The 72,089-nt window shown below is 42.7% G+C and overlaps 1 protein-coding gene and 1 long non-coding RNA gene across 2 annotated transcripts; both read right to left on the bottom strand.

The window, feature by feature from the left end:
- Positions 1-30,412: 30,412 nt before the first annotated feature.
- LOC144329428 (uncharacterized) lies at positions 30,413-36,337 on the bottom strand. Its single transcript, XR_013413807.1, has 3 exons — positions 36,120-36,337; positions 34,384-34,605; positions 30,413-31,829 (listed from the first exon to the last, which is right to left on the bottom strand). It is a non-coding gene; the product is annotated as an uncharacterized LOC144329428 (long non-coding RNA).
- Positions 36,338-40,846: 4,509 nt separating this feature from the next.
- Positions 40,847-64,461, bottom strand: LOC106996678 (rho GTPase-activating protein 7-like). The gene is given in 12 exon segments (XM_077994104.1): positions 40,847-41,117; positions 44,895-45,074; positions 45,832-46,227; positions 46,229-46,319; positions 46,322-46,361; positions 46,363-46,417; positions 46,725-47,671; positions 50,212-50,275; positions 58,227-58,308; positions 61,328-61,453; positions 63,691-63,762; positions 64,398-64,461. Coding segments are annotated over 12 exon segments (2,388 nt in total).
- Between the last annotated feature and the right edge of the window lie 7,628 nt (positions 64,462-72,089).

Raw genomic sequence — 72,089 nt, 5'->3', positions numbered from 1 at the left:
TGATTTATTCTGCACTTTGAATACATTTTATCTATGTATGATTTTGTAACATTTGGAAGATATTTGTTCACTGAGTTATATAGATCTTCCAATTTCAACAAATTTTATTATACAACATCAAAAATCATTTTTTAACAATATTACCACCAATCTCATCAGAATAGTCTCTATAAGGAAACTGTCAAGCTCACTGTGATAGACATAAGTTTTCTATAGTTCTTATTTTCTCTTGAGTTCAGATTTTATCTTTGACAACAAATACTCTTTGTTATTTTACTTGAGGTGACAATCTCACTTTATTTATTTTTGAGAAAGAATTTCTGAAATATCTAAGTCTAAAATAACCATAGTTTGTCTTACATAATTTAAAGTAAAAACAGTGTTCCAAGAAGAAAGAAATGGTTAGGTTAACTCACAATTCAATTACCAAGTGTTTTTTTCTCAAGAAAACTAACATACTTCACTGCTCAGCAGAACTGCTTTTGTGCCCTTCCCATGTGGTCACACAGAATATTAAATGGATACGAACATAAAGGTCAAGGCTTAATGAAATTAATTTGTACCAATGTACCAAGGACATTCTTAAGTGAAACTGACATTCATTTTACTATAAGTATGTGGTAATAATTTGGTGCCATGCTAAAATGACAGCAGTTTTACTCCCTTTTGCTTTGTAAAATATATATTTTTTTATTTTTTTTGATGCTGTACATGCTCAGAAAAGTATACTAATGAACTACAGAAATTACCCCAAAAGTACAGTCTTTGCTTCTGCACCATCCGTGGAGATGTAAAGAGAGTGAAAAAGGCAAATAGTATCCTAACATTATTATGAAAGTAGTTTTGACCTTACAAACTCCCTGGAATGGTCTCAGAGATACCACCTCGCAGTCATCCGAGGCACAGTTTGAAAACCACTGCTCTCAGCTCCCTTTTATACCTTTGCATGCCTCTTTACTCAGTGTCCAGCTCCTGGTGACCTTTGGCTACTCTACGTTTCCCTAGTGAAACATTCAGTAGTGTTGTATTGCTTTAAGTTCTCTGATTTAAAATGTACTATATCCTGGCAGGGTGTGGTGGCTCACACCTGTAATCCCAGCACTTTGGAAGGCGGAGGTGGGAGGATCGCATGAGCTCAAGAGTTCGAGACCAGCCTGGAAAACATAGCAAGACCCTGTTTCTACAAAACAGAAACAAAAATGAGAATTATCCGGGCATGGTGGTGTGAGACTGTAGTCCCAGCTACTCAGGTGGGTGAGATGGGAGAATCACCTGAGCCGGGGAGATGGAGGCTGAAGTGAGCCATGATTGCGCCACTGCACTCCAGTCTAGGTGACAGAGTGAGATCTTGTGTTAAAAATAAATAAATGAATAAAAAATAAAACAGAATGTACTACATCCTCTATTCACAACAATAAAAACTTTATTGAGTACCTAATATGTGCCAAACACTGTTCAAAGCATTTGAAAATATAGATGTCAACGAGATAAGCAAGGTCACTGGTCTTGTGGACTTTCTATTCTAGAGGGAGAAAATAGACAGTAAACTTGTAAGTGAATTAAGATACAAGGTAATTGATAACTTCCAACAATGTTGAGTGCTGTGATAGCCATAAAAATAAACCGATGCGACTCAGCATGATTGGGTGAGCCAGTAGCCAGGTAGCCCCAACCCAGCAGATGTCATGTTTCTGCATCCGGCGTGCATAACAGTACATCAAAAGTGGGGTGACCGAAGATTCCAGAGAGAATCTGTCTACCATAGAATTGCAATAGCCCTGGAAAGCTGGGGAAGAAGAAGAGGACAGAAAGCAGGGTTGCTCGTATTTGAAAGTGGTGCTCCTGGCCAGGCACAGTGGCTCATGCCTGTAATCCCAGCACTTTGGGAGGGTGAGGCGGGCGGATCACTTGAGGTCAGGAGTTTGAGGCCAGCCTGGCCAACATGGTGAAACGCTGTCTCTACTAAAAATACAAAAATTAGCCAGGCATGGTGGCAGGTTCCTGTAATCCCAGCTACTCAGGAGGCTGAGGCAGGAGAATTGCTCGAACCCAGGAGGCAGAGGTTGCAGTGAGCCGAGATGGTGTCACTGCACTCCAGCCTGGGCGACAGTGAGAAATTCCATCAAAAGAAAGAAAGAAAGAAAGAAGAAAAGAAGGAAGAAAGGAAGGAAGGAAGGAAGGAAGGAAGGAAGGAAGGAAGGAAGGAAGGAAGGAAGGAAAAAGAAAAGAAAGAAAAGAAGGAAGGAAGGAAGGAAGGAAGGAAGGAAGGAAGGAAGGAAGGAAGGAAAAAGAAAAGAAAGGAAGGAAGGAAGGAAGGAAAAAGGAAGGAAGGAAGGAAGGAAGGAAGGGGCGGGCGGGCTATAGGTAGAATGTAGCCTGGCCAGTCTCCAGAGGGAATAGCAAGTTACTGAGAGAAAGTCACTTAAGAAAAACTGAGGCCAGGACAAGAAGCCACTCTGTCCTGCTGGGGGCCAACGTGGGATGCTGATGTTCCTAGCTGCCACTTGTTCTGTCTGAGGATGGTAGCAGAAGGGGGCAAGGATGGAACTGGGGCTGTTTGTAATGTGAAGTTTCCATTACCCTGATGGAAATACCTAACTTACACTGATACTCAGAAACTGGCTACTATTTAGGCTTTGGGGCATTCCAGAGCTGCTTCTAGAACATACTAATACTTTTCATCTGTACCAGTATTCACCTAACCCAGGTATCTAGGGCAAAACCAGACAAATGACAATAAAAAATAGTCTGGGCATGGTGGCTCACACCTGTAATCCCAGCGCTTTAGGAGACCAAGGCAGGAAGATCGCTTAACGCCAGGAGTTCGAGACCAGCCTGGGAAACATAGTGAGACCTCGACTCTGTTAAAAACATTTTAAAAATTAAAAATTAGCCAGGTAAGGCCAGGCGCAGTGGCTCATGCCTGTAATCCCAGCATTTTGAGAGGCCAAGGTGGGCAGATTACTTGAGGTCAGGAGTTCAAGACCAGCTTGGCCAATATGGTGAATGAAACTATGTCTCTAAAAAAAAAAAAAAAAAAAAAAAATTAGCTCAACCTGGTGGCACATACCTGTAATCTCAGCTACTCAGGAGGCTGACACAGGAGAATTGCTTGAATCTAGGAAGTGGAGGTTGCAGCGAGGCGAGAGTGGGCCACTGCACTCCAGCCTGGATGACAGAGTGAGACTCTGTCTCAAAAAAATAAAATAAAATAAATAAAAATTAGCCAGGTGTGTGGTGGCTAATTTGAAAAGCACTTTGCCATGGAAGAAACAAATACGATGCTACTCACTCGAGAAAGTTGCGGTGGAATTAATTCCTTTACTTTGGTTTTCCTCTCTTCTTTACCCCAGCAAGATGCTGCTGCTGTTCATACTGAAGGAATGTGTCTTCTGCAGTAAGGCAGCATCTCCCAGGCAAGCTTCTGGTGTTTTTCTGTGATGCAGCTGCTCTTCCCAGTCCTGGGACATGGGCTATCAGCCTTTCACTCCGCCCTTCCCTGTGATCTGTTCCCTGGGAGTTAATGCTCTTCTCCATGCTTCACTGAGGAACCACGATCTGGTTTCATGGGTTTCACGCTTTTCTCATAAGTATGAATTATTGTAACCCCAACAGAGGCACATTTGATCCCTTTCACAAGTCATTTCTCTCTTAGCCACTTCATGTTTTCCAGAAGACACGTCCTGGAGTGGCTGTAGGTCTCTGCAGAACTGCACCGTAGACCGATCACGTGCACCCTACTTCAAATGTGGAAAAATCTCCCTGCTACAGAAATGCGTACCCAAAGCCATCCAGTCAATCTCCTCCATCAATTAGATAATAGACTCCCCCTTCTCATTAAATCAGAAAATTCTTGAAGGCAAGCCTGTTGTTTTTCCTTGCATCCCTACAGTCCCAGCCTTTGGAGAAGATTGATGCTTACGTTATAAGAACATCAGAAAATTTGATTAGAAAGACTACTGCGCAGTATTTTTTTTGTGTGTGTTTTGTTTTTTGTTTATTTTTATTTTTAGAGACAGGCTCGCTCTGTTAGCCAGGTTGGAGTGCAGTGGCATGACCACAGCTCACTGTGGCCTCAACCTCCTGGGCTCAAGTGATCCTCTTGCCTCAGCCTCCCAAGTAGCTGGGACTACAGGCATGCGCCACCACCCCTGGATAATTTGCCTCTGTTGTCCAGGATGGGATTCAAGCGATCCTCCTGCCTTAGCCTCCCAAAGTGCTGGGATTGTAGGCATAAGCCACCACAGTCAGCCTCAGTGGTCTTCATGTTGTCCCCAGAGAGAGTTGTGAGTGGGTGATAAGAGTGGTGGGAGAATGGATTTTTCTCTACTCTCTATTTCAAGAGCAATAGTACTTCTGTTCTAACCACCTCTGCCCCAGTCACGTAACTTATTATATGGCCCCATTTTAGCCTGGCTCCTAAAGTGTTTAAAGCCAAATTTATAATACCTGTATAGCAGCTCTATGGGATCTTATCACAAGTATCTGGGAATAAAAGCCTGAAGGGCTTCATCGTATTTTTCCTGGCTTCAATATCCTTTTGTCCTGTCTTCCACATCTTCATCACTGTTGTTTTGTCTTCTCTCTTCAACTTTTACATGTGTCTTGGATACATTTTGTCTCCTAAAACAGACCCTCACATAAACTTTAACAGTTGGTCCTACATCTCTATCACAGGGACATTTTTCACCTTAAAAAAAAAAAAAAAAATTACAGGAATCATCCCAAGCCTTCACTTTGGACTCTGGGGAATATCATAAGGGAACAACACAGTTGAATCAGAAAAAGGCAAATCAGAATCGCAAGGGAACCTCTAGGTTTTCACAGCTGCCTAACCTAGTTCTAACACCACCAGCATGCACTCTAAATAATGCATGAGGAATGAGCCTTGCCAGTCTACTGATTGGATTAGTACGGGGGCAGGTAGTAGCTAAGGGTGGGGGCACTAGCAGGAAATTACAGAGAAGATAAGGAAAGCAGAATAGTTTTCCTTTGTTCATTCTTCAAAAAGCCCTACAGTAAATGCACGTAGTGCAAAGTAAAGCTAGGAAATGAGGGTGCATTCTAGCTGGTCACTTTATCCGATTCATCCTAAATTCTAGCTTTGTGTCCCAGCTTTTCAATTCCTACTTCCAGTTCTCTTTGCTTTCTGCAAATGTGATTCACCTCTTAGCTACTTGAAACAGAGCTCGCTTTTTGTCTCACTGAGTCTTCTCAATCCTGTGGTTTGAGTACCTCCTTTCATCCTTTGAGAACCCTGTTAAGCCACTGGCTCCATCACCCATGGCTGAACCAGGAGCTAGTGGTCATCACCAAAGAGGGAAAGAAGACTGCAATCAGAAAGATGTAATCAAAAAGCTGTTGTGGTTTAAAAGCAACATTAAGTGGATTCAATGACAGTTGTGTGTGTGTCCCAGACCTTCATTGTTCAAATATTTTCCTTCAATGTTTCCTTTTTATTTTGTTTGATTTGGTATAATGGAGCTCATGGGGAAGGGAAAAGGAGCTGAAATCCTAACCAGTATATAATTTCCATTATGTAATATCAGCTCATTTTTTAAGACAAAAAATTTATCCTGTTTTGTAGCCATCCACACAGGATCTCCATGGAAGAGACTAAGCACCAATAATATTAGACAGAAAAAATGCTGAGATTGCACATTTCAGCTATTTTTCTTTGGCCCTACACAGGCAAGGAACGCATCCAGAGGGCTTTACTGAGAACATTCACTGCACAGACATTGTTTACTAAAGGAAGCTGACTGTAGCAGTTGCTGGTGAGGAAGAGGATACTTTCCTCAGCTTAATTTCCAGAATACAGAGTGTGAGTGTGTGGGAGAAATCCCAGTGAACTTAACAAACACATGACATTCATACTGTGAGGACAACAGATGGGATGTGTCAGCAATAAACTGCCTATGTTTCGTGAGGCTATTTCCTAAGAGGAACAGTGTGGCATAGTGGGAAGAATAGTAAATTCAAAGGGTTTAATTTTGGTTTTGGCTTATGGTGCTTTAAAATTGTCACTCCAAAAGCTGAATGTGTCAAGAAAACCACTTAATCCCAAGCAATGTTATGAATTACATGGCTATGAACCAAACAGTTGCTCTGGTTTAGAGTCTGGTAAGTGGACGCTGAACCAGTCAAAAAGCCTGCAAGCCAGGTCTGAACCACTTGTACATCCCACGCAGCCCTTTCTATGGTGATTAGTCAAGACCCTCCAGATAAACAGAGTCAATGAAAGAGATTTATTTTGAAGAATCTGCTCATGCGATTGTGGGGGTTGGCAAGTCCAAAATCTGCAAGGCAGGCCAGCAGAATGGAAATTTCAGAAGAAGCTGCTGTGGCAGTCTTGAGTCTGAATGCAGCCTGGAGGCAGAATCCCTTTCTCTTTAGGGGAGCTCAGTTATTTTTCTTAAAGCCCTCAACTGATTGAACAAGGCCCACAAACATTACAAACGGTAGTCTGCTTTATTCAAAGCCTACTGGTTTATATATTAACCATATCTTTTTATTATTATCATTATTTTTGAGATGGAGTCTCGCTCTGTCGCCCAGACTGGAGTGCAATGGCACGATCTCGGCTTTGGCTCACTGCAAGCTCTGCCTCCCGGGTTCACGCCATTCTCCTGCCCCATCCTCCCGTGTAGCTGGGACTACAGGCGCCCACCACCATGCCTGGCTACTTTTTTGTTATTTTAGTAGAGACGGGGTTTCACTGTCTTAGCCAGGATGGTCTCGATCTCCTGACCTTGTGATCCACCTACCTTGGCCTCCCAAAGTGCTGGGATTACAGGCGTGAGCCACCGCGCCCGGCCAACCATATCTTTTTGAAAATATCTTTACAGCAACATCTAGACTGATGTTTGACCAAACAACTGCATACTATAACCTGGCCACGTTGACACATAAAATTAACCATCACACATAGTAAGTGCTCAAGAAATTGACATGATTTGATATCCCAAGACAGATATATTTCTGAATCACTATGTCTTCAGCTGAACAAAGTAGAGATTAGACTTTATTATTCTAATTCTGATAGTCCAAGGGCAAAATTTGTCTTGAGAATATGAGAGAAGCTGCAACTTCTGGTCTCCTCAGGCGAGTTGAAGAGGTTCCTTTTATAAACAGATTTTCTTAAAATAGTGGTAAAATATGCATAACATATAATGTAACATTTTAACCGTACAGTTCAGTGACATTAAGTACATTTACATTGTTGTGCAACCATCACCACGATCTATCTCCAGAACTTTTTCAACGTCCCAAGCCAAACCGACTCTGAAATCATTAAACAGTAACTCTCCATCCTCCCTTTTCCTTAGCCTTGGCAACGACCATTCTACTTTCTGACTCCATGAATTTGACTACTAGGTAGCTCATATAAGCAGAATCATACAGTATCTGTCATTTCGCATCCTGCATATTTCATTTAACATAATGCCTTCAAAATTCATCTATGTTGTTGCATGTGTCTGAACTTCATTCATTTCTAAACCTGAATAATATACCATTGTATGTACATACCACTTTTTTTGTTCATTCATCTGTCAGTGGACATTTGGGTTGTTTCAAATTTAGAGTAATTCAGTTCAATTCAATTGGGTTGTTTGGTTATTGATAATAAAGAGGTTATAAATTGAGTATACAAATATCTGTTGGAGTCTCTGCTTTCAGTTCTTTGGAGTATATGCCCAGAAGTGCAATGGCCGGATCATATGGTAATTCTATGTTTAATGTTTTGAGAAACCACCATACTGTTTTCCACAATAACTGCAACACTTTACATTACCATCAGCAGTACACAAGTGTTCTGATTTTGCCACATCTTCACAAACACTTGTTGTTTTGTTTTTTTTTAAACTTTTTATAACGGCCATCCTAATGAGTATGAAGTGGTATCTCGTTGTGGTTTTGATTTGCATTACCTAATAATTAGTGATGTTAAGCATCTTTTCTTGTGTTTATCACCTATTTGAATATCTTCTTTGGAGGAATGTCTCTGTGTCCTTTGCTTACTTTTAATGGAATCATTGAATATTATATTTATCTTCGGGAATGTCTCTGTAAAATATTTTCGCCAGTCCACGTATAGTGAATGCCAACAATTTCTACAATAAAAAATGCATTTCTACCAAATCTAACATACAATGGGAAACCACCTCACACCCATTAGGATGGCTACTATCAAAACTCAGAAAATAACAGGTGTTGGTGATGATGAGGAGAAACAGGGACACTTGTGCACTACTGATAGCAATGTAAAACAATGCAGCTTTTCTAGAAAACAGGTTGATGATTAATCAAAAAATTAAAGATAGGCCGGGCATGGTGGCTTACACCTGTAATCTCAGCACTTTGGGAGGCTGAGGCGGGTGGATCATGAGGTCAAGAGATTGAGACCATCCTGGCCAACATGGTGAAACCCCGTCTTTACTAAAAATAGAAAAATTAACTGGGCGTGGTGATGCGCACCTATAGTCCCAGCTACTCGGGAGGCTGAGGCAGGAGAATCACTTGAACCTGGGAAGGCAGAGGTTGCAGTGAGCCGAGATTGCGCCATTGCACTCCAGCCTGGTGACAGAGTAAGACTCTGTCTTAAAAAACAAAATTAAAAATAGAATTACCATACCATCCAGCAATTCCACCTTTGGGTATGTATCCAAAGGAATTGAAACAACAGTCGCAAAGAGATATTTGTACACCCCTGTTCATAGAAATATTATTCACAATAGCTAGAAGGAAGAAACAACCTAAATATTCATTAATGGATGAAAGGATAAACACAACGTGGTATGCCCATACAATGGAATACAATTCAGTCTTAAAAAGGAAGGAGCGGCCGGGCGCGGTGGCTCACGCCTGTAATCCCAGCACTTTGGGAGGCCGAGGCGGGCGGATCACAAGGTCAGGAGATCGAGACCACAGTGAAACCCCGTCTCTACTAAAAATACAAAAAATTAGCCGGGCGCGGTTGTGGGCGCCTGTAGTCCCAGCTACTCGGGAGGCTGAGGCAGGAGAATGGCGTGAACCCGGGAGGCGGAGCTTGCAGTGAGCCGAGATCGCGCCACTGCACTCCAGCCTGGGCGACAGAGCGAGACTCCGTCTCAAAAAAAAAAAAAAAAAAAAAAAAAAAAAAAAAAGGAAGGAGCTTCAGACACATGATACAACATAAATGAACCTTGAGGACATTATGCTAAGTAAAATGTGCTAGTCACAAAAAGGCAAATATGCCATAATCCTCTTTATATGAGATACCCAGTGTAGAGTAACTTGTAGAGACAAAAGCAGAATAGTGGTCCCCAGAGAATTGGGGAGGGAGAAATAGGGAGTTTTTAAAAGGTACAGACTGTTAGTTTTGCAAGACGAAAAGAGTTCTAGAGACTTGTTGCTCAAAAGTCTGAATGTACCTGACTCTACTGAACTTTGCACTTAAAAATGATCTAGATGGCAAATTTGATATTATGTGTATTTTACCACAATTAAAAATAAAAATTAAGAATATTTTATATTTTCATTTTTAATATCAAATGAACATGTTTTCACACCAATGAACATATTTCTACATTATTATTTTAGTGGATACATAATGTTCTATTTCATGATTGCATAACTTATTCAATGAGATTGCCATTTTTGTAAATTTATATTTTCTACAAAGCTAATATCACAAACAGGCCGCGATGAACATTGCTGCGAGCTACAGCTTTGCCAATTGTGCAACTATTTCCTTAGAATAAATTCCTAGAATGGAAATGCTAGGTCAAATACTTCCAGAATCTGACCACTCTTTATAATCTACCTTGCTATGCCCCCTGCCCCAGACAGCTACACTGCTCTCCCCCTTGCTACCTTCAGGCTAATACCTGTGGTCATCATGGGTGGCCTTCCCTGACCACCCGCTGCAACTGAAATGCCCTCTCCCACCCAACACACACTTGCTGTCCCCATCTCTGCTTGTTCTCCACAGCACTGATCATTCTATAATAAGCTACCCCCCCATTCTTGTTTATCATGTTTATTGTCTGTCTTCCTCCTCTCCAGGATGTCAGCTCCATAAGGGTCATGCTTCTTCTTTCAACTCCATTCCCATCCCCCAGCACTCAAGTGTTCTTCAAGTATCCCTTAAACATTCCAACAGTAAGACCCAGTTCCTGTTTTGAAGGAATTCATGGTCCGCTGGGGGAAACCGACCTCAGACAACAGAGTGAATGATGCTATATTCCCAGATATTCACAACACGCTGGAGAAAGCATCGAGGAAGCAATGACAGAGGAGGTGACATCTGAGCCGAGCCCTGATGGGTGAATCTGGGAACAGGAGAGAGGCAGTAACCCTTCTGGGGCACATTCTGATGTGTGTGGACCATAGGCTGGGGTGGAGGGTGGGGAATGGTTGGGGTCAGATTGTAAACAGTGTTGAGTGTTGAGAGGCACATGACAGAGCTTTAGCTTTTTTTTTTTTTTTTTTTTTTTTTTTGGGAGACAGGGTCTGTCTCTGTCATCCAGGCTGGAATGCAATGGTGTGATCATAGCTCACTGCAGCCTCAAATTCCTGGAAGAGTCTTAATTTTAACCTGTAACAATCAGGTTAAATTTCAACCTGTCACAATCAAACTGTCCCCTAGGGTTTCACCACTGCCAGGCCACCTGATGGTGGCAAAGTGTAGAAGAAGATTAAACTGTACTCTAATCTCCACTCCAGCACACCCCTGTTTGAGACGGGGCAGCCCAGCACGAGCTGGCTTACACACTGTGCTTCTGGTGGGTCCTTCCTTGGAAGGCCGTGCTCCATGACTGGAATTTTGAAAACCATCTCTGCTGGCAATGAAAGCTGCTGTCTTATAGAATGACCAAGGCCAGCACTTTGGGAGGCTGAGGTGGGAGGATCATTTGAAGCCAGGAGTTTGAGACCAGCCTGGGCAACATAGCGAGACCTTGTCTCTATAAAATAAACAGAATTAGCCTGATATAGCGGTTAGTGCCTACAATCCAAGCTAGAGAGGCTGAAGTGGGACGGTCACTTGATGCCAGGAGATCAAGGCTGCAGTGAACCATAATTGCACCCTACACTCCAGCCTGGATAACAGCGTGAGAACCTGTCTCAAAAAAAAAAAAAAAAAAAAAAAATGAGCAAGTGGAATCTCCTTTCTTCTCACAGGAGGGCAGGACCCTTTTACAACCTGTAAAAGTGTGTAGCTTTTCTGGAAAAGATTGAATTGCAACGGGTATAGAAACCAACCTTGGGCTTTGGGGAGGGCTCAAACCTTGTCAAGGCTCAGCAAGAGAGAACAGTGCTGCCTTCCACATGATAGCAAGCCACCCTTCCCGGCAGCACACTTGAGATCAGCTCCTGCTGCAATCCCTGTGTCCCAAGAGGTAAAGGAATTCACTAAAAACACACACTCAGTTAGCAGAACAGGTGACGTCAGCTTTCCAACTCTGACGTTTTTGATGGGTTGTTTAAAGTCCTAAAAAATCCACTAAGATGAACATAGTGGAAGTGAGACTGAGGTGGGAGGATCATTTGAACCCAGGAGTTCGAGATTGCAGTGAGCCATGATCATGCCACTGCACTCCAACCTGGGCAACAGAATGAGACGCTGTCTCAAAACAAACAAAAAATGTGGAACTGCAGAAGCAAGGGTAGAGAACCTGGAACCTGGGTAGAGGGGTAAGAGGAGAGGGCAGGGAGGGCCATGGGGCAGGGAAGGTCGTGGAGGACTCCTAGACCATTGGATTTTGGCCAAATTTATTTTCTTATCTGCAAAACAAGAGAGAAAAACTCATGCTCTCTGGGTGCCCTGTTAGCTCTCACTGTGACATTTCTTTGTCTTTGAAAAGTGTAACGCATACAAGTGTGCCAGATTCCCATTTTCTATCAATTTCCAGAAAGTTGCGACTGAGGTTATGAGAAACCTGGGTCATACCTGGGTAATAAAATGCTGACCTTAGGAGTCATACAGTCCTTAGGTGGAGCAGAATGACCTGGCCTGGCTTGTGGAGACTTGTGGCTTCGTAACTGCCCGCTCGCGATGCCCCTTGCTGCCCTGGGATGTGCCCCTGCTGGGCTGGATTGGCCCAGCCACCAGGCAGCGCGAGTCCCCCGCCTCCAGCGCCCCTCAAACTCGTAAGAGGCTCAGGTTCCCCATCATAGACAAAGGACTTGGATGAGCCCTCTGAGGTCCCCTCCAGCTCTCAGGTCTGAGGCTATGGCTTTATGAATGCTGCATTTCTACTCTGGAAAAAAAAAAAAATTAATGATACCATGTCTGAAAATTGCCATGAATTACTTGGGATAGAAGTGATGAGTTAATTTTGTTGCCCACAGTTTCTGTAATCCAATAAAATGGCAATACTCAGGCTGGGCTTGGTGGCTCATGCCTGTAGTCCCAGTATTTTGGGAGACCGGAGGCAGGCAGACTTCTTGAGCTCAGGAGTTCGAGGCTGCAGTGAGCTATGACTGTACCACTGTACTCTAGCCTGGGCAACATAGCCCCATCTCTGCAAAAATTTAAAAACTTAGCTGAGCACAGTGGTACACGTCTGTAGTCCCAGCTATTCAGGAGGCTGAGGCAGGTAGTCCCAGTTATTCAGGAGGCTGACACAGGAGGCTTGCTTGAGCCTGGGACGTCGAGGCTGCAGTAAGCCCTGATATTGCACCACTAAATTGCAGCCTGGCCCACAGGACAAGACTCTGTCTAAAAATAAATAAATAAATAAATAAATAAATTTTAAAAACTTCCTACATAGTTTACAGATCACTTTAAGTGATCGGATGGACAGGGATCTGAGTCATTGTTTCAATTTCACGGATGAGGAAATTAGCATTGTTTCTTAGATGATGGATCCTCCTTATTACTGAAAGTAATCCATTTTGAATCAAAGCACAAATTGCTAGGAAAAAAATGGCTGAGAGAATCTCTTCTTGGGCAACTTTCAAGGAATGCTCCAGATCTAACCTTAAACAAAAGGAAAGGGCAAAGCAATGTTATCTTTTAGGTCAGAAAAATAAACAGACTTTTCTGTTTTCTTCCCTCTTTTGTAAGCAGTGACACTTGAGAAGTTTCTCACCAGCAGGTTTCTGCCCAAGCCTGAAAATTATCTGACTGACATGAGCCTAAACAAGGGTGGGGACAATCTGAGGACACCTCCCTGGTGCTCTGAACATGTTGTGAGTAGATGGAAATGAAGGCTACAGTTTTTAGGGAAAAATCTTCCTGCTCATTTTTTTGATGACATTGCATGGTATCCCTGACCCCTGAAAATGTTGAGAAGGGTAGAAAAGGATGAGATTTGTCAGTATCTGCTTGCTTTCCACGAGAGTTGGATGATTTCCAAGGAACCTCAGGGGTCAAATTTCTTAACTGGAAAGGGGTGGGACTGGCGAAGGCGCAATCAGGAGTCCCATCTGCAAAGCCTACTCTTGCTGTGTGGTTTAACCTGCATTATTCTAGGGAGATTCACAGGTTTCTTTCTCTGTCTTCTGTAGGAGGCTCAGTAAAGTTGCCTCAAGTCAAACATTTAAGAAGTGATACCTGGCCCTGCAAGGTGCCTCACACCTGTAATCCCAGCACTTTGCAACGCTGAGGTGGGAGGATCACTTGTGGCCGGTTCAAGACTAGCCTAGGCAACATAGGGAGATCCTATCTCTACCAAAAAAAAAAAAAAAAGTTTAAACAGATTAGCCAGGTGTGATCAGTTTGTTTAAACTTAAATTAGCTGTGTATGTAGTCCCAGCTACTCAGAAAGCTGAGGTGGGAGGATGGATCCTTTGACCCCAGGAGTCTGAGGCTGTAGTGAGCTATGATCATGCCACTGCACTCCAGCTGGGTGACAGAATGAGACCCCTGGCTTTCAAAATCAGCTATCTGGAGTCCAACTTCAGTACTCTTTCCTTCTGTTACACAGACCCAAACATCATGAATGTTCTTAGGCCCCATCAGAGTGATGACACTGAAGTGGCAGAGACTTCCAGAGTGTATTAGTCCGTTTTCACACTGCTATAAAGAAATACTCAAGACTGGGTAATTTAGAAGAGAAAGAGGTTTAATTAACTCACAGTTCCACATGACTAGATAGGCCTCAGGAAACTTACAATCATGGTAGAAGGCGAAGCAGGCACATCTTACATGGTGGCAGGCAAGAGAAAGGGAAGAGCCCCTTATAAAACCATCAGATCTCATGAGAATTCACTGTCATGAGAACAGCATGGGGAAAATGGCACTCATGATCCAATCACCTCCCTCAACACCTGGGGATTACACTTTGTGATGAGATTTAGGTGAGGATGCAGAGCCAAACCATATCACAGGGGAATAAGATCATGGGTCTCCCAAATTGACCATGATCTGGCTCCAAAGCAGTGAGATTCATTGAAAACAAGGTTTTACAACAGGAGCTGACAAACATAAGCCCATGGGTCAAATCCAGCCCACTGCCAGTTTGTGTATGGCCAGTGGGTTTAAACTACTTTTATATATTTAAATGGTTGGGGGAAAGCTCAAAAGAAGCACAGTCTTTTGTTACATATACAAGTTACATGAATTTCAAGTTTGAGTGTCCGTAAATAACATTTTATTGGAACATAGGCCCATTGTTTAACTATTGTCTGTGGCTGCTTTCACACGGCATCTGGGGAATTGAATACAATCTATTCTTGTTATTCGCAGCATTTATGTTCCATAAAGTCACCATTAATACTGAATTAATGAATACTGAACTGTTTCTCCTAGGGGAAATATAGGGTTAGTTTCCTGTAGGCCTCCAGTTACATTTTTGTCTACTGATCAATACGTAATTATATTTTATATGTGATTCTGTTTAAAGGGACTTTGTTTAATATATATTGCTGACTTGTTAACATGAAACTCATGGAAACAGCACTAGAACTCATGCCTGAATGAAGCTCATCCAACACACGGGTTTTCTCCTTGAGGCACCTCACAGCTTCTTGTGCTTAGGAACTCTAGGCAGGACCTCAGCACTATACTTGGGAGTCACTGAAATGCAAAATCACTCACAGAAAGCACAAAAATGCAAAACACATGGGACTAAGTAGATCCTGAGCAGGCGACCTATTTACAGTGCAAGAGTTGAAACAAAAAGACACAACATTGCCCTGTTCAGCATCAGCTGGAAACGTGGGTGTCAGGTGACATGTTTTTCCAGGAATGAGTGCAAAGGAACCATGTGTATTCATTTTGAGGTTGCAAATAAATTTTAGTGACTAGGTGAATTCGGAAATACAGAATCCACGAATAATGAGGATTGGCTGTGAATCCACGAATAATGAAGATTGGCTGTAGTTGCAGCAGAGACTATACAGATCACAAAGTGTAAAGTATTTGCTTGTGCCCCTTCCCCTTTAAAAAAAAAAAAAAGTTTGCCAGCCCCTGCTCTCCAGATTGTTCAACCTTTCCTCCAAGGGGAATGAAACAGGCACTGGAAGTCCCAAACCTCCAAGGAGAATGAAACAGGCACTGGAAGTAACGAACAATGCCCAAACCAGAGGGAGCTCATAAGGAAAAGCAAAACAACTTCAATTATGGGGTAGAAACTCAAGTAATTAATGTGGAAAGAATTTTCAAGCTCTAGAGCAAAACGGAGTTTCTGCTCTTCGCAGATTTTCTGTTGTTCATTCACAAACATTTATCCAATACCCTCTAATTGGCATGACTCTGTGCTGAGTGTTGTAAGTCTTTTAGAGTTACTACTTTAAACCGTAACATTGTTACTTGATCAGTGTTATTGAGAACTGAAGCTGTTTAGAGGAAGGATAGTTGGAAGGAAAGAAGACAAAAACAGATTGGCCAATTTATTACTTGGATCATCAGTCTCTTGAACTGATTATTTTAATTTTAAAAAGTTTTTATTAGTGCAAATTTATGGAGTGCATGAGAGATTTTGTAACATGTATATAATATGAAATTGATTATTTTAAGCAGGTGTTTTGCTAAACGTATTTTAAATGATATGATTTGGCTGTGTCCCCACCCAAATCTCATCTTGAATTGTGTTATAGTTTCCATAATCCCCATGTGTCATGGGAGGGACCTCCATGCTGTTGTCCTGGTAGTGTGTAAGTTCTCAGGAGAGCTAATGGTTTTATAAGGGGCTTTCCCTCCGCCCCCTTTCACTCTGCATTTTTCCTTGCTGCTGTCCTGTGAAGGACATGTTTGCTTCCCCATCCACCATGATTGTAAGTTTCCTGAGGCCTCCCCAGCCATGCTGAACTGTGAGTCAATTAAACCTCTTTCTTTTATAAATTACCCAATCTTGGGTATGTCTTTATTAGCAGCATGAGAACAGACCACTATAAAAATGTTTGCTTGTGATGACTTAATTTTCAAAAAGGAGTTGAGACAACTTAAACCAAAGCACATGCAAAACTCAGGAGGGAGGCAAGCAGGATAGACAATAAGGTCTGAAAAGTAGTGTGGCACAAGCAGGCAGGACACACAAGGGGCCATGGAATTATTTTATTGCATTTCCATTTGGATTCTGAGACTCCCATCTCAAAAAAATCCCAAGGTGGGGGCAGGGTGGTAGGGTAGGGAAGATAAAATCAGTAATGAGAGTAAACTCAGGGGGGAGAAAGCTTTCTAAAGCTGTTACAAATAAAAGCCTTTTTGGATGAGAAGTTTTTTCTTTTCTTTTCTTTCTTTTCTTTCTTTTTTTTGAGACAGGGTCTCACTCTGTCACCCAAGTTGGAGTGCAGTGGTGTGATCTTGGCTCACTGCAACCTCCACCTCCTGGGGTCAAGTCATTCTCCTACCTCAGCCTCCTGAGTAGCTGGGACCACAGGTGTGCACCACCAAGCCTGGCTAATTTTTTTTTTTTTTGTATTTTATGCTGAGACATGGTCTCATTATGTTGCTCAGGCTGGTCTCAAATTCCTGGGCTCCAGCGATCCACCCACTTTGACCTCCCAAAGGCCAAAGCATGAGCCACGGCATCTGGCCTTGGATGTGAGGTTTCTTAGAATAGACGCAGGAGGTGCAGGTGCCCCAGCTCCACAACTTAAGCAGGTCCAAACCAAATGCTTCATGCTTTCTACCCTGGCTCTTGGAGCTTCCCTCATGAAAATGTAACTCTGTCGTTTTGTTTGGAACCTAAGTATTAAGTACCTAGGTGTTTGGTTTACTGATGTCCAACTGTATCCAAAGAAAAATCCTAAAGTACTAAGAAGAGAGAATGAACTAAATAATTTTTAAGTAGTCCTTCCGAGGGAACTTTCTGTCACGCAGCTTTTGGATAAGAGTTGGTGGGCATCAGTTCAAGGGCTTAGAGAGACGTTGTTTTGTGTCCTTATTTGAAGAATGATCTGTAGACTCGAAACCTTAATATGTTGCGTTGGAAGGCGGGGAGGACCTGAAGGCAAAGTCAGGAATTTCTCAGGAAACAGTTTGGGGTCCACCCTACACCCGGAACAAGTCAGAGCTTTATTCTCCAGAGAGGACTAGAGGTGATTTCATCCTGGAAGATTTTCAAAACTCGCGTCCACCACCCCATGAAAAAATTCCATCAATGCCCGCATTTGTATGGACAAAAAGGCATGTGTCTCCTAAGCCCCTTGTGGAGACTGGTGTGCCTGAAGCCCTTTTATGCTGACCTGACTCTTGGTCTAGGTGACATTTCTCCTTCCTTTTTCCTGACATGGAGACAGAGGTTCAGATAGTTTAAAGCACTAGAATCCAAGAATTCTGATTCCACTTCATGTTTCTATTAATCATATCCTGGTACTCTCAATTCCCCATGCTTAGTGATATCAAAAGTATGGCCATATGTGGAATATTAACTGGGTAACAGCAGTATCACGCTGTTCCCCGTCCACCTTACAGAAAGCACAGGATGCAGAACTGTGAGCTCGGCCTCCACAGAAATGGAAACTCTCAAGCTCTGCCATGTGGTCGTGACAATCAGTGCAGGGGGTCAGAGCCTGGGGTGACCCCAGAGAGCTAAGGTTCCTACTTAGTCTTTGGTCTCACGATGTGGATTTCACCTGAGAAGTGTCATAAAACAAATTACTGAATTGGGTATATCTACCAAGAAACGCAGTCCTCCCCTCTCTCGCTCCCATCCTGACACTCCACAGGGAGCCTCTGCTGATTTCTCAGCAGCATGGTACGCCTGTGATCAACTACATGCTAAAAGATAAGGCTGAAAATGACCAGACAGTAGACTGTGAGCACATCCACGCCCAGGATTCATTTGAAGGGGTTTGTCAAGTCTGGAGGTCTCATACTGGCTTGGTGGAACTCCAGATTCCCCTGTGGAGTAGACTGGAGAATCCAAGTGTGAAACCACATTTTTGAACTCAGATGCAGCCGCCTCCCTTGACCCTGAAGGTTGATATTTGGAAGCACTTACAAAAGCACAAGGAGGTGTGAATAGCAACTGGATTCTGAAAGCAAAACCTCCTGCCTTCAACCTCATTTGCATGCTTTTCTCCCCCAGATTATTGCAACCAAATTAATTCTCTTCACTGCTCCTGGCTCCTTCTCTCAGAGGTGAGGCATTAGGTGAAGATAAGGGAGTGTGAGGAGACGCCCTTTATCGGGGAAGAGAAATGGAGGATGGAAAACAGGGTGGTGATTCAATTACATAGAGCACATTTCCTGTTCTTACAGACTGATGGCTGACAGTTAAAACAGATTAAAGGTTACCTTTTGAAATCACCCCCTCAAAGTCTGGATTTCTATTTGTGAGCTGTCAGCGCTGGGTGAAATAAATATCTTAAGACTCTGTTACTTGTTATTTTTTAAAGGAGGAGAGCTTGGTCAAGTAAGTAGATAAATGATTTGAGAAGTCAGTTCTTGCACCTACTAAGACATACCTAAAGCAGAGTCCCCCAGGAAGACTGCTGGAGTAATTTGAAGAGGAGACCAGGAATGCGATTACATACAGTTCTAGTGCATGGGTGACTGAAACCTTAATTACAATGAAGGAGAAATATACTTTGTGAGCATTTGGAGTTGAATCTTCCTCTTGCCCTTTGCCAAGAGGAAAAAGAAAAAAAGTAAAAGTAAGGAGAAGAGACAGCAAACACTTTTGTCCACACCTGTCCTAATTTAAATTCCCTCCAGGACCCACTAGACTTAGCTCTGAGAAAAATGCGTATTTAGATCAATTGTCTCACAGGGTCTAAGTAGAAAAGGAGAAGAAAGATACTCAGAGTCCAGTTCCTTCTCCACTTCCTGCATCTTTCATTAAGGAAGAACTTGTTGGCCTCTCAAGATTCACTCTCATGGTATGGCTGTAATAAAAAAATCAAAAAATAATAGATGTTGACATGGATGCGGTGAAAAGGGAACACTTTTACACTGCTGGTGGGAATGTAAACTTGTGCAACCACTACGGAAAACAGTGTGGAGGTTCCTTAAAGAACTAAAAGTAGAACTACCATTTCATCCAGCAATCCCACTACTGGCTATCTACACAGAGGAAAAGAAATCATTATATGAAAAAGATAGTGGCACACGCATGTTTATAGTAGCACAATTTGCAATTGCAAAACTAATGGAACCAACTCAAATGGCCGTCAAAGAATGAATGGATAAAGAAAATGTGGCCGGGCGCAGTGGCTCACTCTATAATCCCAGCACTTTGGGAGGTCGAGGCGGGCGGATCACAAGGTCAGGAGATCAAGACCATCCTGACTAACACGGTGAAACCCCATCTCTACTAAAAATACAAAAATTAGCCTGGCGTGGTGGCAGGCGCCTGTAATCCCAGCTACTTGGGAGGCTGAGGCAGGAGAATGGCGTGAACTCGGGATGTGGAGTTTGCAGTGAGCCGAGATTGTGCCACTGCACACCAGTCTGGGCGAAAGAGCGAGACTCTGTCTCAAAAAAAAAAAAAAAGAAAAAGAAAAAGAAAGAAAATGTGATGTATATATATCATGGAATACTACTCAGCCATTAAAAAAATAAAAACATGAAATAATAGCATTTGCAGCAACCTGGATATAACTGGAGACTATTATTCTTTTTTTTTTTTTTTTTTTTGAGACGGAGTCTCGCTGTGTCGCCCAGGCTGGAGTGCAGTGGCTGGATCTCAGCTCACTGCAAGCTCCGCCTCCCGGGTTTTTACGCCATTCTCCTGCCTCAGCCTCCCGAGTAGCCGGGACTACAGGCGCCCGCCACCTCGCCCGGCTAGTTTTTCGTATTTTTTAGTAGAGACGGGGTTTCACCGTGTTAGCCAGGATGGTCTCGAACTCCTGACCTCGTGATCCGCCCGTCTCGGCCTCCCAAAGTGCTGGGATTACAGGCTTGAGCCACCGCACCCGGCCTATTATTCTAAGTGAAGTAACTCAGGAATGGAAAACCAAACATTATTTGTTCCCACTCATAAGTGGGAGCTAAGCTATGAGGATGCAAAGTCATAAGAATGATATAATGTACTTTGGGGATCAGGTGAAAGGGTGGGAAGAGGGTGAGGGATAAAAGACTACAGATTGGGTTCACTGTACGCTGGTTGGGTGATGGGTGCATCAGAATCTCAGAAATTACCACTACAGAACATAACCGAACATCACCTGCTCCCCCAAAACCTATTGAAATAAAAAAATATTTATTCTATGGGTTGCTGGATTTTGTTTTCTAACTAGATGGAGGTTTCAAGTCAGCAAAGGCCATGTGTCACCCTAGAGCCTTGAAGGCAGTAGGTGTCTGTGTTTGCTGGGTGCTGCAGGATGGTCCTTCAAGGCAGGAAAGAGGTTTCCTTATTCAAGTTGCCTCAGACCATGAGGTGGCCCTCCTTCCCCACTGCTTTCTCTTCATCCTCTGTCTTCAGAGGCACGTCTGATTGTAAAGCAGATTGTCTTCTGGTCCATATGATTTTGGAGCCCTGGAAACATGCCAAGTACTATGCTAGGTGTTGGGGACAGAGAGAGGAAGAAGGCGATGTTTGCCTTCAAAGAGGCTATTGTCTAGGAGCAGACCCAGACCCAAACCAAAACAAAGTAACACAAAACAAAAGACAGACCCAGACAATAAAAAATAATGCAGAAAAAATAACAGAGCGAGCCCAGAGGAAGGACACTTAGTCCCTACCCTGGGGGGTTTCTTAGAGGACCCATCACTTGAAGAGTCCCTTGGAATTAGCTAGGGAGGTTTAAATTTTTCCACTCACCTCTTTGACAGAAGTGTTTGGAAGTTTCAGCTGGCAGGACTCTTCCTCACCACAGAGGATGCTGGTGGGGCTTCTGGTGATGCCGCACTCACTCACAAGGACAGTGAGTCAGGGCTGAGCTCTTGTTGTGGGGTCCCAAACTTGTCACCTCTCTGGATAACATTTAATTTTGTTTTATATTTTAATCTCTAGAAACTTCAGGTTTTGAAAATTGATGTCTGTCAATTAAAGTGCATTGACTAAACCAACCTAATTTGCTTTCTCAGAGTTTATAAAGAACACATATAACTGCCAATCAAAGCTTTTGACTATTATAGGATACCCAAAGGAGAATGCGGTGCCTTATGAAATCAACAAAATGTTCTAATTACTGCAGGCAGCCCTTTTGTGCTAGGACAAGATTTGCACAAGCCTGCTCTTGTCTTTCTTGTTTTTGTTTTTGATATTTTAAAGATACTAAAGAAAGCAACCAGCTCTTTCACGCTGGTCAACTCTAACTTCACTTATCAGGGACTGTGCCTGAATATTAGACAGCCTAGGATAATGTGTGACTTTTTATTCATGAGCGAGAACACTTACTCCATTTAATTAAGTTATTTGGTTGACACCAGTCATTCTCTGTTCTCTTGTTTTCTTTTTCTTTTCTTTTTTGAAGACAGAGTTTCCCTTTGTTGTCTAGGCTGGAGTTCAATAGCGTGATCACAGCTCACCACAGGCTCAAACTCCTGGACTCAAGTGACCCTCCCACCTCAGCCTTCCAAGTAGCTGGGGCTACAGGCATGCACCACCATACCCTGTTGATTTTTAAATTTTCTATAGAGATAAGGTCTTGCTCTGTTGCCCCGGCTGGTCATAAACTCCTGGACTCAAGCAATCCTCCGGCCTTGGCCTCCCAAAGTGCTGGGATTACAAGCATGAGCCATTCCACTTCTCCACGACGCCTCCAGCTTCTTCATGGAACAGATCCAAACGGCATTCATTGTCTCCAATAAGCTAGGGAATTCAGGAACCTAAAACATCAAGCTAAGAGAAAAACAAGCAAACTTAGGTTCCTGATAATTACCAAGAAACTCATGTCCCTGTCTTGTGACCCTGGAATCTTTTATGAGGTGACTTCCAGGCAGGTAGCTAGCACTCTGATCCCAGGCAGCCTGGTAGCGACCTCTCTCTTCTCACCCTAGACCAGAACATCTCCGCATCATCCAGGGCTTCAGCTACCCTTTACTCTTCCAAACCCTTGCCTTGGCCAGGCATCTGCTCCCAGGAACTCCTGTCCCCTGTTTCCATGGCCTGGGTCAGAACTCCACTTAGACCTCCTGCAGAAGCCTCAGTAGACTCCCACTTTAACTCACCACCCTTTTCCTTCATCTCAAACCTGTTTCTCCTCCTGCACTGCTTATCTCAGACAGCAGCATACCCTTTCACATGGGGGGTTCAGCTATGATCTGGAGTGCAATGCTTATCTCCCATCTCTCATTGTAAAAGGGCTGCTGCTACATGCCAGGGATTCTCCCTCCTCATTCTCTCTGTTCCTCGCCTCCTGCTGTTTCTTCCCCACAGCACTCTCTCAGTTTGGGCACTTACCATCTTTTGTGGGTATTAGGTAAGGCTGTCTTTGCCTAAATCCTTTCCAATGAATCCAGCCTCCACACTCCTTGCAGGCTTTTCTTTTATTTTTATTTTCTTTATTTTATTACAGGCAGGATCTTAATCTGCTGCCCAGGCTGGAGTGCAATGGCATGATCAAACTACTTCCTACCTCAGCCTCCTGAGTAGCTGGAGCAGCTGGGACTTATAGGTGTGTGCCATCATTCCTTGCTAATTTTCTTTATTTTTTTTTTGTAGAGATAGGGTCTCACTAGATTACCTATCCGGATCTTGAACTCCTGGCCTCAAAGAATCTGCATGCCTCAGCCATCCACAGCTCTGGGATTACAAGTGTAACTTGGCCAGAATTTTCTTTTAAAAACTCAGATCCACTTCTTTGTGGTTGGGCTTAAAACAATAACAATTTATTCTCACAGTCTAGAGGCTAGAGTCCAAAATTAAGATGTCACCTGGGGCTGGGCTGTGGCCTACCAAAGTGCTGGGATTACAGGAGTGAGCCATTGCACCCGGCCTCAGTGGTTCACACCTGTAATCCCAGCAGTTTGGGAGGCCAAGGCAGGCGGATCACTTGAGGTGAGGAGTTGGAGACCAACCTGGCCAACATGGCAAAATCCCATCTCTACTAAAAATACAAAAATTAGCCAGGCGTGGTGATGGTCACCTGTAATCCCAGCTATTTGGGAAGCTGAGGCAAGAGAATGGTTTGAACCCAGGAGGTGGAGGTTGCAGCGAACCAAGACTGCACCACTGCCCTGAGCCTGGACGACAGAGCCATAGCAAGACCTCATCTCAATAAAAGAGATGCCACCTGAGCATACTCCCTCCAAAGGCTCTGGGAGAATCCTTCCTTGCTCTTGTAGCTGCTGGTCGTTGCTGGCAATTGTGGGCGCTCCTTGGTTTGCAGACGCATCCTTCCAATCTCTGCTTCCTCATCACATAGACTTCTCCATGTGCCTATGACTCCATGCATCTGTGTCGCTTCTTAGATGGAGACCAGTGATTGGGTTTAGAGCCTACCCCATCCAGTGTGACCTCATTTTAACTTGAATTTTTTTGTTTGACTTTTTTTCATTGCAGTTTTTTTGTTGTTTGTTCATTTGTTTGTCTGTCTGTTTTTTGAGATGGAGTCTAGCTCTGTTGCCCAGGCTGGAGTGTAGTGGCGCCACCTTGGCTCATTGCAACCTCCGCCTCCCAAGTTCAAGCGACTTTCCTGCCTCAACCTCTTGAGTAGCTGGGATTCCAGGTGTGCACCACCACACCCAGCTAATTTTTGTATTTTAGTAGAGACGGGGTTTCACTATGTTGGCCAGGCTGGTCTTGAACTCCTGACCTCAGGTAATCCTCCTGCCCAGGCCTCCCACAATGCTGGGACTACAGGAGCGAGCCACTGCACCCGCCCTCTTTGCAGTTTAATTTTAAAATTTTTAATCATCATGGGTTCATAATACAGTTCTAACTCTATGCTTCCCTCCTTCAAAGCTTCTCAAAGCTTCCCGTTTGCCTGACCCATGACAATCAAATTCTTTAGAATGGTATGCAAGGCTCCTCTCAATCTTCCCATCTCCCCTGCCTACTTCTGCAGGCGCTTCTCCTGCTGAGCCTCCAGAACTGCCTCCTCCAGCCACGCAGGACCCTCCCTGCTTTGTTGCCAGCCTAGACTCCTTCAGGCTACCTATGCCCCCAGCTTGCGCCTACTTGAATTGCCTCCTGCCCCTTCCTCCATCATCCTTCAACACCTAGTTTAGGTGTCCTCTCTTTTGCTGGGCCACTGGGTAGAGTCTCCACTAAAACACATGGCATTGAAATTATTTCTCTCTCTGTCTCCTTGGAAAGACTATCAGCACCTCCAAGTCGGGAGGGTTGACTTACATTTCTGTGGCTTTCCTCTGTTGGTTCATAGCGGCTACTCGTTTGTTGAATGACTAACTCAGTAAAAAAAATCTAGAAATCCAGTGCTGCTAAATTCCAGAGACTCCATAAGGAGAGGAAGCTGTCGGGCCTTTCCCACCTCACCCACAGGGAGAGCCGCGCAAGCTTGACTGGTAATAATCTTGGTTCGTATGAATCTTATGGGTGTGTATAGTTTGTTTTAGGCATGTGCTTAAACTAAGAAAGAATAAGAAACACATTTAGAAATAAAAATACATAGCGATCATTATGTGTTAGAGTACTAATTTCCTTTTTTTTTTTTTTTGAGATGGAGTCTCACTCTGTTGCCAGGCTGGAGTGCAGTAGTGCAATCTTGGCTCACGGCAATCTCTGCCTCCCGGATTCAAATGATTCTCAGCCTCTGGAGTAGCTGGGACTACAGGCGCCCACCACCACACCCAGCTAATTGTTTGTATTTTAAGTACAGACAGGGTTTCACCATGTTGGCCAAGATGGTCTCAATCTCTTGACCTCGTGATCCACCCACCTTGGCCTCCCAAAGTGCTGGGATTAGAGGCATGAGCCACCGCGCCTGAGTGAGTACTAATTTATTTACTGTTATTACCTCTATTTCCTCGAGAGCACACAGCTAGTATAAATGGTGGTTTGACCCCAGAGAATCTGGCTTCAGAGTCCACGCTCCTACCTGCTACATGACATGGTCTCTAGTAAAACAATAAAGATAATATCTAACAGATACTGGGCCTTAGCGTGTGCCAGGGGCTGTTCCTAAGTCTTTATGTGATTAATTTCACAGGGAACCCTGGAGAACTTAGCCTAGCTGTACTTTGCTTTCTCCATCTGTAACACAGAGTAATATGACTTCCAATCTCATTGTTTCTTTTGTGGTGAGGGTTAAATAAGATAATACATGGAAAAATTAGAATTGTGCAGACCTACCTGCTTAAATGAACGTTATTCATGCATCCCAGTAGATAGTCATAGCTTTAGGGGAGTAAAAGTAGAGAGAGAGGACACATCGATGGCTGGTAGGAACTAGGGCCCTGCCCTAGGAGAATCTGGGTTTCCAATGAAAGTCAGACCAGGGCACCTTGGTGGAGGTAAACCCTGAAAGAAATGACTACAACAGAAGTGCTTATCTACTATGTTGCTGGGCAGTGGGGAACCAACCTAAAGTTCCTCCAGAATAACTGCTGTCATCCAAACCTGACTTCTAACCCATTTATTGCTGTCATTTAAAACCTTCAGGCAAGGTGTCTGGGTGCGGTGTTTCACACCTGTAATCCCAGCACTTTGGGAGGCTGAGGTGGGCGGATCACCTGAGGTCAGGAGTTCGAGACCAGCCTGGCTAACATGGTGAAACCCCGTCTCTACTAAAAATACAAAAATTAGCCGGGCAATGTGGCACCTGTCTGTAATCCCAGCTACTCAGGAGGCTGAGGCAGGAGAATTGCTTGAACCCGGTGGCCGGAGGTTGCAGTGAGCTGGGATTGCGCCACTGCATTCCAGCCTGGGCAAGAGAGCAAGACTTCATCTCAAAAAAACAAAACAAAACAAAAAATTCTTTGGGCAAGGCAGTATGGTGGCTCCTGCCTGTACTCTCAGCTACTCTGAAGGCTGTGGTGGGAGGATTGCTTCAGGCTAAGAGCTCTAGGCTGCAGTGTGTTGTGATTGTGCCTGTGAACAACCACTACATTCTAGCCTGGACAGCATAGCCAGATCTCATCTCTAAAAACAATAAAACAAAATAACAAAAATAAATAAAATCTCAGCCTCTCTGAGCCTGCTTCTACTTCTAGAAAATTAGATGCTTAGAGTTGGCCATCTTGAAAGTGCCATCCAAGTCAACATTCTCTGATTCCATGACTCCGAAGTCTCTTGCATAGGAAGAGCTTTTTTTACCCTGTCTTTCCCTGCTGTTCCAAAGGAAGGCACGTTCCTGACTTTGATACTCTGCGTAGTTCTTTCCTCATGGCACCTTTGCTATTTCCCTCTCCACTGGCAAATGTCCTTTGTCTCCAAAATTCTGCATATGAGCTCCTGAACTTAAGAAAATGTTGCTCAAGTGAGATCACTTGGACACAGGAAGGGGAACATCACACACTGGGGCCTATTGTGGGGAGGGGGTTGGGGGGAGGGATAGCATTAGGAGATCTACTTCATGTAAATGACGAGTTAATGGGTGCAGCACACCAACATGGCACATGTATACATATGTAACAAACCTGCACGTTGTACACATGTACCCTAGAACTTAAAGTATAATAATTATAATAATAATAATAAAGAAAATATTGCTCAAATCTACTTTCTGTAACCACCACCCTGTAGCTGTGTCTTCATCTGTCTAATTTATTGAGGCCCATTGGCTCTCTACATATCACTCAACTGCCTCCTGCCGTATTCCCTCTGTAACGACTTCATACAGCTCTCTCTTCCTAAAGGGGGCAAAGGATAACGAATTTCTCAGCCTATCTAGCAGAGATAGTCTGAATACTTTTGTTTTATTTTATTTTCATTTCTTTTTTTTTTTTTGAGACGGAGTCTTGCTCTGTAGCCCGGGCTGGAGTGCAGTGGCCAGATCTCAGCTCACTGCAAGCTCCGCCTCCCGGGTTTACGCCATTCTCCTGCCTCAGCCTCCGGAGTAGCTGGGACTACAGGCGCCCGCCACCTCGCCCGGCTAGTTTTTTGTATTTTTAGTAGAGACGGGGTTTCACGGTGTTAGCCAGGATGGTCTCGATCTCCTGACCCCGTGATCCGCCCGTCTCGGCCTCCCAAAGTGCTGGGATTACAGGCTTGAGCCACCGCGCCTGGCCTTATTTTCATTTCTTAAAAGATGGGATCTTGCTCTGTTGCCCAGGCTGAAATGCAGTGATGCAGTCATAGCTCAGTACAGCCTTAAACTCCTGGGTTCAAGTGATCCTCCTGCCTCAGCCTCCTGAGTCGCTGGGATTACAGCTGCATGCCACCACTCCTGTCTAACTTTTAAAAAATATTTTGTAGAGAAGGGATCTCACTGTGTTGCCCAGGGTGGTCTCCAGCTCCTCTTCTCAAGCAATCCTCCTGTCTCAGCCTCCAAAAGCACTAGGATTACAGACATGAAACATTGCACCCTGCCAGTTCTCCCTTTTCAAAGGGAACAAAAGATAAATAATTCCTTAGCCTATCTAGCAGAGATAGTCTGAGTACTTTTATTTATTTGTATATTTATTTACTTTGAGATGAGTCTCACTCTGTTGCCCAGGCTGGAGTGCAGTGGTATAATCTCGGCTCCCTGCAACCTCCACCTTCCAGGTTCAAGCGATTCTCGTGCCTCAGCCTCCCGAGTAGCTGGGACTACAGGTACTCACCACCAAGCCTGGCTAATTTTTATATTTTTAGTAGAGATGAGGTTTCACCATCTTTATCCAGGCTGGTCTTGAACTCCTGAGCTCAACTGATCCAACCACCCTGGCCTCCCACAGTGCTGGGATTATGAATACTTTTAAATTAATAGAAACATAAGGTAATTTTTCTTACTTGCAAATTAATGGGAGCCTAAGAAACTATAAGAAACTAAAAATATTTTTTTCTTTTTTTGAGACAGAGTCTTTGTTTTGGCTCCCAGGCTGGAGTGCAGTGGCACAATCTTGGCTCACTGCAACCTCTGCCTCCCAGGTTCAAGTGATTTTCGTGACTTGGCCTCCTGAGCAGCTGGGATTACAGGCATGTGCCACCACGCCTGGCTAATTTTTGTACCTTTAGTAGAGACGGAGTTTCACCATGTTGGCCAGGCTGGTGTTGAGCTCCTGACCTCAGGTGATTTGCCAGCCTTGGCCTCAGCCTCCTAGAGTGATGGGATTAAAAGCGTGAGCCACTGTGTTCCACTGAAATGAAAATTTTTTTTTTTTTTTTTTTTTGGTCTTGAGAGATCCAGGGATAGGAAGGGAAGGTATATGGAGGTGTGAAAGATGAAGAGAGAAAAACAGGGAAGGGACTGAGGGAAGACACAGGGAGCAGGGACCATTTGAGGCCCCAGGAGGGCCCTGGAGTCCTAAAGTTGGCTTGAAGGAAGCAAGAGAGAAAAAGTCACGGAGAGAAAGAAGGCATTTGTGTGAAGGAACATTGGCCAGATAATGAAAGTCTGAATACCAAGAAGATGAGAAAAGAAGGCCTAGAGTCAGTGTGAAAATTGAAATAAATCGTATTCTCTCAGGCAGCCTAAGAAAGGGAGTCTGCCTGGCTCTTTTGGTGTCTTCAAGCGCAGAGGTGTGATGTAGACTTAGGAATTTTTGCGAGTCTATTTTGATCATGAGAAACCTTGCCCCAGGCGGTGCACTGTGGCTCACGCCTGTAATCCCAACACTTTGAGAGGCCGAGGTGGGTGGATCTCTTTGAGCTCAAGAGTTCAAGATCAGCCTGGCCAACATGGCAAAACCCGTCAAAAAAAAAAAAAAAAAAAAAGAAAAAAGAAAAAGAAAGAGAAAGAATAAGAAACCTTATCCTGGTGCTTCTTTTGTTTGCTTCCTTCCGGGACTGAACTGGTTCTTCCTTTTTTTTTTGCTTAAATGAGAGTTTTGTTTTATTTGGAGGATGCTGTTTTTTATATTTCCTGATTTTATCTCTATTTGTTCTTTTCTTGGGATTAAATAGGTTTAGAATCAGAGGAAACTAGGAAGTGAATGAAAGCAAACAAAGGAGTTAGCCTTTGAAATGGTTTTCTTTTTTTTTTTTTTGAGACGGAGTCTCGCTCTGTAGCCCGGGCTGGAGTGCAGTGGCCGGATCTCAGCTCACTGCAAGCTCCGCCTCCCAGGTTTACGCCATTCTCCTGCCTCAGCCTCCGGAGTAGCTGGGACTACAGGCGCCCGCCACCTCGCCCGGCTAGTTTTTTGTATTTTTTAGTAGAGACGGGGTTTCACGGTGTTCGCCAGGATGGTCTCGATCTCCTGACCTCGTGATCCGCCCGTCTCGGCCTCCCAAAGTGCTGGGATTACAGGCTTGAGCCACCGCGCCCGGCCTGAAATGGTTTTCTTATTAGGTCTCCTATGTCATGAAATGGCTTTGTTCAAAAATCACCAAAAAATGCAGTTCTGAAATTTAAATGCCCACCGGTCCTCTGAAAGGCAGCTTGACCTTAGGCTGAATGAGCCACTGAAGTCATTCATGCAAAAGGGATGGAACTGTTGGGTCTCTCAGAGTAGAAGGCCACTGGGTTATGGGATATGCCCGTGGTGGCAAATATTAATCTGATCCAAGAATGTTTGTGGGATTAGGTTGGCTAAAACAAAACAAAAAGCAACCCAAAATCCCCACCAAATCAAGAGCTTTACCCTCATCCTGCCTTACCAGCCAAATCTGCTTTCTTCCAGAATTTTAGTATCTTCTTTCCTTTCCATCAGGTCGCTCAGAAACATATTCTATTTTCAGTATTCTGCAACTTGGGGTGAAATATTCTCTAGCTCTTTGAGATATTTCAGCATTTTCTTCTTTCTTTAATAATCATTACAGACTGTGTGACTTAGAATTTCCTGCTTTCTTGGAATGATATTAATGATCTATTTATATGCTAACGTTTTGAAACACTGCAACAAAATAGAGCTCTGCTTATCTTTGTTATTGAAAAAAAAATACATCCTATCTGCTGGCCCCGGAAGTAAGGAAAACTGTTTTCTCTGGGACAGATGTTAAATCCCCCATTTCCTTGGTTAATCACCTCCTGTGCTGAGTGCTTGAGAGAGCCAGGAACTGTCCCTGTGCTGCAGACTTGGGATTGTTGAAGTGAATGGCCTTGGACAGTCTTGAGATTTAAAAAAACAAAGTTTCTAATTTTTAATTTTTGTGAGTACATAGTAGGTGTATATAGTTACGGAATACAGGAGATGCTTTGAGGCAGGCATGCAATGTAAAATAATCACATCATAGCGAATGGGGTGTCCATCCCCTCAAGCATTTATCCTTTGTGTTGCAGACAATCCAATTACACTCTTTAGGTTATTTTAAAATGCAAAGTTATATTATTATTGATTATAGTCACCCTGTTGTGCTATCAAATAGTAGGTCTTATTCATTCCTTCTAACTATTTTGTTTTTGGACCCGTTAACCATATACACTTTTCCCCACTCCCCTTCCCAGCTTCGGTAACAATCCTACTACATCCATTAATTCAATTGTTTTGATTTTAAGATCCCACAGCCTTCAGTTTTAAAAGCCTTAGAAAACTGCTTTTCACGGAGAACACTTAAATTGTGTGCCAATAGAAGTTATTTCACATTTCTTTCTGAGAGGCTTCTAGCCTTGATTAACAGTTATAAATAATACGTGTACACACTGAAAATAAGAAAATGAATACATTACTTCCTCGAACAATTATACTGTGTAATATGAGAAATATTTGAAAACTGTGGAAAAGGTGGAGCAGGTTAAGGAATATAACAAAGATCCTTTGGAGGCGAAAGTCTAGAAACCACTACGGAAGATGTGTCTTTGTCTCAGAATTGTTACTGCTGACTGTCGGGTACAGACCTCTCTTACCGAACCTGGATCAGGAACTCCTTCCATCAAAGCTGACTCTGGGCTCTGAATGCTGCTGTTGAATGGCCAGTCTTACCAAGATGAAAAGAAGCCATGATACCAGAGACAGGGGAACAGACACACAAAATGACAGGAACAGACAGGAACAGACCACAAAATGACAGCTGTGGTTGCTGAAACAGCAATGTCTGTGAGAGTTGCAGTGAGCCAAGAATAGTCTGAATTATTAGGCATTCTTTTTGGATCAGCTGCATCTTTATCTCTAGTCTGGAGATGTGTAGATTCCCTAGCAGCAAACAAAAGAGGTTATCCAACTCTGGCTTGAGAAATGTGGGGGCTGGTCATAGGTGGTGGAGATGCCATTTTAGTCTTGTGGCAGGCAGAATGTTGAGTTGATGTCATCTGACCTGAAATATGGCCAGTTAGGTTTTTACAAATATTTACTGTATTTCTGTTCATTCCTTTTATTTTCTTTCTCTTTCTCTTTTTCCTTTCTTTCTCTCTTTCTCTTTCTTTCTTTCTCTCTCTCTCTCTTTCTTCTTTCTTCTGTCTTCCCTCCCTTCCTTCCTTCCTTCCTTCCTTCCTTCCTTCCTTCCTTCCCCTCATCTCCACTCTCTTTCTTTCTTCTTTTTCTTTTCTTTTTTTTGAGATGGGGTCTTACTTGTTGCCCAGGCTGAAGTGCACTTTTCAGAGAAAAGAAAGAAAAGCAGATGCATCATTTAAGTTAGAAAGCATGGAAATAAAATGAGAAACGTCTGTTTGCTAGTTCAAATGCATAAAATCTACCATTTCCTGTGGCTTTGAATTCACAGCCGAGCTACCATATTTGCTTTGCTTTAGAACTACGTTTTCTAAGGGATCCAAATTAGGAAGTGGTCGCTGGAAGACAAACAAACATGAAACACTACTTTATAAACACCACTCTTCATGAAGTCACCAGGAAACAATGATGCGTTCATTTAAGGCATTCTTTGCATTAGACAAAAAGTCTGAATTTCCTTCATGACCCTTACCATATTAAAAAAATCAGAATCAGAACATACCTTAAGTCAGCTCTGCACATTTAGGTGAGTTTGGATTTTCCTGGCCCACAGGGTTCAATCAAATACCTGAACAAGAGTACATTAACCCTCACAACCACCACAGGAGCCCGATTGTGATCCACAGAGGTTAGTAAAAGGGCACAGGCTACTCTGGGTAAATTAGTCCTCCAGGTTCCGTAGAGACAAAACCAGAAGCGGAATGCAATTTCATAGAAGCCAAGTTTAAAATCATGCTTCACTCTTCACTATTTGCAATGGGGTGAGGGGTCAGGTTCATTGGCCGTGCTGTATGACCCAGGTCTAGGTAAATGGCATCCTCTAAACTACTTGCTATGGTGTACATGTGTTCCCCAAAAATCATGTGCTGGAGACTGAATACCTAACACAACAGTGTTGGGAGGTGGGGCCTAATGGGAGCTGGATTAATGCCAATTATAAGAGCTTGAGGCTGGGTTCCGTGGCTCACGCCTTTAATCCCAGCACTTTGGGAAGCTGGGGAGGGAGGACTGATTGAGTTCAGGAGCTCAAGACCAGCCTGGGCAACATAGTGAGACCTCATCTCTACTAAAAATAAAAAATATTAGCCGGGCATGGTGGTGTGCCCCTGTAATCCCAGCTACTCAGGGGTCTGAGGTGGTAGGATTGCTTAAGCTGTAATCATGCCACTGTACTCAAACTTGGGCAACAAAGTGAGACCCTCTATCTCAAAATAAATAAATAAATATATAAATAAAAATGGCTTAAAGCTGCACATTTGCTCTTTTGCTCTCCCTTGCCCTCTCTTTGCCCTTCCACTATGGGATGACGCACTAAGAAGACCCTCACTAGGCTGGGCATGGTGGTTCATGCCTGTAATCCCGGCACTTAGGGAGGCTGAGTTAGGAGGATCGCTTGAGCCCAGGAGTTTGAGACCAGCCTGGACAATATGGTGAAACCATGTCTCTACCAGAAACAATCAAAAAGTTAGCCAGGTGTGGTGGCACATGCCTGTAGTCCCAACTACTTGGGAGGCTGAGGGGGGAGGATTGCTTGAGCCTGGGAAGTGAAGGCTTCAGTGAGCCATGAGCGTGCCACTGTACGCTAGCGTGGGTGACAGAATGAAACCATGTCCCCAAATCAAACAAACAAATAAACAACCAGATGCAACTCCTTGATCTTGGACTTCTCAGCCTTTAAAACCATGAGCCAAATAAATATCTGTTCATTATCAATTGCCCGGTCTGTGACATTCTGTTAGAGCAGCATTATATGCACAAAGACACGATACAAAGACTCCTGAATGAGGAACTCTGCACAGAGCCGCTGTTACAGAGGGTTTATGTGCTCAGACAGTCTCCTCTGAAAAAAGAGTCAATCTGAAGTGCAGCTTAAAACCATTTTTTCTATTTCACAAATGTCTTGGAACACAGACACCTAAAGGAGCACTGGCTGTTTGAAAAGGTCTGGACTTCCCACGTGACATTTCCTCAAAGATTTTTGGAATTCTTCTTTCAGTAATATCTCGAGAGAATTTATGAATTACACATAAATCAGCCTTAATCACATCTCTCTTGGGATTCAAATGTTATTTCCTGGCTTATTCATTCACTAGCTGTTTCTGACAAGAAAATCTATCCTAAAAGAGGCAAAAATCTGCTACCAATGAGCATATTCATTGGAAGGCACCTCTCTTTCTGAGCTCAGTTACCAAGGAGTTCAAACCATTCTCAGTGAGGAACACATTGCTAGAATAAATGTAGATCTGTTTTCCATATTTGAAGGTGTTCACTACTTTTCTGGAGGCATATGTTTTGTTTTGTTTATTTAGAAACAAGGTCTTGCTCTGTTGCCCAGGCTGTGGTACAGTGGCATATTCACAGCTCACTGCAGCCTCAAATTCCTGGATTAAGGGATCCTCCTGCCTCAGCCTCCCGAGTAGCTAGGACTACAGGCATGCACCACGACATCTAGCTAATTTTTTTAAATTTTTTGTGGAGATAGGGTCTTGCTATATTGCCCAGGCTGGTCTTGAACTTCTGGTCTCAAGGGATCCTCCTGTCTTGGCCTCCCAAACTGCTGAGATTACAGGTGTGAGCCATCATATGCCTGGCTTCTACTTTAAATAATTATACCATCTTGTAAGATCAGTGACATATAGGCTTGGTTCATATATGGAGTCATCCTTGTCACAAAAAAACAATTTGGAAGTGCTCACCTTAAAACAACGTAGTCTCGAGCAGGATGAGGTGCCATACTGTTTTGGACATACTGGTAAATTTCAGTTTGGCAGTATGTCCAGAATTTCAATCACTTTTGAATCCAACAGGTCTATGTCCCAGAGGTGCTGTTCTTTAAGTAGGCGCTTTAAGATTTCCTCTGGCACAGTAGGGACTTCAATGGTTGACCTCCAAAGCCTCAGAGGGGGTCCTTCGCTCACCTGGAAAAAGGATATATTTTTCAGTGCCAAGGCAATCCATACACACCTAGTTTTGAAGTCAAATTGTTAAACTAACAATTTTAGTCACGTATAATCAATGTTAATTGATTATATAAATCATATAAACAATATAATCAATATATAAATATTGGGGGGTTAATAAATCTATGACTTAAATAGGCTGCTATTCCTAGGCTTTAAGAGCAAGCCAGAAAGTGAACAAAAGCTGTTGTCAACTCTGGTCAAAATTATGACATTTGGGCTGGGTGCTGTGGCTCATTTCTGTAATCCCAGCACTTTGGGAGGCTGAGGCAGGTGGATCATCTGAGGTCAGGAGTTCAAGACCAGCCTGGCCAACATGGTGTAACCCTGTCTCTACTATAAATACAAAAATTAGCCAGGCGTGGTGGCAGGCACCTGTAAGTCCAAGTACTCAGGAGGCTGAGGAAGGAGAATCACTTGAACCTAGGAGGTGGATTTTGCAGTGAGCCGAGATCACACCAATGCACTCCAGCCTGGGTGATAAGAATCACTCCATCTCAAAAAAAAAAAAAAGATGACATTTGTTTTGTTTTTCTGGGACCTGTATCAGGGTGCATGCAATAAAGAAATATCAGTCACTGGCCGGGCGTGGTGGCTCACGCCTATAATCCCAGCACTTTGGGAGGCCAAGGTGGGCAGATCACAAGGTCAGGAGTTCCAGACCAGCCTGGCCAATATGGTGAAACCCCATCTTTTCTACTAAAAATACAAAAATTAGCCAGGCATGGTGGCAGGCACCTGTAGTCCCAGCTACTTGGGAGGCTGAGGCAGAAGAATCGCTTGAACCCGGGAGGCAGAGGTTGCAGTGAGCCAATATGGTGCCACTGCACTCCAGCCTGGGCAACACAGCGAGACTCCATCTCAAAAAAAAAAAAAAAAAAAAAAAACATTTGCACTCATTTCCAAAGCCTGCAAGGCCACCCAACCTACTCCCATTGTGTATTTATTTTCAAGACGGTACAGGCGGCATCAACATATACCTCCGACGGACCTATCCTGCTGAGCCTTACAAGATGCCTCTGCCCTCAAGAGGTTTACTAGTCCTAACTGGAATTAATTTCCCCCTAAGGATCCCTGCTCATTAAAGGGCCAAGAGAACAGTAAGAACAGAGAAGAGTGCAAAGGGTTTCTGACCAAATTATGGAAAAATCAAAGCGTGTCATAGGATGTTCCACAGCTCAATGCCATTAGCAAAACTCTAGGGAAGTCTAGTGTGAATCTGTGGAGCCAAAGGACTTCATTAGAAATAGTTGAAATCCTCTCCCAAGTGTTACACAGGATGAAAATTACTCTTCCTTTGCCCGGTTTCCACTCTCACCAGGGGCATCTGACTCACCCGGGTGCCCAGCTCTACAGGGCAGGGTGTGGGCTACAGATCCCCAGAGAGATTAGTTGGCAAAAGCATGTTATCTCTGATGAACCCAAGCCTCGACACCTGGACTCAAATAGCTGACAACAGGGTGAAGCCTTACCTTCTTATAGGACAGCTCAGCCTGCTTCGAAGTGGAGTAGCTGACCCAGTCTTTAAACTTCTCTTTGACTTCTTCAACAGGCCATCCACCCAGTCCTGGAGGAAGTGTTGGTAGTCAGCTGAGTCATCATTTCCCAGGTGCCCGAGTGCCTCCACAGTGAGGGGCTTCAGCTCTTGTTCAGTATAGGAATTACGACATCGGCTCATTTCCTTGGGAACCTGTGCGGAACATGACAGACAGACAGGTGAGTCTGCCTGTACTCAGTCTCAATGCCCATCAGTGGAAAAGGCTGGGCAGGAACAGTGGCCTGGTCCTTAAAGCAGTGCAGGCATCTTTCCGCCAGAGGTGGGCTATAATGCTGACTTCACGTGGTACCATGAGGATATGAACAGATCACCTCCATAGATGTATCTGAAATCGTATTCCCATGTAAGGTCTTCTTTGGAAAGTTAGAGTAGGGGAAGTGAATTACATTGATCAAAGCAGGTTTCTCAAATTCAGAAGTGGATACAGAAGTTCAATTCCAGATAATTTGTTGCCTTTTTTTTTCCTTTTTCTTTTCTTTTTTTTTTTTTTTTTGAGGCAGAGTCTCATTCTGTTACCCAGCCTGGAGTGCAATGGCAGAATCTTGGCTCATTGCAACCTCCACCTCCCTGGGCTCAGGTGATCCTCCCATCTCAGCCTCCCAAGTAGCTGAGACTACAGGTGCACACCACCATGCCTGGCTCATTTTTAAATTTTTTTTTGTAGAGATGAGGTCTCATCATGTTGCCTAGGTTGGTCTTGAACTCCTGAGCTCATGTGATCCACCCGCCTCAGTCTCCCAAAGTGTTAGAATTACAGGCGTGAGCCACAGCGCCCGGCTGCTTTTCCTTTCTAAGTAAAGGGACAATTTCATTAAACATGATTAACTCTAGCTGATACATTATAATATATGTAAATAAGACATTCTTGGCTATTTATACCATCTCCAGCTGTGGAAAAGGTCTTCAGGTAAGACATGAACAAGTATCAAGCCTAAGACTTCGTACCTATTCACATTATCCTTAATAAAGGAGCCAACTTTCTCAATTCCTTCCTGGAAAAGCTTCTTGCACTCAGCGATCATATGGGCCAGCCCTTGAGTGGCAGCTAGGTTTTCATTCAAATCTTTCTGATCTGGTTTGCCCAAACTTTGTTTTCTTTGTATTACCCTAGATAGAAGAAATACAGGAGGGGAACAGTTCAAATATTTATATATTTTTCATCCAAGTATTATTCAAGGAAACCCAAAGAAAAGAGAAAAAAAAATTTTCACTGGAACCTGTTTATTGTTAGGTGGATTAAGAGCGTTTTTACTTTGCTTACCAGAGTATCTCAGAGTTTTGTCAACAACACACAAAAAACATTAAAGAGATATGCTTTTGATAAAATCAAGGTGATTAAAACTATTTTATTAAATAGGTTACTATTGGGACCAGGGCAGCTTGTAGGGGCTGTGTTTGCATGGTGGGGGAGCAGCTACTGAGAAGTGTGGGAAAGGAGTCCCTGGGAGTTGGGGTAAACGGTGTCACTGTCTTTACCTGCCTGAATACACAGGCCCCCTCCCACAGGTGAGGGCTAAGTCCATTGTTTCCTTGAGCTTTTGTCTTCATCTTATTTGATCGCTCTCCTCTACTCATCTCTAGTTCTGTATCCCATTGCAGCTGGATTGCCCCAGTCAACTTTAAGAACTATTTAAATGTGGCCGGGCACGGTGGCTTACGCCATAATCCCAGCACTTTGGGAGGCTGAGGCAGGTGGATCATGAGGTCAGGAGCTCAAGACCAGCCTGGCCAACATGGTGAAACTCCATCTCTACTAAAAATACAAAAATTAGCCAGGCATGGTGGCGCATGCCTGTAGTGCCGGCTACTCAGGAGGCTGAGGCAGGAGAATGGCTTGAACTTGGGAGGCAGAGGTTGCAGTGAGCTGAGATTGTGCCATGCACTCCAGCCTGGGTGACAGAGTGAGACTCTGTCTCAAAAAGAACTATTTAAACATACATTTAAACATTGTACAATTTTCAGAAGCAATCTAACCTTCACTAGCATAACTAGGTCCCAGGCCTCTAGCTAAGAAATACTTTTCAAGTTCCTTTAGAGCTGAGGAAAAGGATCAGCTGGATGGATTTAGTCTGTGGGGGTTAAGTCCAGTGAGACTATTTTCTCATGGACACCAATAGACCAGTCTCAGGTATGTCTTTATTAGCAGTGTGAGAATGGACTAATACAGCGGTCTTTCTTCCTTGTTTCAAGAAAGACTCCCACAAAACCACAAATACAGAGAGTCCTAGAAGAATGCAGGCTGCCCCCTCTGTGTACGCACCTGCCATGCAGCCCGTACCTGGGAGAGGAATTCTCTCTTCAGGGTGTTGAGATGGAAGAGGAAAGGCGCTAAGCACATGGCCAGGTTGGTTGGGGTCATCTGGTTTTCTCTTATGGCTGCTGTGACATCGCTCAAGAAATAAAGCAGGGTCTACAGAACCTCCCGGTGCTTGTCAGGCAGCAGCATGATGGCAGCCTTGATGGCCTGCAGGCGCTGGTCCTTGGGCACATCTGCACGACACCAGCACTTTCCCCATCAGCTTGGTGAATTTGCATGGATACTGCAAGGAAATGTCCCAAAGCAAATATCGGCATCAAATACCTCAGCCCAGTACTGAACAAGCACTTGTAGAAAGTGTACTAGAGGTTAATATGGTAAAAGTTATGAATTGCCACTGTCATCACTACCCTCAAGTATTTCCTGCCTCGTGAAGGAGTGAAAAAAATTTTAAACACCCACGATACCCAAACACTCTTAAATCCACCTCAGAGTTCGGCTCTAGAGGATGCCTGTTCTTTTAGTTTACAGAACAGTTTTTTCTTTCCGAAGCATGAGAAAAAAAAAAATCCCTAATTTACCAATCTCAGTTATTGAAAACACTATACACTTTTGTTTAGTGTCGATGAAAAATCTTATCTGAAATATGTACAACAATGTAAGAACGGAGATCTCTCAGCCTTGAGTACAAAATGTTCAGTATCTCTGGAGATTTTCATGAGTTTAACTGATTTCTTCATCCTTGAAATGGGAAAAGTAAGCTGCTAAAATATTCAGTTCTGAACTGAATTGAACTGAAAATGTTCAGTTTAATTAATAAATAGAATACATTGAATTAGTAATATTTTAAGTTTTAGAAAGCATGCTTGAGAGGCTGTTATAAAAATGCATATGAATATGCAAATACATAAAAATGCAAATAAACCCATAAACAATCTACATGTAGAAAATGCTGATCCCAATCTTCAGGTCTCCTTGAATAGACAACTCTTTAAAAGAGCATGTGGTGGAAAAAATCAAGTCACTCAAATGTAGCCCCATAGGACAAACTGATTAAACAGCTCCATGGTTACAACACATAACAAATACCTTGGCAAGGAAAATGTGACCTGTGTTTTTATAAAATATGAAAGGATGAAACAACTAATGAAATAATCTAGACCAGCTCCATTTCTTATAAAATAAAGTCCACTGTGCCAGTCCTAGAGACAATTTGAGCGCTAAGAGAGGCTGCTTTTAAATTACATTGCTGTAATACCACACCGAGCCAAGAAAAACACAAAGCTGTAAAAGCCATAATCCTGATCTTGATCATTAATTTAGACAACTGTTTTCTTTAAGCTTTACATAGTAAGAAGGGCATGGGTATTGTTTTCCCAAGTATTTCTGGCAGCAACTGAGATGAATAACATAAAAAGATTATTTATTCATTTTACAGCAAGATAAAACACACAGACACCTGTGAAATTTTAAATCCAACAGCCCGGCAAGAGGGATGTGAAGCAACTGAAATTTCTGTAGACAAGGTGGAGAGAGAAAGAGATCCTGGTACCTGATCTTTATCTGAGTGCTCAGATAACACTGTTCTAGAAACTAATGAAAGCCTAACTTGGATCTGCTGGTAAAAACGTACAATTGCGTCAGTCATTAGAGACTGGGAAATTTATTTTCGCATCATTCAGTAACTATACAGAAACCTGTTCCACAAACAAGGAGGCAAGGAAGAAAGTGATGACGTGGGTTTCCAAGAGGTCACCATGCAGACCCTCTTGTCAAAAGAACACTATCAAGGCCAGGTGCGGTGGCTCGCACCTGTAATCCTAGCACTTTGGGAGGCCGAGGTGGGAGGATCACTTGAGGTCAGGAGTTCGAGACCTTCCTGGCCCACATGGTGAAACCCTGTCTCTACTAAAAATACAAAAATTAGCCAGATGTGGTGGCACCCTCCTGTAGTCCCAGCTACTTGGGAGGCTGAGGTGGGAGAATTGCTTGAACCTGGGAGGCAGAGGTTGCAGTGAGCTGAGGTCACGCACTGTACTCCAGCCTGGGTGACAGAGCCAGACTCCATCTCAAAAAAAAAAAAAAAAAAAATGCTATCAAGGAAGCTACAAGCTTCAGTGGGTCCTATTTTTCCCCAATGCCAACAATCAAGATCAAAGGACACTCACATTGGTAGATCTGTAGAAAGGTTTCTGAGAGTTTGTTCGTCATTAGTGGCTTAGGAAGATCTCAAAAATACTGCTTCAGCATGTCTGCCACGTCATAAGCAGACTGTCCTTCATAGTTGACACAGTCTACGGCACCTTCATTCATCTGGCGCAGAGCCTGAATCCAGGACTTGACCCCCGATTTTCTGAAGAGCCCAACCTGTCGGAAGAGCAACACTAAGTGTGGGGTACATTCACATGGATGCAGTGTTCACACCACGCAACTAGAAGAAGCTGCATGTAATCCAAGCTCCCCTGAGTGCGTGGACCCACAGGCAGCACTCTCACCTGATCCAAATAATGGTTCTGGAGGTATCGCATGGCCTGCTGGATGCTCTGAGGCAACGGCTGTCCTGTGCGCTGCACACTGACCATCAGTGGGACCCTGAACACACTCCGGTCCTTGCAGTCTGGAACCTTGATCCTCTTCATGAACTTGGGCACGGCCCTGTTAAAGAACACAGAGATGGTGGTGTCGGGGGAGACATGTTAGCTTGTCTGTCTACACTTGTCCACTTCTGCAGGTAAACCCTGTGGGCTCCAGATCTGTGCTAATATGGTGGCTACTTAAATTTAAATTAAAATGACAAGTTCAGTGCCCCATTGGCTCTGGCCACACTTCAGGTGCTCCTTCGCCTTTTGTGCACAGTACCTACTGTATCAGCTTGTGCAGATAAAGAACGTTCCTATCATCCAGACAGTTCTCCCGGACAGTGCTGTTCTAGATCTTCTAAGAGCTGGAGTTGTGAGGTCTAGTCTCATTTCCTCAGTTGGGAGTGTCCTTCCACCTTGAACCTGGAGAACTAGGGTCTACAGTCTTAAGGAAGCTGATGGATTTCCTTATAGAATGGCAGTATAGGAAGGAACAAGCAGAAAACAACGTATAATACCCTAATTAGGTGCTTCCGATAGATTGTGAAAACAAGGTCTCTTTTGTCTTGACAAAAGGATAAGAATCACTTCTGAGTTCTTGATGAGATCCAAAGCATTTAGGGTCAAAAGATGCAGGTAATACATGATGGGAAAACAGCAATGAGAGCCTAACACAATGGGAGCCAACTCCAGAGCTCAACAGTGAATGACCTGAAGTCAAAATAAATTCTCCTGCTGATGACCCGCAGAACATTACATTTTTAGGTTTCTAAAGGAGGATGGAAAAGGAACAATGGGGGTTTTGTGAGCCGACCCCAGGCTCCCCGGTGTCCTGAAACCAGGTCCACCCCAGCAGTATACGCAACAGCAGGAAACCCATGTCATGCATTTCAGGCTGTCAAGCAGAAATTCCAGCTCTCCAAATGACCTCTCTGAACAGGACCCGAAACGGCAAGGCCAAACAGGAAAAGAACCTTGTGTAGGATTCCTCCCTGCTCCACAGATCCCATCATGTGAGGCTTTTACAGTTAGTTTTGAGTCACTGGAAACGCTGACCAGAACTCAAGAAGTATTATGGACTTTCAGATTCTTGAGGGTTTGGTGGCATGGGGGTAGGCAACTCAAAAATGAGAATCTAAAATATGCAGTTTTAAATAGCCAGCAGGGAAAATATTACTCTAAGCACAGAGAAACTCTAGAAAAGACAGACCGCTTTGCTTTTTGAATGCTCACCAGCAGCCATGGCATGTTACTGTTTATAGCTCCAGGAAAGGTAAAACGAAAGAGCAGAGTTAAGGTTGTATTTCCATACAGTTAAGTATATATTGGTATCACGGCTATAAGTGTGCATAATACTCGCTTTGTTGGGGGAGAAAAGCCCGATGGCGGAATATGAAAAGAACACGTTACGATCGGCTGGGCGCGGTGGCTCAAGCCTGTAATCCCAGCACTTTGGGAGGCCGAGACGGGTGGATCACGAGGTCAGGAGATGGAGACCATCCTGGCTAACACGGTGAAACCCTGTCTCCACTAAAAAATACAAAAAACTAGCCGGGCGAGGTGGCGGGCGCCTATAGTCCCAGCTACTCGGGAGGCTGAGGCAGGAGAATGGCGTGAACCTGGGAGGCGGAGCTGGCAGTGAGCTGAGATCTGGCCACGGCACTCCAGCCTGGGCGACAGAGCGAGACTCCGTCTCAAAAAAAAAAAAAAAAAAAAAAAAAGAACACGTTACGATCCCCACCGAGAATCTGAAGCATGTGAGGATAAACCGGTCAATACTTATTTCTGTCATTCAGAACAAACAACTTCTGTATTTAGCAGAGCTCACATAAAAACAACCTTTGAACAGGAGGTGCTTTGATGCTGAAGTTAAACCCACTATGAGTCCTAAGGAGAGGAGGAGCTGAAGACAGAACAGTTTCCTTACTTTGCCGACTTTCTCAAGTAACTTGCGTTTGCTACAGTGTGCTACTAATAAAATGGGTGGCTTCTCCATTTTTATCAAATACAGTAGTTGTGCAACTGGATAATAAACACTCAGATTACTGAAAAGACTTAAGGATTCCCAGCTGACACTGAAAAATGCACCGAAATAACAATCTAGAAACATTTCTCTGCTTTGCACTCATAGCAGAAAAATTAAGATGTATCCAAATTAGGTAATATCCATGACCCATCTAGCCTTACAGTCTACCCCTCACATTCCATATACTAAGGAGCTATATTTTTCAAAGTAATTATCAACAATTTGTACAATGCATTTCATCTCTACATTTGAGTCTATAATATGTTAGAGTAGTGAATTCCTTAAAATAAGTATTCACTGTTTGAGAGTCTTTGCTAGAAAAAAAGTAACCTGAATTATTTAGCACAGGTAGATTTTTTAATGATGCTACAAATATTTGCATTGCATCCAAAATGATTCTTTTTTCTTTTTCTTTTTTTTTTTTTTTTTTGAGACAGAGTCTTACTCTGTCGCCCAGGATGGAGTGCAGTAGCCTTATCTCAGGGCTCACTGCAACCTCCACCTCCTGGGTTCAAGGGATTCCCATGCCTCAACTTCCTGAGTAGATGGGATTACAGCTGCGTGCCACCACGCCCAGCTAATTTTTGTATTTTTAGTAGAGATGGGGTTTCTCCATGTTGGCCAGGTTGGTCTCAAACTCCTGGCCTCATGTGATCCACCTGCCTCAGAATCCCAAAATGCTGGTATTACAGGCATGAGCCACCACACCCAGCCCAAAATGATTTCTACAAAAAGGCATGAATAGGGTTATAAGACCAGGTACTGTAAATCAAGAATTTCAAAGATGGTCTCATTAAATCTTAATGTTTTCCTTTTCTTCCGTCCAAAAATATGATCTGATACTGTGCATATATTTACTTATAGTGGATTATTCCTAATATTGGGAAGGAGGTGCCTATACCACGTGATGCAAGAGTAATGCATTCTCTCCCCCATCAACTGGCAATCTGTCACTCAGAGAGCTGAAAACTCAATCAATCAACCCACGCTGATAATTTCCTAAGACTCCACTGGCTTCAACAATATCAAATGTGGCCTCAAGAATATAGAGAGTGGCTGGTGTGGTGGCTCACACCTGTAATTCCAGCAACTTGGGAGGCTGAGGCAGGTGGATCTCTTGAGCCCAGGAATTCGAGACCAGCCTAGTTAACATGGTGAAACCGCATCTCTACAAAACAGAAGAAAACAAAACAAAACAAAAACAAAAAACAAAAAAAACTAGCCAGGTGTGGTGGAGAGCGACAGTAGTACCACCTACTCAGGAGTCCAGCCACTCTGGAGCCTGAGATGGAAGAATCGCTTGAGCCCAGGAGGTCAAGGCGGCAGTGAGCCAAGCCTGTACCACTGCACTGCACTCCAGCCTAGGTGACAGAGCAAGACCCTGTCTCAAGAAACAAAACAAAACAAAACAAAATGCAGAGAAAGTGATTAGTGTCATAGTTTTACTGTGGGGACAACCTCAAGGAGCTGACTAAAAATATCTTTCTTTTTTTTTTTTTGAGACAGAGTCTTGCTCTGTTGCCCAGGCTGGAGTGCAGTGGCGCCATCTTGGCTCACTGCAAGCTCTGCCTCCCAGGTTCACGCCATTCTCCTGCCTCAGCCTCCCGAGTAGCTAAGACTACAGGCACCCACCACCACGCCCGGCTGAGTTTTTGCATTTTTAGTAGAGACGGGGTTTCACCGTATTAGCCAGGATAGTCTCGGTATCCTGACCTCGTGATCTGCCCGCCTCAGGCTCCCAAAGTGCTGGGATTACAGGCGTGAGCCACCGCACCTGGCCCCAAAAATATCTTTCAAGGACAGTTGACTGATTGTTTAAACTCTTACCAGTTAAAACCATGCTTGTTAGAAGGTGTATATTTCTTCAGCAGGGCTGTTAGCTTCAGGAGTGAGTATTTCTGCAGCAGGTTCATCTGGGCCACAGACTGGTAGTTAATCTGTAGTGATACAGAGTTGAGGCTCGGCCGATGTGAGCTCTGGAAACTGTGCCATCTCAGTCGGTGCCTGCTAGAGAAATGGAGAGAAAAGTGAGTGTGAAGGCTTTTTATTTGATTTTATTTATTTGATTTTTTTCTTGCTCTGTTGCCCAGGCAGTGGTGCCATCAGAGCTCACTGCAGCCTTGAATTCCTGGGCTCAAGTGATCCTCCTGCCTCAGCCTCCTGAGTAGCCAGGACTGCAGGCCTGTGCCACCATGTCTGGCTCATTTTTAAATTTTTTGTAGAGATGGAGTCTACCTATGTTGTCCAGCCTGGTCTCAAACTCTTGGCCTCAAGTGATCCTCCCACCTCGGCCTCCCAAAGTATTAGAGTACAGTGAGCCACTGTGCCTGGCCCAAAGGCTTTTTAATAGGTAGAAGCAACATTAGCAACGGGCTGCTTCCTGGCATCTTATCTTAGGAACTGAGAGGACTTGATTTCTATTCCATGCTTTAATCCTCATTATGGGAAAATATACACACTATAAAGTGTACCGTTTTCACCATTTTTAAGTGTGCAGTTGAGTGGCACCAAGTTCATTCTCATTGTGTGACCATCTCTACCAACCATCTCCAGAACTTTTTTCATCTTCCCCAACCAGAACTCCATACCCATTCAATCATACCCATTTTTTTGAATTTTGGTGCTTCCTGGTCTGACACCTTCCTTAGGAATGGACATGGCTAAGAATGCCAGACTTAATCCCATTTCCTCCCACAGAACAAGCACAGGCAATCTCTTTCTGATCCCCATGCCTCACATCTGGAGGGAGGAGAAAAATTGTTACCTGCTGGACCTGGTTAGGGAAGCCCCAACCCCAGAATCCCTCCTTTCGGGGATGTCAGAGGGCTCTTCCGGTTCATTCAAGGAGTTGCCTATGCTGTCCAGGTCGCTGGGTGTGGTTCGGTCGTTGTCCACATCCAGGTGTATCTGTTTTGGAAAGGATGGGCAGGGAAAGACCGAGTCCAGGGCTGAGTCCGAGTCTCCCTCATCAGAAAACTTCTCCAACCACTGATTGACTATCCGCTGCATCCCCTTCATGTGGTAGAGGATGTCGTCCAGCTCGGGGAAGATGTCCTCCTCCAGATCTGCCAGGTCCCCTGAACTGGAGTAGAGGGTGGAGCCCGGCACGTTGTCATAGATGCTCAGGCGGCTGCTCACGTAGCTGGAAGAATTGCGCCTCCAGTTCCTTGGGGCTGTCGCTGCTGTTTTCCCTCCTGAAGCTGATGTGGCCAGGGCCGTGGAAGCTTCCCGTCCTCCAGTTCACAGAGCCTTACTCCCTGAGGGGGAGAAACTGCCATTGGTGAGAGCTTTGGGGGAAAGTGCCAGGCTTGTGATCTTCAGGGATGTAGAACACTGTGTCCTCTGGGTAGCTCTCGTGGTTCTTTTTTTTTTTTTTTTTTGACACGGAGTCTCGCTCTGCCGCCCAGGCTGGAGTGCAGTGGCCGGATCTCAGCTCACTGCAAGCTCCGCCTCCCGGGCTCACGCCATTCTCCTGCCTCAGCCTCCGGAGCAGCTGGGACTACAGGCGCCCGCCACCGCGCCCGGCTAGTTTTTTGTATTTTTCAGTAGAGACGGGGTTTCACCATGTTAGCCAGGATGGTCTCGATCTCCTGACCTCGTGATCCGCCTCGGCCTCCCAAAGTGCTGGGATTACAGGCTTGAGCCACCGCGCCCGGCCTCTCGCGGTTCTTAAAATTCTGCTCCATCACGTTGTTAAATGTTGACTGACTGAAAGGATCGAAGCCCTCTAAGTATACGCCCACCCGCTTGTTGCAGGCACTGAGGCTCCGGGTCCTGGTAACAGGGCTGGGCGTGCTGACCGCGCTGCTGGTCTCCGACTGGCTTCTGCTGTTGCTGCTGGTCTGCGTGGAGTTGGAAACGCTCCTCTTTCGTAGCATGGGGCCGTTGACGCCGTTGCCGTTGAGGGCGGAGATTTCCACGCAGTTGAGCTGCTTCAGCTTCTCCTCATCCACCCCCTCTTGCAGGATGGGCCCACTGATGATCAACCCCAGCTTTGAAGGCGCTTTGTGCTTGCTGTGGTGGGAGCCCTTGAGCTTCAGGTTCTCCATCCGTTTCAGCAGACTGCGTGTCTTGGACTTGGCAGTTTTTTCGTGGCCTTTCATGCTGAAGCTGAAGCTGGACAGTTCCTTGGGAGACGGCAGGCTGCCGAACTTGGCACTGCCTGCCAAGTTGCTGGAGGAGCAAACGCTGATGACGGAGTTAGTCCAGGGGGTGGCAGCATCCTCGCTGGGGGGCGCGTGGCTGGGGAGGCTGCCAGTGCTGCTGAGGCTGCGGACGGAAGACACCTCCTGGCGCTCGCCAAGGTCCATCAGCATGCCTCCGGGGCTGGCGCCGTCCTTCGGGTGGGAGTCGTCTGGGGACCCAGGGACTGGGTCTTGTTTTGGAGAAAAGACATCAAACTCTTCAAGCCGGGACCATCTCTTGCTGCCCCTTTGGAAAGTCCATTTGCCACTGATGGCACAAGGCTCATCCTCGTCTGAATCGTCACTCTGCAAAGACAGAAAGGAGCCATTCACACACCGGGGCTGGCAGCCAGCAGGGAGCAGGGCATGAGCAGGAGGCTGCTCATAATATGCCAGTAGTGTCAATTCTCCCCTTGTACTTTATAATTTTAATTTTAAGGGTTTTATTTTTTCTTTCTTTTTTTTTTTTTTTTTTTTTAGAAATAGGGTCTCCCTCACTCTGTTGTCCAGGCTGGAGTACAGTGGCATGATCACAGCTTACTGCAGCCTCAAATTCTAGGGCTCAAGTGATCCTCCCACTTCAGCCTCCCTAGTAGCTGGGATTACAGGCAAGTGCCAACATGCCCAGCTATTTTTTTTTTTTTTTTGGTAGAGATGGGGTCTTGCTGTATTGCCCAGGTTGGTTCTGAACTGCTGACCTCAAGTGATCCTCCCACCTGTACCTCCCAAAGTGCTGCGGTGACAGGGATGAGCTACTGTGCCCAGTCCCATTTACATACATACATATATATATATATATATATATATATATATATTTTTTTTTTTTTTTTTTTTTTTTTTTTTTTTTTGAGACGGAGTCTCGCTCTGTCGCCCAGGCTGGAGTGCAGTGGCCGGATCTCAGCTCACTGCAAACTCTGCCTCCCGGGTTTACACCATTCTCCTGCCTCAGCCTTCCGAGTAGCTGGGACTACAGGCGCCCACCACCTCGCCCAGCTAGTTTTTGTATTTTTTAGTAGAGACGGGGTTTCACCGTGTTAGCCAGAATGGTCTCGATCTCCTGACCTCGTGATCAGCCCCTCTCGGCCTCCCAAAGTGCTGGGATTACAGGCTTGAGCCACCGCGCCTGGCCCCATTTACATATTCTTTTTCTTTTTTAAATTTTTTTGTAGAGAGCAGTAGTCTTACTATGTTGCCTAGGTTGGTCTCAAACTCCTGGCCTCAAGCGATCCTCCCACATGGGCCTCCCAAACTGTTGGGATTACAGGCATGAGCCACAGTGCCCAGTGTTTTGTTTTGTTTTTTAAATAACAAAGATGTATTTAAAGAATTTAACAGGAGAGTGCCTGACCAAATGCTGCAAGTTTAAATAAGAACTATTTTATGGAAACTCTGGGATCTGCAGGCTGTTCTTTAATTGCTCACAGAGGAAACCTCCCAGATGGTGAAAATTCCAGGCATGCAAAATATTCTGAACTGAAGTCAGCAATGAGCAGGACTGCCTCTGGGCTGCCTTCCGTTGTGCTGTCTTTTGTTGGTGTATGTTTATATTCCCTCTTGCAATTAAAAAGTTACTTTTCAAACACTAAGAAGAGTAGCAACTCAAATCTCTAGACAATAAAAATTTATAAGGTCTTCCACTGGAATAAAGGGGCCCTGGATCAAGGTGGGTCATCACGCAGCTTCAGTCCACTAAGTGGCAACTCAAATCTCTAGACACTAAAAATTTATAAGGTCTCCCACTGGAATAAAGGGGCCCTGGATCAAGGTGGGTCATCATGCAGCTTCAGTCCACTAACAGGGCTTTGGAGACTCTTACCAGTACCTTTTCTTCACCTCCCCTACAAGACATGAGGGCTAGCGCTCAGGCCACAGCTGACCTGTGAAGTTTCAACCTCAGTCATGCTCTAGCCAATTGAACAAGGCTTCACAAATACCCAGCCCTGACAGCTAGCGGTATTCATAAACACTAAGGAACGTCTTTGCTGATTATGCCTGATTTATGTACAGGACTCAGGGATATGCTGTCACATGGACTATTGCATCTTGGCCTTTTCGGCAGGATATCAAAGGGCACAATTCAGTATGATACATGTCTTTTCCACTGGTGTGGAAAATATCCTATGGCTCAAGTTTCACAGGACAATGAGTGGAAAGCATGGAGCGCTGGCTTCTAGGGCTCTTCTGCACAGTTCAGTGGGCGCCGAGGTTCCAGTTCATTTGTTTAAAAGCTTTGACTCCCCAAGAAGGCAACTTTTTGCAGCTCAGGGACTCTGGCATAATTCAAATTTGTACCCAGAAGTCAGAAATATGTTCTTTGACCAGACTCATTCCTGTTTACTCTGATTTGTGACACTTACTCCCAGTACTACACCCACCTCTTCTTCTAAGATCTCACAAAAAGTCTTCACAACTCACACACAGAAGAAAATACCATCCAATTTGGTTCTGTACCACCATTTGACTAAACTGTGTGGGATTTCCTGCCTTCTCCTCTTCCTCCTCCAATTCCTTTCCTCCCTCCAAATCTCTTATTATTCTTCAATATTGCACAAATCGGCCTTCGCTTTCACCTCTATGGCTTTGAACCACAGTTACTGTTATATTTGGGAAGACAAGAGTTGGAAATAAGCTTTATTTCCTCTATAAGCAATGCAAAAATCCACCGAGATTCCTTAAGCATGATCCCTTTATTATGTAATAGGCATTGAGTTAATAATTAGGCAAAATCATAGCTGATGTGATCAGGTCAAAAATAATAGATAAAATAATGTAATGGGCTAGTTGCAACTATTGGCTTCAACTACATAAGGCTATCGAGTCTAGGTGATACAATTCAAGATGTAGATGCTTACGGAACAAGAAACTAAGACTTTGAGAAAGAAAAGCTATTACAAAACACATCATTCACTTTTTTGTTTGCCCCTTTCCCCCTCATTCTATTATGCAATTTGTATACTCACTCGTTTCCGATGAGAACTAATTTCTAGCTTCATCACCGCATATTTGTTTAAAGTATTTAGATGCCTACAGAGCAAAGAAATAACGTTAGCAAAGATAGGCAACCACTCTCTAATCAGTGGATAAACATCTGTTTTTAAACAATTCATATATCTAAGGAGTTTCTTGGAACTCAGTAATATCTAAAACCTAGAGGAGTATTAGAAACTTCTTTAAAAAGTAAGTCGTTTAAAAATACCTTGGCCGGGTGCGGCGGCTCACGCCTGTAATCCCAGCACTTTGGGAGGCTGAGGTGCGTGGATCACGAGGTCAGGAGATGGAGACCATCCTGGCTAACATGGTGAAACCCCGTCTCTACTAAAAATACAAAAAAAAACAAGCCGGGCGTCTTGGTGGGCACCTGTAGTCCCAGCTACTTGGGAGACTGAGGCAGGAGAATGGCCTGAACCCAGGAGGCGGAGCTTTCAGTGAGCAGAGATCGCGCCACTGCACTCCAGCCTGGGCGACAGAGCAAGACTCCATTTCAAAATAAATAAATAAATAAAAATAAAAATACCTTTATGTTTCTTAAGTTTTTCACTTTAATTTTTATATTTTAGTGTAAAATGGCACACAGCTATGATACTGTCAAGTCTCTGATTCTTTAACTCTCAATGAGTTGCTCTTACTGAGAAAAATCATTCTTCCAGTAACTCTTAGGTTGAGTCATTATGGACTGCCACACGTGGTGCCAAGAAAGAAAAGTTTCTGACTGGGCACAGTGGCTCACGCCTGTAATCCCAGAACTTTGGTAGGCCAAGGCAGGCAGATCACCTGAAGTCAGGAGTTTGAGACCAGCCTGTCCAACATGGCGAAAACCCACCTCTACTAAAAATACAAAAAGTAGCTGGGCGTGGTGGTAGGTGCCTGTAATGCCAGCTACTCGGGAGGCCGTGGCAGGAAGAATCGCTTGAAACTGGGAGGTGGAGGTTGCAGTGAGCCAAAATTGTGCCACTGCACTCCAGCCTGGGCAATAGAGCCAGACTCCATTTCGAAAAAAAAAAAAAAAAAAGAAAGAAAAAAAAAGAAAAGTTTGTGATGTCTCCTTTCACAGAAATAGAAACAGCGCAACAGCAACAAAGAACCAAGTAGAGTTTTTGGCAAAATAAACAGTGTCTTGTATTTCAAATTAAAACTCAAATTTTAAAAATTAGTCTTAGTTATCTCTGATGAATCATAATCTTGGACAGCCTGCTTAAAATTTTAGAGTCCTTGCACAGAATGGAAGTTGAAGCCCTCTTTAATATCCAATATTTAGAACAGCTCCCTGTTAGAGGACAATATAATGTATGCTATAGTCATGGCAATAGAATAAATGATCATTTAAATAATTTGCATACTGTAACTTCAAGGATCCAAATCTTACTGAGTTCAAAATTAAGCACTTAGGTCAGATTCTTTTTTGCAACAGGCATACTATTGTAATTATGATACCAATACTTTGACCTCTGCCAAACAATTTAATATCAATTTAAAATTAGGGAAATTCAGTTCCATTGAAAATAAAATACTTACCAAAAAAATCCAAAGCCTCATGGAGAAATAATGCAATAGTTGAAAAAAGAAATTCTTTAAATATGCTGAACTAAATGGTATGTACAAATATAAATGACAGCCCTTCAGGCCCCAATTTTCCTGCCATCTCCCAGATGGTCATCACTCAGTCTTCCTGAAATGAACTTGTAATGTGTCTGTTTGCTATCTGCTGTCACCAGTTTTCCAGTTTTTCCTACAAATTGCGGGATTCTTACATTTTCATAAGATAAGATCATTTAATTCACACAAATTCCTGGGAACCAAGAGACCACCTCAGGGCTTTATCTTCCTGATCCTGTTCTTGCAGTTTGCCTAACAATGTGGACGCAACGAATAGAAAGTATTTTTCCCTGCCTGATAAGCCCAATTTCGACTTCATAGCTTATGTGGTAGCCTGTTCATAGAATAAACAAAGATAGCACAGAGTGCCTATGTTCAGAAGAATTCTGTGTTGATGGGGAGGAAAAGAAAACAAATAACTAAGAAAAAGTCTGCATACTTTAAAATGAATGGATATAAGGTCCCTCTATTGGGGGTATCAATTACTTAAATGACTTACACCCACAGTGTTTTAGTTCTCAAATGTTTTCAAGATTTAAAGAATCCGGAATAGTTACAGTTAGTCTTAGGTGTGGGTTCCATTAATCAAACCTGTAATCAAATACTCACTTGACTTCATTTGGGCTTTAATGGTTGAATGGTCTTTATAACCAAATTTACTAGTCACAGAGGCCTATGGGGCTGGAGAGGGGTTTAGCTTCACAAACTCTAGATTTTAGTCGAATGAAAAAGACCCAGGAGGCCAGTTCTATAAAGGTCAACATTATCTTTTTATGTTGGTAGCACAAATCTAATGGCATTACAGACCTAAAGCCCAGAGTTATACCCTAGGGTTTCTGTGGTTTTCATTTGTCCCGGAGGACCCCCAAATAATGTACTGTGCTGGGACCTTATTTCCTTACAGGGACAGTACTGATATCAAATCATAGTTCCAGCTACACAAATGAGGCCTACTACGGGCCAGGCACTATGCTAGGCACTTCCTATGTATGACTTCATCTTCCCAACAAACCTATGGTATAGATATTATGATTAACCTTCATTTTACAAATGAGGAAATGGGGCTTGGGGAGGTCACAGATCTTGTCTAAGTCCACACGATTAAAAACATGGTGACTCTCAAACCCAGCAACTTCTGTGTTCCTTTCTTTTTCTTTCTTTCCTTTTTTTTTTTTTTTTTTTTTTTTTGAGACAGAGTCTTGCTCTGTTGCCTAGGCTGGAGTACAGTGGTGCGATCTTGGCTCACTGCAACCTCTGCCTCCCAGGTTTAAGCAATTCTCGTGCCTTAGCCTCCTGAGCAGCTGGGACTACAGGCGCCCACCATCACGCCCAGCTAATTTTTGTATTTTTAGTAGAAGTGGGGATTTGCCATGTTGCCCGGCTGGTCTCGATCTCCTGAGCTCAGGCAATCCGCTCACCTTGGCCTCCCAAAGTGCTAGGATGACAGGCATGAGGCACCGCGCCCAGTCATCTGTGTTCCTTTCTAACATAAATATTAATGGTAGTAATAAATGAAAGCAACTTATATCCTAAGGGATTCCTCATACAGTGGCTGAAATGCTGGTTTCATAACCCATCTGTCCAGAAACCCGGGCCTTTCCCATCCCTCTAAGAACCCTCCCAGGCTGGGCTCCACAGGAATGTGTCCCTCTTATCTCCTGGGCAACTTGTACCCTGCTCTGAAGAGGGAGGAGCACAAGGCTGGCCTATCGAAGGTTCAAGAGCTTCTCTGCATGGAGCTGCAGGAACCCTGATAAAAGCACAGCAGGTGGGGACCTGGGCCCCATTGTATTCAAAGTAAAAACAGGCCAAAAACAAAGAAGAGAAGAGGGAGAAGAGGGAAAGAAACAATTTTCCAAGTAAGACTCTCACAAAAATGGTTACAATTCTTAAAGATATTTTCTTGGAATCTGTACAATTGCTTTAAAAAAAATTATATGCTACTCCCAGCCTTTCCTTTTCTTTCTTTCTTTCTTTTTTTTTTTTTTTTTTTTGAGACAGAGTCACTCAGGCTGGAATGCAATGGTGCTATCATGGCTCCCTGGAGCCTGGACCTCCTGGGCTCACAGGATCCTCCCACCTCAGCCTCCCAAGTAGCTGGGACTACAGGTACGCACCATCATGCCTGCTTAATTTTTTTTGTTTTTTATAGAAATGGGGTCTTGCCATGTTGCCCAGGATGGTCTCCAACTCCTGGAGGCTCAAGTGAGTCTCCCATCTTGGCCTCCCAAATTGCTGGGATTACAGGCGTGAGCCACTGTGCCCGGCTACATGCTTCCCTTTTAACAGACCAGAAATTGTGACAAAGTTAAAATCTGCTCTAAGGTGGGCTGCTGAGCATGGCTCAGGCATCTGACGGGCTGCTCTACAACAAAGTGCAGATGACAGTGTGGAAATCTATTTTTCATTATACAACTGTCACTTAAAGTACACATAATTCTTTGCTGTGTTTATAGAAGGAGTCATTTTTAATTCCCAAGGAAAATAGCAATTTGGAATCGTTTTTAGAAGCTTTAGAAAGGCAAACAATAGAAAGAACATTTCACAAGAGGTATCCTGGTAGTGAATCATAGTTCACAATACTACCTGCACATGCTTCAAGACAAAGTGAATCACTCCTCCAGGATTACTATTGAGTATAGTTCTCATAATCTTGGCCTTACCACTGGAATTGCATTATACAGTAAAGCTAGCAAGATCAGGCCAAAGCCACTTCTCCAAGCCACTTCTCTCATGTATCTCCAAGGGCAGATATATGAACCCCTTGCAGTGTGAATGTAAAAATGCTGGTAGCAATCTAAATCCAAAAAACCTATAGTCCCACACTTGTAACTTTTGGTTTAAGACAATGTCATTGCTCTCAGAAAACCCATTAAGTCTACAAGTCTTCTTGCCCTGAGTAGAAAAAGAAGCCCCTGCTTACTTCTTGACCAAAGGAGCTGTAAGATCTGTAAATGTCACAGGTACATGAACACTCTAAACTAAGAATAATGCTAGAGTATATATGAGATCGCTTTTAAGATCCCTGCATAAAATATGGTCCAGTACAAGAGGAGGAGGTAGGCGGGAAAGATTTTATAAAATGTTTAAGCTGAATTTCTGCAACCATATTACCACATGTATTTAAAATCAACTGTTCAGAAAATATCAACAAGGCAAAGACAAAGTCTATAAAAAGTCTGTCAGTCTAGAGAGAACTTCCAAATCACAGGGCAAAATTTCAAATAATACTGTAGCTTCATTATTTGCTGGCCCTTGAATTCCATAGGCCAGAGGTATTTGGAAGAGGCAGGTCTAGCAAATGAAGTGACTATCACATGATCAGTACAATAAGTATCTCAACTACGTTATGCGGCTGACAGCTCAGAACTTGTAATGTGTTTTAAAGAAAGGTGCTGGCTGGGCGCAGTGGCTCACACCTGTAATCCCAGCACTTTGGGAGGCCAAGGCGGGTGGATCAGGAGTTCAAGACCAGCCCGGCCAATATGGTAAAACCCCATCTCTACTAAAAAAATATACTAAAAATTAGCTGGGCCTGGTGGCGGGTGCCTGTAATCCCAGCTACTTAGGGGGCTGAGGCAGAGAATTGCTTGAACCTGGGAGGCGGAGGTTACAGTGAGTCAAGATTGCGCCACTGCACTCCAGCCTGGGTGACAGAGCGAGACTCCATCTCAAAAATAAATAAATAAATAAATAAAATAAAGGAAGGTGCTTAAAATACACCCAATAGAGGTCCCTTTTCTTCCGAACATTTGTTTAGGCCTCTCAAAAGGGGCATCATTTTCATGAAAAGTCCATTTATGTGAACTTGGGGATAAGAGCCCTGGGGTTTTCCATTACAAACCAGTTGATGACTATTACTGTGTTCTGAAGAATTTCCTTTTTTAAAAAAGAAAATCTAACCCTAGGCCTTTCTGTACTTACTCAAATTTGGGCCTGATAATTTAAGTTTTAAAGTGCTCTGACATCCATCACTGCATTTCCTATGAGGTGTTATTCTATGCAGGAGAGAAAACTGAAGTCCAACTAGCATATCTGGCAGAGTCTGCTTCTTCTAGGCTTTTCTTTTTGCCAAAGATCTAGCAGCACAGATTTATTTGCTCCAAAGAAAGGTGGCTTCCCAAAAGGTACTCAGAGCCAGTGTAAATTGCAAAGTACAGAGGATGCTTTTTCTCCCAGAAATGGAAAACAACATTTCACAAACTGATATTCTGAGAAAGCATTCAAGAATTTAATCATGACCCTTTGGACTGAAATGCTGCAGTGATATTTTTACGACCCAAGAATTCCTAAGCTATTGCTGCTGTCCAGAGCACCCACTCTCTAACTGGCTTAAAATGTATGAAATGACGTAATGCTTAAATATTTCCTAAGATGCATCTCAGAAGTGACCTCATGCATATGCATGATCACCAGTGATGGATTGAAAACAGATTAATTCTGCTCCACAGCTAAGCACGAAAACATTAAAAAAATGTCTGGAGTAGTTCATATTCCAGATGCGGACTCCTTCCCCTCCCGAAACTGCATCTGTGACATTTTCTTCATTCCCAATGACATAGTTATGATATTGCACTCCATAGTGAAGTTCTTGGAATTAGCTTTCTTTCAGAAAATGGGTACATACCCTGTACATTTCTATCAGTCATTTAATTGGACTAGAAAAGTGACAGTATTTCTGTGGTTAAGAGGACTCTTTGTTTTTCCCTCTTTTAAACCATGAGAACTAGTCTAGTCTGTATACTATTCTAAATATCCCATCTATCTGCCCCAAACCACTGCTTACTTTGGCTGCTTCAAATAACACTGTATTATATGAGAAAGGCAGAAAACAGAACTACCACTGCTTTCTTTGTCTACAAAGAGGAAAGAAATACTGGATGTCATTTTACCTTCATGATGTTTTTCCAAATTAAAAAAAAAAAAATACTGAGACAGGGTGTGGTGGCTCACTCCTTTAATCCCTGCACTTTGGGAGGCCGAGATGGGTGATTGCTTGAGCCCAGGAGTTCAAGACCAGCCTGAGCAACATGGCAAGACTGCATCTCTACAAAAAATACAAAAATTAGCTGGGTATGGTGGTGTGCATCTGTAGTCCCAGCTATTCCAGAGGCTGCAGTGGGAGGATCACCTGTAGCTGGGAGGTCAAGGCTGCCATGAACCATGATTGTGCCACTGCACTCCAGCCTGGGTGACAGAGTGAGACCTTGTCTTTAAAACAAAACAAAACACAACACACACACACACACACACACACACACACACACACACAGGCTGGGTGCGGTGGCTCACGCCTATAATCCCTGGACTTTGGGAGGCTGAGGCAGGTCAATCACCTGAAGTTAGGAGTTTGAGACCATCCCGGCCAACATGGTAAAACCCAGCCTCTACTAAAAATACAAAAAATTAGCTGGGCGTGATGGTGGGCGCCTGTAATCCCAGCTACTTGGGAGGCTGAGGCAGGAGATTTACTTGAACCCGAGAGGTGGAGGTTGCAGTGAGCCAAGACCGCGCCATTGCACTCCAGCCTGGGCAACGAGAATGAAACTCCTTCTCAAAAAAAAACAGAAACAAAAACAAAAACAGAAAAACCCTGAAATTAAAATAATACTTATTTAGTTTCATAATCAAATCAAACTATGTGAATTTTGTCTGTGTATAATTTTTTCCCCCGGAATTCAGCTTTTAGGGATTTTAGTTTTTGAGAAAAATTAGAAAGGATGAAAAATGTCATGAAGAGCTTGAAAGGATTATCAGTGTCCCATCATTGTCTGCTACAGGTTTTATTACCTCCACCTCACTAAAACCTACAAGCTGCCTCTTAGCTTGAAGACCCAAAAGCACAACCATCAAGAATTTCTGACAGTTTTATTCAATTTCACATCATTTAACTGCCTGTTGCCTATATGTTAAAGACCACGCTGAGTTATTTTATAGCCTTATTTCATCCTATCATTATTTTATACAAGGGAAAACTGAAGAGGTTGAGAGGAGCTTTCCTGGAATGCAAGCGATGCTCCTGTCTTTATACGCCACCCCCCATTTATTCCTCTGAACATGCTAAATTTCCATCCTACCCTTTTAGAAAACCTTAATCCAAGTTTCCTAACCACCTTAGAGTTGTTACTTGTTATACCAATTATATCATATCAAATATGGAATGCTATTATTTGAGTACTTCCTAGGACAGTGTGGATGCTATTTTAATGGAAATACTAAATAACAATATTTTACTTAATTTTTAATTAAAAGGTCTACGATCGCTATATGGCTTGCCAATAAAGACCTAACACAATTAGCAAGAACAAAAGCAAACAAAGCCCATCTTAGTGATAAGTACTGTGTTCTTAAAAAACAAAAAAGGAAAACACTCTCCATTTACCTGCATAGAGCCTCAATGGCATCTCTGTCCAAAAAATCATGCTCTCTCTTGACCAAGGAAATATAGATGGGGAACAGGAAATCTATAAGAAAAATAAACAAGTGTATTTGTTGAGTGCCTATAACCCAGTTTGCCAAATAGCCAAGTTTACCAAAGCGGGGAAGAAACTCTTCAGCACTGTACTAAGCACCTCCTGTAGGACGCCTCATTCCCCATCAAGTTCTACGGGACAATAAGGCAATTCAAGCCAATCCTGCATCACTGTCCTAAAGGAGCTTCACCTTTAAAGTGGTGGAAACTCAAAATATTGCTTCTGGTCAAGAAGTGGTTCAGAACATGGGTTTTGTTTTGTTTTGTTTTGTTTTTTTGAGACGGAGTCTCGCTCTGTCGCCCAGGCTGGAGTGCAGTGGCCGGATCTCAGCTCACTGCAAGCTCCGCCTCCCGGGTTCACGCCATTCTCCTCCTCAGCCTCCCGAGTAGCTGGGACTACAGGCGCCCGCCACCTCGCCCGGCTAGTTTTTTGTATTTTTTAGTAGAGATGGGGTTTCACCGTGTTAGCCAGGATGGTCTCGATCTCCTGTCCTCGTGATCCCCCCGTCTCGTTCTCCCAAAGTGCTGAGATTACAGGCTTGAGCCACCGCGTCCGGCCCAGAACATTGTTATACCCTTAAACAAACCAGCGGGCAATAAGCCTCCAGTATAAATTATAATATAAGCCACAATGACTGTCAGAAGAATGCTGCCTTTTAATGTGGCTGGGCCGTGTGTATGTGTGTATCTTTGCTCACGTGTGATCAGGGAAAAGGTCACAGAAGAAAAACTGAGCCACAGAAAGATCTAGAGAACAATGAAAAGTGGTAGGAAATGGAATGTAGTCCACTCACGTGGCATCAAGAGCTAAGGAGAATTCAAGATAGGCTTTTTTAAAAACAAATATTAGCACTGCAATATGGCCTCATAGGAACTGATATAACTCCCCTAAAAAGAAAGGGTTGGCTATAAAGTTGCTATAGAACAGCAGAATCTCAACTCCTTTAATCTGTAGAAGAGTTCATTCCATTCTCTCAAGACAATGAAGAAGTTGTATCAGAATTGAAAACCACAGAGGGGGAAAACAGTCAACTCAATGGAGGAATTCCTTTCTCTGGACGGCCTAAAAAGATCCCTTGGTAAGTAAATATACCCAAGAAAAGCAGAGTGGAAGTAGCCACTGTGGAAATTTACAACAGCTCTGAAATTGCCACTGGATAAAGGCAAGTTATCACCCTCTTGGAGTTCCAGTTATGAGGGCAAATCATGGGCCTTCTCAGTAGAATGCTACTACAGTACCAGGAGGAGGAGTGTCTCGGTGTGGGGTAACTCTTTGGACCAGACCTGGGTGAAATCAGTCATCACAGCAGGAAACTAGAATCACCACAAGCTAAAAAATTCTCTTTGGCTGGGCACTGCGGCTCACATCTCTAATCCCAGCACTTTGGGAGGCCAAGGAGAGAAGATCATTTGAGCTCAGGAGTTTGAGACCAGCCTAGGCAGCATGGCGAGACACTGTCTCTACAAAAAAAATTAAAAAAAATTTTTTTGGGCATAGTGGCACGCGCCTGTGGTCTCAGCTACATGGGATGGTGAGGTGGAAGATCACCTGAGCCCCAGAGTTTGAGGCTGCAGTGAACTCTCATTATACCATTGCACTTCAGGCTGGATGACAGAGTGAGACCCTGTCTGAAAAAAGTAAATAAAAAATAAAACATCCCTTTGGCCTTCAAAATGGCTAATGCCACACAGTGGAATAAACATGGCTGTCAGCAGTTTTGGAGATGCAGGTAATTAGTCCTGTTTCAGTTCTTGTGGGTACATAACTGTTCATTATGTTTTTATTATTTCTTATGATCACTGGTTTTATGGAATGATATAGAATTCCTTATTCTTAGTAATCTATTTTCTAGAGATAATATATCAGAATGAATATAAACTTAGAGTCTATCCTTTATTTTCTGAAGGCTAGAGTTGGATTACCGACATTGTTCCCTAAATGATAATATAGGCAGACCAAGGAAGTGGCTAGTCCAAAGATTTATGAATATACAAAATTTAGTATCACAGAATTACATTTCTTCACTAATTTATAGACCAAGTCTCTCTTAGACAAATGATTACTGGAACCATTATAATGGAAATAGAAAGATTTATAGTCAATGCAAACTGGAGCATTACTAAATGAAGCAAGACAGGTTGTAACACTGTTTGAAGGTTGTGACACTGTATTTTTGTTTGTTTGTTTGTTTGTTTTTAAGTTTTTAAAATAGAGATGCAGTCTCACTATGTCGGCCAGGTTGGCCTTGAACTCCTGGCCTCAAGCGATCCTCCCACCTCAGCCTCCCAAAGTGCTGGGATGACAGGCATGAGCCACCATTCCTGGCCTGTATTTCACTGTGAATACACACCAAGATGAAATAACAGAGCTGATATTAAGGAATATTTTTTAATATTTACACAGTATAACATCAGATGTATAAATGTAAAGTGAAATTTTCACATGCTTGTTACCTATATGTGAGAAAGTAACTATATTATTTTAGGAATTTCTAAGTTAGTATACACAGAGCAATATTTCAGATTCCTTTTCTAATCCAAATTAACAATTTTTAAAAAAATCTGGTAGGTATTAAATGCAAGTGAGGAGTGAAAGAATTAAATCAGTAATTTTCTTTTAATTTGCCTGGACTGGCTTTTAAAAGATGATAGTTTACTGATGTACAGAAGATGTTCTCTGAATTCAGCTTCCACTGTGGGTTGAAAGGCAGGAAGTATAAATTGCCAAGTACCCAAATCAAGCTAAACACGGGGGCATGTGTGGGTTGGTATGGCATGTATGGTGTATGTACTCACCCAGCACACGGTGGCAGGAAAAACGGCGAGGCGACAGCCCAGAACAATACGCAGTATTCCCCAAAAATAGGCTTATGCTTCAAAAGACTTGGGAACATGAGGGGACCCCAAATGTAACCTGTGCAAATGCACCCTGTGGTTTAGGATTAGGAAAGAAGTGACACAGGGACTGGAATTGGGTCTTAGCAAACATACATATCACAAGAAAGTGCTACCTGGCAGCAAATCAATGCCAAAAATGTGCATAATTGAAGAAAACTTAATTTCTAAATAGGAGAACAAAAGGACAGCCGCTTTGGTGTCACTGCCAATGCAGTTATCTTTCCTTATCTCCAGTAAAGCTATGAATTGAAAATCCAATAGAATGCTGGTCCCCCTTCCCCCAAAGCCCTTTTAAATGTTAACAGGTTAAAACTTCTCTCTAAAGGAAAGACAAGCAACTCCACCAAAATAAGCATGCAAGTTAATCAAAAGAAATTGGTTGGAAATATTCTCTGGAATGAAGAAACAGTAAGATATTTTACACAGTCCAACAATAAAACAATTCAGAATCCATCTTCTTGGAAAAAAATATCATACAATCAATCTAGGCTGCATAAGGAAGACCGGGTATTCTAACTTGAGAATCACTTTACTATTCACCCAACCTTTGTTTGAAAGTTACCCATAAAACGCATTAGTTCATAGCTGTAATTATTTTAAACTGACTTCATATAGAGAATAATGAAACTCCCATTTAAATGAGCAGCCTAGGCCAGGCGTAGTGGCTCATGTCTGTAATCCCAGCACTTTGGGAGGCCAAGGTGGGTGGATCACCTGAGGTCAGGAGTTCAAGACCAGCTTGGCCAACATGGTAAAACCCTGGCTCTACTAAAAACACAAAAATTAGCCGGGCATGGTGGCACACACCTGTAACCCCAGCTACTCAGGTGGTTGAGGCAGGTGAATCACTTGAACCCAGGAGGCAGAGGTTGCAGTGAGCCAAGATCGCACCACTGTATTCCAGCCAGGGCGACAGAGCAAGACTCTGTCTCAAAACAAACAAATAAATAAATGAACAGCCCATTTATCTTGACATGCATGGAGCGTGAGCACTCCCCACGGTATGCAGAAGCTGAGAGAATGATCTCAGTATCCAAGAAATCCCCAGGGCACTGCTAAGAAAATGAGATGGTAAGAATTCAGCCCAGATCCTATATTTTTTTTTAACCATTTTTCTCAATTGAAAAACTGAATGCCACAGAAAACATAATATTCATTAAAAGACGACCTAGAGAAAAGTGAGATGCCCAATTACAAATGGTGGGAAAGGTATCTGCAACACATGACCAATGAAAGATTAGCATTTAGAATAAAAAGAGCTCTTATAAATCACGCAGAGAAGCATAATGTGAGCAAACAAATGTGGCCAAGTGACATGAATAAATGCTTCTTACCATTAAGGATTAGGGAAATGGCAGTCAAAATCTGTATATCATTTTATATCCATTTGGTTGGCAAAAATTAAAGTCTGACAATATCAAGTGTTGAGGGAATGTGGATACATAGATTGGTAAGAGTGAAAATCGGCACACGCACTTTCGAAAAACTTGCATTGTAAAATTGAACATACATATTCTTTATTACCCAGTAATTCTGCTCCTATGAGATGAATTATTATGCATGTACCACAAAAGATAGATGCAAGAATGTTCACAACAGCACAGCTTATAAAAGCAAAACAGAGAAAGCCAAAATACCTGCCAACCAGAGTGTGGATGTGAATAAACTGTGGTTTCTTGTGTAATACACAATGGTGTATTACACAGCAGCCAAAGCAAATGAGTAACAGGCCATACAGTACAGAAGAATCTTTTTTTTTCTTTTTTTTTTTTTTTTGAGAGGGAGGGTCACTGCCGCCCCGGGCTGGAGTGCAGTGGCCGGATCTCAGCTCACTGCAAGCTCCGCCTCCCGGGTTTACGCCATTCTCCTACCTCAGCCTCCCGAGTAGCTGGGACTACAGATGCCCGCCACCTCGCCGGGCTAGTTTTTTGTATTTTTTAGTAGAGACGGGGTTTCACCGTGTTAGCCAGGATGGTCTTGATCTCCTGACCTCGTGATCCGCCCGTCTCGGCCTCCCAAAGTGCTGGGATTACAGGCTTAAGCCACCGCGCCGGGCAGAAGAATCTTAACAATACAATATGAAGTGAAAAATAAAAACCCCAAGAGATTACATACAGCACAGTACCCTCTTTATAAAGGTAAAAATAACTTTGTAAAAATGTACTTTTCAGGAAATGCAATAGAATTATATAAAAAGAAAAGAAGAAAATGATAGTCTTCAGGATGCTGATTACTTTAGGCAGGGAGTGGCAGATGGGGGAGTGGCAGGCGGCAGACGGGGGAGTGGCATGGGCGTGTTATCAAGGTGCTAGTTTTTGTTTTCAGTGGTGGGGGCCTTGCATGCTTACTACATTTTTTTTTTTTAAGTAAAACATTTAAACTATAAAACTGCTGAAAATAAGTCACAGATCAGTAATGTTCGCGAACAAAGGATTACGATTATGCCAACTTTTAAAAAATGGCATTCCCAGCTTACCTTCATAAAGTTGTGCATACTGGGGGAAACCAGTTGCCCGTAGCCAATCACAAGCTTCCTTGGCTTCAATTTCTAGAACAGAATTAGAAGAAAAACAAAATTAGCCGTGTGTACCTCAGCATGCTTATTTTCCCTGAATAAGCTTTGATTTTATGATACAAGCAAAACACGACTACCGTAGAAAATACGGAGAAGCAAACAGACATACACGTTTAATTCAAATGGTTTACATTTTGTATGCGTCTTTTCTGATTATTTTCACACGTACATGAGGATGTATTTTCCCTTTACGAAAAGTAAAAATGGGGTCCTGGGAGCAAGTTACTCATTTTGTGCTGCTTCCGAAGTGCTCTGATTACAAATGGTTATGAAAATAAGGCATCATGAGAAAGTTGAAGAGAGATTAAATAACTCATTTTAAGCCTGGCCGGCCTATTATACTACTTTTCACTTCAACAAAAGGCCACAAAGTACCTCCACCAACATGCTAAAATAGAATTTATCTGAGTAAAGTCACAAGCTTTCTGACACCCAGGGGTTGGGTGCTTCAAAAGCCCCTGACCTTGCGTTGTCTCACTGTTGAGTGCTCAGGTACTCATCGGGTATTAATCCAGTAGGAGAGGCCCAGGCTGTCAAGGAACATGGAGGGCACGAAGTCAGTAAATCCCACAATCTTGGCAGGCAGAAATGGCTAATAAAGCTTCTACCTCCCTGTGGTTTAACATCTTGTAGATAGTATCGATAAACAGAAAGGCCAAGAGCAACTGACATACTGTGTTAAAACTCACTGGAGCACATATTTACAATCCTGTTACAACTGACTCCTAGGACCTCCTCAGGTTTGTAAATGCACCAATCAGTGCTCTGTGTCTGGCTATTCTAGTGGGGACTTGGAGAACTTTTGTGTCTAGCTAAAGGATTGTAAATGCACCAATCAGCACTCTGTGTCTAGCTCAAGGTTTGTAAACACACCAATCAGCAACCTGTGTCTAGCTCAAGGTTTGTAAATGCACCAATCAGCACCCTGTCAAAACAGACCAATCAGCTCTCTGTAAAATGGGCCAATCAGCTCGCTGTAAAATGAACCAATAAGTAGGATATGGGTGGGGACAGGTAAGGGAATAAAAGCAGGCTGCCTGAAGCCTGGTAGACTTGCTGGGTGGCTAGATCCAGAAGAGAGATAACAATTACTACACTTCAGCTGTCAGGAAGCCCCATCCATAGGAAAAGGGGGAGGCTGCCACATCAAGGGAACACCCCATGGGACAAAAGAATCTGAACAACAGCCTTCAGCCCTAGGCCTTCCCTTTAACAGAGCCTACTAAAATGAGAAGGAACCAGAAAACCACCTCTGGTAATATGACAAAACGTTGGTTAACACCCTCCAAAAATCACAATAGCTGACCAGCAATGGACCCAAACCAAGAAGAATCCCCTATTTATCTGAAACATAACTCAGGAAGTTAGTTATTAAGCTAATCAGGGAGGCATCAGAGAAAGGTGAAGCCCAACATAAGGAAATCCAAAAAAAAAAAAGATACAAGAAGTGAAGGGAAAACTATTTAATGAAATAGATAGATAGCATAAATAAAAAGCAACCAAAACTTCTGTAAACAAAGGACAAACAGAAATGCAAAGTGCTCTGGAAAGTCACAGCAATCACAGTGATAGAATCAAATAAGAAGAATTCAGAGCTCAAAGACAAGGTATTTGAATTAACCCAATCCAACAAAGACAAAGGAAAAAAAATAAGGAAATATAAACAAAGCCCACCTGAGAATCAGATCAAGAACTCAACCCATTTTACAATAGCCGAAAACAAAACAAAACAAAACAAAAAAAACAAACTTAGGAATATACCTAATCAAGGAGGTGAAAGACCTCTACAAGGAAAACTACACAGTGCTGCTGAAAGAAATCATAGGTAACACAAACAAAGGGAAACACATTCCATGCTCATGGATGGGTAGAAACAATAATGTGAAAATGACCATACTGCCAAAAGCAATCTACAAATTGAATGCAATTCCTATCAAAATACTACAATCATTCCTCACAGAATTAGAAAAAACAATTCTAAAATTCATATGGAACCAAAAAAGAGCCTGTATAACCAAAGCAAGATTAAGTAAAAATAACAAATCTGGAGGCATTACACTACCTAATTTCAAGCTATGCTACATATTCACCAAAACACCATGGTACTGATATAAAAATAGGCACACAGACCAATGGAACAGAATAGAGAACCCAGAAATTAACCCAAATACTTACAGTCAACTGATTCTTTGAAAAAGCAAACAAAAACATAAAGAGGGGAAAGGACACCCTTTTCAACAAATGGTGCTGAGACGGTTGCCTAGCCATATGTAGGAGAATGAAATTGGATCCTCATTTCCCACCTTATAGAAATCAACTCAAGATAGATTAAGAACTTAAACCTAAGACCTGAAACCATAAAAATCCTAGAAGATAACATTGGAAAAACCCTTCTAGACATTGGCTTAGGCAAAGAGTTCATGACCAAGAACCCAAAAGCAAATACAATAAAAACAAAGACAAATAGGTGGTACTTAATTAAACTAAAGAGCTTTTTCATGGCAAAAGGAACAGTCAGCAGAGTAAACAGAAAACCCACAGAGTGGGAGAAAATCTTCACAATCTATACACCTGACAAAGGACTAACATCCAGAATCTACAATGAACTCAAACAAATCAGCAACAAAAAAACAATCTCATCAAAAAGTGGGCTAAGGACATGAACAGACAATTCTCAAAAGAAGATATACAAATGTCCCAAAAAAATGAAAAAATGCTCAACATTACCAACGATCAGGGAAATCAAAATCAAAATCATAATGCAATATCACATTACTCCTGTAATAATGGCCATAATCAAAAAAATAAAAAAATAGTAGATGTTGGCATGGATGCGGTGAACAGGGAACACGTCTACACTGCTGATGGGAATGTAAACTAGTATAATCACTATGGAAAACAGTGTGGAGATTTCTTTAAAAACTAGAAGTAGAACTACCATCTGATCCAGCAATCTCACTACTGGGTATCTACCCAGAGAAAAAGTCATTAAATGAAAAAGATACTTGCACATGCATGTTTATAGCAGCACAATTTGCAACTGCAAAAACATGAAACCAACCCAAATGTCCATCAATCAAAGAGTGGATAGAGAAACTGTATATATACAATGGAATACTACTCAGCCATAAAAATGAATGAATTAATGGCATTTGCAGCAACCTGGATGAGACTGGAGACTATTATTCTAAGTGAAGTAACTCAGGAATGGAAAACCAAACATCGTATGTTCACACTTATAAGTGGCAGCTAAGCTATGAGGATGCAAAGGCATAAAAATGACACAATGCACTTTGGGGACTCAAGGGGAAAGGGTGGGAAGGGGTGAGGGATAAAACACAACAAATAGGGTTCAATGCACATTGTTTGGGTGATGGGTGCACCAAAATCTCACAAATCACCACTAAAGAACTTATTTGTAACCAAACACCACCTGTTCCCCAATAATCTATGGAAATTTAAAAAAGTTAAAAGCAAACAAATATATAATAATAAACCAAAAAAATGTCATCTAAATGCCCACAAGTAACAAGCATCCACAAGGATAGAGCCTAGCTAAAGTTTCATATCTCTATACTTTAGTAGTTCACAACTGGGGAACTACTAAATGTCCCCAGGGGACATGAGGCAATGTTTGGAGATATTTTTGGTTATCACAACTTGGGAGCAGAGGTAGTGCTACTAGCATCTAGTGGGTAGCCAGGAATGCTGCTAAACATCCTACGATGCAATGTCAACAGCACCGAGAATTATCCAGTCCAAACTGTCAATAGCACCAATACTGAGACATTGCCACACAGATAGAAGCCTTTGTTTAAAAATCCCTCCCTGGGTCAAACAACTATGATCAGAATAGCAAGATCAAGGACAATGAAGGAGTGACGTCTGTAAGGAATCGCTCCGAAGGGGACAATGTATTAGAATAGAAAATGATTGGCCTAATATGTCCAGATAACACAGAGCACCCTTTTTTTGGCTATCACATATTGTTTTTTCTCATACCTCCATCCTTAGGACCTCTACTTGACTGAAAGTTAATATGTTCTAATCTCTACGTGTTTCTCTTTTTTTTTCTTATGGATTATATTCATATACACATAGAATAGAATAGAATAATGTAGACATCACCCAGCTTTACAAAATATCAACATTGGGTCATTGTTCATTCACCTAGGCTTCTACCACTTTTTTATTAGTTTTCCTAGGGTCTCTAAAAGCAAATCTCAGACAACATATTATTTCATTCATTAATATTTCAGTTTCTCCCCTATATATTTACTGCTGAAGAAAGATGTTCAGGATGAACTGGGTATGATCAACTTAGTAGTGGGCAATGATACAAAGAAATGAATCAGATCAAGCAAGGAGGCAAGAGGAAAGACCAAACGAAGATCCCAGATCCAGACAGGAAGAAAAGTAAGCCCTTTATGTCTACAAGAAGTGAGCCAAGGGATGCACACCAAAATATGGTAAAGGCCAAAGCATTTATGGTAGCTGCAATCAGATAAAGATCCAATAGCTAAGACCCATACAGAAACTAAGGCAGAGTGAGATGAGATCACATAGATGACAATGATAAGCCAAGTGTCTGGATCAGAAATGTTAGTAAGTCCCAATGCTACTGCCAACTCTAACAATTTGATAGCTACATGTAGTGCTACAGTAAGGATTCTGGCACTCCAAGGAGTGGGAAAAATCCAGGATGAGTGGGGGAATAGGCAAATGGTAGCAACTATGCCACAGAGTTGTCCTATATTATCTGGGACTAAAGTAATAACACCTGAAGAGGGAGCAAAGCTTCCACGTAAAAGGCAAGTGATACCTGAAAATCCAGGAGGCCACGTTGAAGTCTAGTCTGCTCCTTGGCATTCTGCCTATTCCCTATGTAGGTTTCCCTGCATTCACAAGTTTGGTCAAAAAATACTTAGAACCTAAGAGCTACATACCTTTCAAGTGTGCTATTACTATGTCAAAATAAAAGTCGGACGCTAAGACTCCACATATGTGCTTATGGGAAGGATTTTAAACCACTGGTTTAAATCAAAGATGCTCAACTCATAAACATACAGACCAGAGAAAAGACATGTACACCTGCTCTTCTGGTATTCAATCTCCAAAGAGCAGCCTGAATATTCTTTTCAAAATTCAAATATGATCATACCATTCCTTGCTTAAAACCCTTCAGTAATTCTCACTTTTCTCCCAAATGAAGTCCCAAATCCTAGCACAGCCTGACTTGGCCCTTACCCACTTTCCTTCCTCTAATGGCACAGCACTCTGCCTTACTCTCCATCCACATTGGCCTTATCTTCCTTTCTCAAATAAGAATTATGCTCTTGTTATGCTCCAGGCACTGTGTTAAGCACTTTACATACATTCCATTTAATCCCCTCAAAATCTTATGGCATAAGTATAATTATTGTCTCAACAAGAGAGGCAAGTGCCTTGCCATGAAAGAGCCACATAGTGTCTAATAAAAGCTTCACTACACATGCTTCAACTATAGCCTTCTGCAATAGAGATTTGTCAAAAGTGTAAGAAATTTGATTTTAGATCACAAGTAAGCACTAGTCTCAAATCATTGGGTTGTTTTTTTTTATTAAGTTAGCTATAAAAATACAGTAATGCCCCCACTTAACCCAGGTAAGACCTCTGATCATCTGTAGCTTTGAACTAGAAGTTGGCTTTAAAAAAGAAATAAAAAGGCCAAAAGGTCTATAGTGAAATCCATGAACGTTATATGATAGGACAAGCAGAGTTGCATGCAGGCTCCAACAATTAGGTGAACCGTATCATGGTAAATTACATGTGGACACAATGGCCAGTGAGAGTAAGAGCTGCTAGACAATTTAGAGAGTAGGCCAGATCTTGTCTTCTTTATATTTCTTCTGTACGATCTGAAAGTATTTGATTTTAATAAGTGATAATATAATGCACTTAACAATGTGTCAATGCATCACAGCTTAATTCAATATTTGAGATTCATAAATCTAACCCTGAATCAAATAGGACTTAAGTTGGGAAAGTATTGTGCAAATGTTTTCATTCTAAATAATTAAAATGTAAGTTTTTATTCTTACAGGTTTAAGCTTAAGTTTTTAAAATTCTGCATTATCTCTATGATACTGGTTAAATGGAATGTTATTCTGCAGTATAATGGCTAGTCATCTACAAAAACGTAAAAGCACAATTTCTTTGAGAATTCATTGTCCTAAGTATGGGACATAAGTCTTTTCTGTTAACGGAGACATATATGAAGTCTGCATCTGTGTTGGAAAGTGTGTATATAAGTTAAAACACAAAGCATGAATAATTTAGAACCATTTTATAAATCTCAGGAAGTGAACAAATCTTATAAATTTTAGATTCATTTATTGAGGAAAACAATATATGTTGACTTTCTTTTCTCTGTGCTATTTCCAACTTTAACAATCATATTATATATGTGCATGTATGTTTTTTTTAATATTTATTGCTTTTCTAATTGCAAAAGTACTGAAAATTCCTTGTACATACTTTTGAAAATGCAGAAAAGGGCAGAGAAAAATTTTAAAGACCAGAACCCAAAGATGACTATTCTGCTAAAAACTCTGATATATATTCTTCCAGATTATATACCTATATATAGAGAGAGTATATATTCCCTTTTATAAAACTATGAAAATATTGTAAAAATTTTTGTATAATTTTTAGAAGTGTAACACTTACCTTTCCGTGTTCTTAACTATTTTTCTGGAACAAGGCTTTTAAATAGCTATGTGTGTATTTTTATTGTAACCTAACTCAATACTTTTTTGAACATTGTGGAATATAAAATATAAATACTAAACCTCCTAGCATAATATTAGTTTAATCTGATTTTTATCATTATTAAAAGGCAAAACAACTTACCTTCTATTGTAAATTAGAATAATTTGAAATATGAGACTTGAATTTAATTACATATTCAAATTATTTAATGGATCAAGAACTCTATAACATTCAGATTTTTCAACCAAATAATATGGTATTCTGAAATCATGGAACCAAAACTATATTATCACAGGTTTTAAAATATGATGATTAGATTGATGAGGATTGTAAATACTTTCTTTTACATAAGAAAAATAAATAGCTCACAGAATTCAGAGCCAATCAGTACTGATTTTAAGTGGATTCTTTATGAGGGAGGAAAATCATAATTCTCCAAAAGAAGCAGAAGAGGAAATGACAGAGCATGTAAATTACAGTAATTTTTTAAGCTTTGTATTTTGAAATAATTTTAGATTTACAGAAGTGTTACACAGAAGGTACCACTTCCTTTTATATTCCAATCTTAATATTTTACATAATCATGGTACATTTATCAATACTTAAGTTATTGAAATGGGTACACTATTAACCAAAGTTCAGATTTCATCAGTTTTTCCAATAATGCCCTTTTTCTGTTCCAGGATCCAAAGCAGGTTACTATGTTGTACTTAGACTTGATATCGCCTTAGTTTCCTCCAGTCTCTGAGAGTCCCTCTGCCTTTCCTTGTTTTTTCATGACTTTATAACTTTTGAAGAGCACTGCTGTGGTGTATATTTTGTAGACTGTTTCACAATTTGGGCTTCTTTGATGTTTTCTCATGATTATACCAGGGTTAGGAATCCTTGACAAGAATTCTATACAGATGAAGTGCCCCTCTCATCACATCACACTTGGAAGTACATATCAGTATGACTTATTACTGGTGATGGTAAATGATGTGGTTTGGATCTGTGTCCCATCCAAATCTCATGTTTAACTGTAATCCCCAGTGTGGGAGCTGGGGCCTGGTAGTAGGTGACTGGATCATGGAGAAAAAGGGATGACATCTGTTTAGAAAGGAGGTTGGGGCAGGGCTGGTGTCCTGAACTGCCGTGCGATGTGGATCATAATAGCCAGGGGGAGAGAGGGGGTTGCTATTACTCCCCATATCGCAGAGGGTGCCTCACCCCCCTGCGATGTGGATTGTAATAGCCAATTACTCCCCCCTGCAATGTGTGTCCATTATTAGCAGTCTCTTTTGTTCAGGATATTAGGAACAATTTCACAGGTTGTGTGTTCACAGCTTGCGATAGGAAAACGAATACCATCCTCTGCACCTCCGGATATTAGGAACCATGTCACACAATGGGTGTACACTTTTTGGGAGATTTGGGGTAATGTCGTCCTGTGTTTCCCTGAATATTCGGAGAAATATCACAGGGCGGCTGTACACCCACTACTCTCTTGGCAGGAACATCATACTTTACCTACTGGAAACTAGGAGCAGTATCACAGACTGGGTGTCAAG

This window comes from Macaca mulatta, chromosome 2 (genome assembly GCF_049350105.2).
Source record: "Macaca mulatta isolate MMU2019108-1 chromosome 2, T2T-MMU8v2.0, whole genome shotgun sequence".
Taxonomy (NCBI): Eukaryota; Metazoa; Chordata; class Mammalia; order Primates; family Cercopithecidae; genus Macaca; species Macaca mulatta.
This window is presented reverse-complemented; position numbering and strand designations above follow the sequence as displayed.